At 40.6% G+C, this 72,089-nt stretch overlaps 1 long non-coding RNA gene and 2 pseudogenes across 1 annotated transcript in view; 2 read left to right on the top strand and 1 right to left on the bottom strand.

Annotated features, from left to right (window-relative positions):
- Positions 1-6,907, top strand: part of LOC148094777 (uncharacterized) — an 8,256-nt gene extending 1,349 nt beyond the window's left edge. The window contains exons 2-4 of the long non-coding RNA XR_015718418.1: positions 5,568-5,608; positions 5,777-5,838; positions 6,662-6,907. This is a non-coding gene — a long non-coding RNA (uncharacterized LOC148094777). The remainder of the gene's footprint in view (positions 1-5,567; positions 5,609-5,776; positions 5,839-6,661) is intronic.
- A 14,669-nt stretch (positions 6,908-21,576) lies between these two features.
- On the bottom strand, positions 21,577-22,257 carry LOC118455273 (nicotinamide riboside kinase 2 pseudogene; annotated as a pseudogene).
- Positions 22,258-53,601: 31,344 nt separating this feature from the next.
- Positions 53,602-54,428, top strand: LOC148094776 (uncharacterized; annotated as a pseudogene).
- Positions 54,429-72,089: the final 17,661 nt, after the last annotated feature.

Here is a 72,089-nt window from a genome sequence, read left to right as displayed (position 1 = left end):
GCTGTGTAAAGTTCAAATATTTGCTCAATTTATCAAGACATCACATATTTGCAGAAATGCTCTGACGTTTTCGGAGACGTCTATTTTTTTTAATGCTTTGTGGCAGCTTTTGAACACCTGTGGCATCGATTAATGTCAAATCTAGCCTTTCTTTAACAACGTAAGCAAACTGCTTTTATATTTAACCGGCTTTTCTGTTTAATTACACTTTAAATAATAATAACAATAGTATTTGCTTGTTAAAAAATGTGTTTAAAAACAAGTTTTGTTGTGAAAGCTATAATCCAGATTAGTAGCTTGTACCCTTTAAGACCTACCATAGAACCAAGTCTGCCAGAGCTTACTTTATATTTTTACATGCTGTGGAGCCATTTTTGGGAGCATTTCAAGTTGCTATACATCAATACAACTGTTATAGCCTATATTTTAATAATATGTATGCATTAAGTCCATAGTAACTACATTAATTGCAAAAAAGTGCAATAAACTAGTTTTTTTTACATATATTTCTACTAGAAATTTAAGAGGCTTATCCCTCAAAACTTTAAATACAAAAAAGTTGCAAATAAAATAGTTTACAACTACAGGAAATTTATTTTGAGTGTCTTCATAGTACTCCTCCGTGAATCGCAACCTTATCGTGGTGGAGGGGTTTGTGTGTCCCAGGGATCCCAGGGGCTATGTTGTCTGGGGGCTTTTGCCCCCTGGTAGGGTCTCCCATGGCAAATTGGTCCTGGGTGAGGGACCAGACAAAGAGCGATTCAGAAGACCCCAATGAAAAAAACACAGAGGGAACAGTTTACCCTGCCCGGGATAGGGTTATCGGGGCCCCGCCCTGGAGCCAGGCCCGGGGAGGGTGCCCGAGGGCGAGCGTCTGGTGGCCGGGCCTTAGTCCATGGGGCCCGGCCGGGCACAGCCCGAAGAGGCGACATGGGCCCATCCTCCCGCAGGCCCACCACCCGCAGGAGGCGCCATAGGGGTCGGGTGCATTGTGTGCCGGGTGGCGGCCAGGAGCGGAGGCCCTGGCGGACTGACCCCCGGCTGCCAAGACTGGCAATAGGGACATGGAATGTCACCTCTCTGGTGGGGAAGGAGCCTGAGTTAGTGCGTGAGGTTGAGAGGTACCGGCTAGATATAGTCGGGCTCACCTCTACGCACGGCTTGGGCTCTGGAACCAGTCTCCTGGAGAGGGGCTGGACTCTGTCTCAGTCTGGAGTTGCCCCTGGTGAGAGGCGGCGGGCTGGGGTGGGTATTTTAATATCCCCTCGGCTTGCTGCCGGTACGTTGGGGTTTTTCCCGGTGGACGAGAGGGTTTGTTCCCTGCGCCTTAGGGTCGGGGAACGGGTCCTGACTGTCATCTGCGCTTATGCGCCGAGTGGCAGTTCGGAGTACCCAGCCTTCTTAGAGTCCCTGGGGGGGGTGCTGGAAGGTGCTCCACCTGGAGACTCTGTTGTCCTGCTGGGAGACTTCAATGCTCACGTGGGTAACGACAGCGAGACCTGGAGGGGCGTGATTGGGAGGAACGGCCTCCCTGATCTGAACCCGAGCGGTGCTTTGTTATTGGACTTCTGTGCTAATCACAGTTTGGCCATAACGAACACCTTGTTCGAACATAAGAGTGTCCATAAGTGCACGTGGCACCAGGACGCTCTAGGCCGTAGGTCGATGATCGATTTTGTAATCGTATCACCAGACCTGCGACCATATGTTCTGGACACTCGGGTAAAGAGAGGAGCTGAGCTGTCAACTGATCACCACCTGGTGGTGAGTTGGATCAGGTGGCGGGGGAGGACGCTGGACAGACCTGGTGCACCTAAACGCGTAGTGAGGGTGTGCTGGGAACGACTAGCAGAGGCCCCAGTCCGCGAGATCTTCAACTCACACCTCCGGCAGAGCTTCAACAGCATTCCGAGGGAGGCGGGGGACATCGAGTCCGAATGGACCATGTTCAGCGCCTCCATTGCCGAAGCTGCTGCATTGAGCTGCGGCCGCAAGGTGGTTGGTGCCTGCCGTGGTGGTAATCCCCGAACCAAATGGTGGACACCAGAGGTGAAGGGAGCCACCAGGCTGAAGAAGGAGTCCTATTGGGCTTGGTTAGCCTGTGGGACTCCGGAGGCAGCCGACAGGTATCGACAGGCCAAGCGGAATGCGGCTCGGGCAGTGGCTGAAGCAAAAACTCGGGTGTGGGAGGAGTTCGGAGAGGCCATGGAAAAAGACTTTCGGACTGCCTCGAAGAGGTTCTGGCAAACCGTCAGGCGTCTCAGGAGGGGAAAGCGGTGCTCTACCTGCACTGTGTATAGTGCTGGCAGAGCGCTGCTGACGTCGACTGAGAAAATTGTCAGGCGGTGGAAGGAATACTTCGAGGACCTCCTTAATCCCACTGACACGTCTTCCGAGGAGGAAGCAGAGTCTGGGGATGAGGGGAATGACCCGCCAATTTCTGGGGGCGAGGTCACTGAGGCAGTTAAACAACTCCTTGGTGGCAGAGCCCCTGGTGTTGATGAGGTCCGCCCCGAGTTCCTGAAGGCTCTGGACGTTGTAGGGCTGTCCTGGCTGACACGCCTCTGCAATGTTGCGTGGAGATCAGGGGCAGTACCCGTGGATTGGCAGACCGGGGTGGTGGTCCCCATCTTTAAGAAGGGGGACCGGAGGGTGTGTTCCAACTACAGGGGGATCACACTCCTCAGCCTCCCCGGGAAAGTCTATGCCAGGGTGCTGGAAAGGAGAGTTCGTCCGCTAGTCGAACCTCTGATGCAGGAGGAACAATGCGGTTTTCGTCCTAGTCGCGGAACACTGGACCAGCTCTTCATCCTCTCGAGGATACTTGAGGGTGCATGGGAGTTTGCCCAACCAGTCTACATGTGTTTTGTGGACTTGGAGAAGGCATTCGACCGTGTCCCTCGGGGTGTCCTGTGGGAGGTGTTGCGGGAGTATGGGGTGTCTGGCCCATTGCTACGGGCCATTCGATCCCTATACAACCGTTGCAAGAGCTTGGTTCGCATTGCCGGCAATAAGTCGGACTCGTTCCCGGTGGGTGATGGGCTCCGCCAGGGCTGCCCTTTGTCACCGGTTCTGTTCATAATTTTTATGGACAGGATTTCTAGGCGCAGCCAAGTGGCGGAGGGCTTTCGCTTTGGTGGCCTCAGGATCTCATCTCTGATCTTTGCGGATGATGTGGTTCTGTTGGCTTCATCGGGTGAGGGCCTCCAGCTCGCACTGGAGCGGTTCGCAGCCGAGTGTGAAGCAGCGGGAATGAGGATCAGCACCTCCAAATCTGAGGCCATGGTTCTCAGCCGGAAAAGGGTGGAGTGCCCACTCCGGGTCGGGGATGAGGTCCTGCCCCAAGTGGAGGAGTTCAAGTATCTCGGGGTCTTGTTCGCGAGTGATGGGAGAAGGGAGCCGGAGATCGACAGACGGATTGGGGCTGCGGCTGCAGTAATGCAGACGCTGCACCGGTCCGTCGTGGTGAAGAGGGAGCTGAGTGTAAAAGCGAAGCTCTCAATTTACCGGTCGATCTACGTCCCTACCCTCACCTATGGCCACGAGCTGTGGGTAGTGACCGAAAGGACGAGATCGCGGATACAAGCGGCGGAAATGAGCTTCCTCCGAAGGGTGGCTGGCATCTCCCTTAGAGATAGGGTGAGAAGTTCGGCTATCCGGGAGGGGCTCAGAGTAGAGCCGCTGCTGCTCCACATCGAAAGGAGCCAGCTGAGGTGGTTTGGGCATCTGACAAGGATGCCCCCTGGGCGCCTCCTGGGTGAGGTGTTCCAGGCATGTCCCACCGGGAGGAGGCCCCAGGGCAGACCCAGGACACGCTGGAGAGATTATATCTCTCGGCTGGCCTGGGAACGCCTTGGTGTTCCCCCGGATGAGCTGGAGGAGGTGGCTGGGGAGAGGGAGGTCTGGGCCTCTTTGCTTAGGCTGCTGCCCCCGCGACCCGGTCGGATAAAGCGGATGAAGATGGATGGATGGATGTCTTCATAGTTTTATTTTTGAGATACACCAATTTTTATATACTGCAGGAAAAACGAAAAACAATCCTATGATGCAAATTTGCAAAGAAAACAGCATGTGCATCAAAATAAACTTTTTTAAGCAGTGCAATTCGAGTTCTAAGCATCCCAGAAACTATTCTGAAAAGCATAAAGTCAAACATGACTTATAAAAACACATTTTAAGGCCTACAAGTAAAAAACTACATTTTCCGCGAAAATGATGTCACTTCCGGTTTCGGCCAGGAAATGGCGGACATGCCATCCTTGGCGCTGACATCTGTTTCTACGTATAAAGTATTACAAACAGCTGATCAGATGGGCAAAGCCTGTTTCTGGAATATTATGTTTTTGTTGCTGCAAGCGCTTTTTATGCAGTTTTTGCAAAGCTATATGTGGAAGGAAACCGGGACCGAGGACAAGCTGATGGCATAAGATGTAAGTACAACTCCTCCGGTTTCATATGCAAAAAAATTTATTGCGCTAGCTTATGCGGTTCCGGTGTTCTGACAAACCGTCCTACTTTGGCAAAACGTCCTACCGTAAGTAGTTTATGCACATTTCTGCTGTCACAGAGTCATTCCAGCACTAATTTAAGTAGGTATGACGGTTTGCTACTTAACTTTGCCCAACAGAGTATGCTTGTAGCTCATATGCATACAGCCAGGATGGTTTGCCACTTCATGTTACCCGTTAAAGTATGTGTGTAGCTGTTATTAACAAAGGTAGGATGATTTGCCACTGAATTTTAGCTGTTAAAGTACGCTTCTAGCTCATATTCAGAAAGGTAGGATGGTTCGCCACTGAAATGTAGCTATTAAAGTATGCTTCTAGCTCAGATTAACAAAAGTAGGACGATTTGCCACAAAATTTTAGCAGTTTAAGTATGCTTGTAGGTGACATTCACAAAGGTAGGTTGGTTTGGCAGTTAATTTTACCGGTCTGAGTATTTTTCTAGGTAATATTCACAAAGGTAGGACAATTTGCCACTGAATTTTGTGTTGTGCGCATGCGCAGAAACAACGGGTAGGATGGTTTGCCAGGTAGGATGGATCCCCAGATCACCGGTTCTACAGGGATTTAAAAATAGTTAGCAAAACGGAGCATGCCGCTCAGACCGGCTTTAAAGGGTTAAATGGTTAAAGTCTAGGTTGGCTTTTTAATTGAGAATAAAGTAATACAGTTTGTCCTTCTAAAGAATTAAGTTACATTCCACAGTTGAATCATAAGAAACATTATGATACATATAAACCATATGTTAGATCTGGTCATTTTGCTTATTAGAAACTTGATATATTGGAAGTTTTCAACAAGCATGTAAAGATTATATTTAAATTAGGTGGTCTTTTTTTAAACACATGTCTCTTTAGGCCTAAACTGACAGTGCCAATACTACACTTTCAGATACAGTAGTAGATGGTGTTTTTAATACTATATGTGTTAGTCTGATTTGGTTGTATTGGTCTACATTGACCCTCTGTGTTGTAAGTTACAATGATTACACAACAAGGATCAAATCAGCTTCTAAATATTTTCTGTTTTTTCTCCCTCTGCTTGCTTCTTACTGTCTTTGAGGCTCGGGACCAGCACTCCTGCTGTTGGACAGAAAGACATCAGTAAGTATTTTGGTTTTCCAATATATCAGCAACTGTCAGTGACATTTATATTAATCAGGCTGAACTTTAATCATACTTTAGATCAGCCTGTTTTACTTATTGTTTGATTTGTGCTTTGGTTTGAGGAAGTTGTTTCTTTACTGATTGTTTCCTGTCTTCTGTTATTAGACTTGAGATATGACTGCACGATGCTGTTGCTGTTGACTCCAGTTAATTCTACAAGACATGATGTAAGTAAACAAACAACAACAGTTTGGTCTGCATTTCTTGAAAGATCACATCCCCCAAACTTAGTTTAGAGGATCTACACCAGGGGTCGGCAACCTTTCTGATGACGAGTGCATCTAACATTTCCTCAGAAGTCAATGTGTCATATGACTGCATTAGCAATAAGTTTAATAACGCTCTATTTTAACAGTTACACACTATATAGAACAACTTTACAGAATTATATTTGTTCACAGATGTTGGCAGCTGTCAGCGAATAGTTATCAGCTATTTTGAAACAAAAAAAGACTTTTTATCCATAACAGCAAATGAACTGAACAACAGAAAATACAAATGCTATTTATGGTCTCCTCACAACAATGATAAGAAAAATAAACTGAGCCAATATGTTTGTTAATACAGAGACACACATGTTAATGTGATAACTCCACCTAAACTTGGTTTCTATCTGACTCAGATGGTCGTGCCATCAGTTAACCCTGCCCAGGGTTGCCGACTCCTGCTCTACACTGTATATAGTGAAGTCTGCAAATTTTCGAACAGTGAAATTTGTTTTGTGCCCAAATCATTTTGCAGATCATTAGAATGAAAGTTATTGGCCATGTTTGCATAGCCCTTTTAAAATGATGCTTTCATGACATTACTGTGTGTGGGGTGGTGGTCACGGCTATCCAGACTGACAGTGGGACATTGAATGTCACCTCTCTGGTGGGGAGGGAGCCTGAGATTGTGTAAATTGGAGTCTGTTTTATACCAAATGCAGAAAAAATGTTTTAAGAAAGCAATTAAGTTCATGTTCCAAAAAATATGATTGTTTGCTTGCAGGACACCAGGAGAGATGAGTCCTCCGTCACAGATGGTGTGGTCAGTGAAGATGGTCGCCTGCAGGTTCAAGCTCATTGCATCTCCAACCCACATCCACTGCCACTGTACTTAAGGGAAGTTAAAGACTTTGTCTGCACCTACATTTGGATCACCTCGATCCATGACAGTCATTCAGGCAGTAATGCCTGGACTGGAAACAAGCATCCTTAAAACATTACAACATTCCAGCTCCTGTGTTGGAATGAAAAACAAATGTGTTTAAATTAGAGACTGCACTTGTGACAGAACAACAAATATTTTATTTTGATTATATAAGTAATGTAAGTGCAAAACAAACTTGTGGCCTAAACTTATTTTCAGCATAATTACATCTGAGACTTTGTTTCATTGTGAGATTATAACCGTGATGGCAACATAATTGTTTGTTGTTCAGCAGAACAGTGTCCAGTATGTTGGCTGTTATACTTTGTTGTGTTTGAAAATAAAAGTTGGGCTCATTTAAACATCATTACAAAAAGTGTTGTTAATTATTTTTAATCATATTCAGGTTACCACTAATTGTTTTTTCATTTAGTTCATTTACTTGAAATGTTTGTCAGTAAGTAAACAATTAGTATTGTACAGTCAGAAATATCAAGTTATTCTTAATACTGCAGAATAAGTTGTCCTAACAGTCATCTTAAGCTTTACTTAGTTTTTTTGAGGCAACGAGTGATAGTTTTATTTTTAGTTCTGTGAACTAATTAATTTTACAGTGTAGGAATGCACGGTCAGTATGGATATAAATAATTTAGTCATATAAATACACTAGGAACTTGGAATTTACTACACAAAAAGAACAGTATAAAGACACACAACACAAGAATATGCAAACCATAAGAGAGATTGTGACAAAGAACAAAAGGAGATGGAGATAATATACACACACACGAGATAACAAAGGAACAGGCAACAGGTGGAGAACACAGCTGAACAGAATCTAACGAATGAGACAGGAGAAGTAAAACTGAACGTGCAAGGACCTAACCAGGTAAAACAGGAAGTAACCCAGACAACCATGGAAACAAGACACCGAGATGACCCAGATATGGGGACATGACAAAAATAAGAGAGGGGTAAACAACAGTGAGAGAAGACTGACTCACAAAAGAACGAAACAACAACAAGAACGAGACAAAGAAAACAGGAAGGGAACTAACTAGATGAGAAGAACATGAGTGACATGAGTAAAAGAGGAACACACAGCGAGGAATAAAACGAAGGCAACTGGGAACCAAGAACAAGACTAAATTCACTAAGTAGTACAAAAATAAGAAACAACATAAATACCAAGCAAACCAGGAATCTAACACTGCACTGAACCAGTTGTGTGTTTGGGTGTTAGAGTGATGTCATGTTAGGCTGACACAGCATACAAGTATCCAGCAGGAGTACAAGGTGCTGATATTTGGGCTACTGCAGCTGGTCACAGCAGTTTGTTAGGAGTGTGAGTGAGATAAAAGGCAAGATTGAGAAGAGAAAGTGTGAAACAAAGCTGGAGACACCCTAAATGACTCCGTCCAGGGCTCAAAACTGAGGATGCTTCTGGAAAGAAGGTCAGAGAAATTTGCTAATGTGGAGACACTTAAAGTTTGACAAAGAAGCAGAGCAGCATATCCAATCTGTGTCAAAATCATCTTTCCACAAATAACCGAACTTTGTGACTAACTCCCTGGCCATAAACATTTCTCTAAGATGTCACTTTCCCCGCTAGACATGGAGGGCAGAGACAGCGAAACAGCAGTGTCATACGTAACTACTGCATCACATTTATGGTCAAATCGCACATCTGATCCATAAATGAGTCTCACTGCTGCTCCCTGCTGGATGCTGCTGCCCCTCCCTGGGTTGCAGGTACTTGTTGGCTCCGGCCTTTGCCTCACCTTTCTCACTCACTATGTATTAACAGACCTCTCTGTATTGAATCATATCTGTTATTAACCTCTGTCTCTCTTCCACAGCATGTCTTTATCCTGTCTTCCTTCTCTCACCCCAACCAATCACAGCAGATGGCCCCGCCCCTCCCTGAGCCTGGTTCTGCCGGAGGTTTCTTCCTGTTAAAAGGGAGTTTTTCCTTCCCACTGTCGCCAAAGTGCTGCTCATAGGGGGTCATATAATTGTTGGGTTTTTCTCTGTATCTATGAAGCGCCTTGAGGCAACTTTTGTTGTGATTTGGCGCTATATAAATAAAATTGAATTGAATTGAATTGAATTGGTTCTCTACGACTCTCACCCTTGGGCCGTGGCGCCCCATCTCAGACCTCCCTCCTCCTCCTGCTGGGATGAACGTGCACATGTCACGGAGATGTGTGGCCTCAGGTCTTCGGTACTCTTGGTCGCTGCGAATGGCCCAGATCTCCTGGATCTATGTCTTTCTGCCCCTGGCTCCTGGGGACGGGCTTTATTGCAGCTTCCCATCATTATTTTCAAGCACATTTCGTGACAAAGACACATACATAGACACTCATGTACGCACGCACACACACACACACCACAAGAAGACTGTGGCTGGATGTATCTGTGTTTATGTATTTGCGCTCTATCTTTTTATATTTTCTCCTCCTTTCTATTCAGTTCAATTTTATTTTATTTATACAGCACCAAATCATAACAACAGTCTCCTCAAGGAGCTTTATATTATAGATATTATAGATATACAATATTGTAGGGTTCCTCCCCGCCTGTCAACTTAGTATACTACATTTACATTTATACTACATTTACATTTATACTACATTTACATGTAAAAACTGAAATAAGGCGAATAGAAATTAATAAATAAACATATAAAAGTAACAGAGAAAATAAGAGGAGGAAATAAATGTTTGGGGGTTTGAATCTATACGAATAAAATGAGACAGTACAGTGTGTTTGTTTTTTAATTTATCTTGTATTAATATCTACTTCATTTATTTAAAAAAACATTTTTTGTGTTCTGTAACACTTGAAGCTTTGAACTGGTCAGAAATAAGTTTTTGGTTTCTCGTATAAACCTATATGATTTATTTGAAATATGGTTGTAGTCCTATTATACATTTTATCATATTCAGCTTTAGACAGAAAACATTTAAAATTTAAATCAAACTTAACCTACACTTCTTCACTAAAGAGTCGGGAGCTCGACAGAGATAGGGATTTGATTTATATTGTGATTTATATTGATATCGACTGATATGAAAAAAATATCATGATTTTTTGATATTGATTACACAGGGACACGTCAGCTCCATCAAATGAGGAAGCAACAGTCCCAACCCAGAGATGGCCCTCTGGCTCCCTACAGCAGGCTCAAGGAGCTTATTCTCAGAAAGCATCATTTGATGAAACAAACAGCACCGACAGACATGCTGTCGTTTGGCTGTGCCTATAAATTCTGTCCAGTTATTGATAAAGTGGTATAAACATTTTCACAGATGTCTGTTATCCACAAAGGCCGAGACTGCTCATTCAACTGCGCTGTTTTGCAGATGTTGCTGACAAAAATCGGGGAAGCGGCCAATATACCAGGTTTCAGAAATCAAAATCCACTTTGTATCTGCACCAACTCTGCCAATTCTAACCTGTGATGCTTGACTCTTTTCATTATGGGAAGAAGAAAAAAAATCCTGTGTATGACCAAATTTCCAAGGAGAAAGTCTTTCATGAAATGTTCCTCCTGTTCCAAGTTTAGAACTGTACCCAAGTTAACCCTTTAAGACCTACCATAGAACCAAGTCCGCCAGAGCTTATATTATATTTTTACATGCTGTGGAGCCATTTTTGGGAGCATTTCAAGTTGCTATACATCAATACAACCATTATAGCCCAAATTTTAATAATATGTCTGCATTAAGTGCATAGTAATTACATAAATTGCAAAAACGTGCAATAAACTACAAAAAAATTTAAAAACGTTTTTGTTTTTTAACATATATTTCTACTAGAAATTTAAGAAGCTTATCCCTCAAAACTGTAAATACAAAAAAGTTGCACAAATTAGTTTCCCACAACAGGAAATTTATTTTGAGTGTCTTCATAGTTTTATTTTTGAAATACACCAATTTTTATACACTGCAGGAAAAACAAAAATAAATATTATAATGCAAATTTGCAAAAAAGCAGCATCTGCATCAAAATAAACTATTTCCAGCAGTGCAATATGAGTCCTAAGCATCCCAGAAACTATTCAGAAAAGCATAAAGTCAAACATGACTTATAAAAACACCAGTATAGGCTCATAAGGCCCTGATAGTAAAAAACTACATTTCCGCAAAATGATGCCACTTCCGGTTTCGGGCAGGCCATGGCGGATATGCGATAGTTAGTGCTGATGGACATAGGAAGTGTTACAAACAGCTGATCGGCAAAGCCTGTTTCTGGAATATTATGTTTTTGTTGCTGCAAGTGCTTTTTATGCAGTTTTTGCAAAGCTACATGTGGAAGGAAACTGTGACCGAGGACAAGCTGATGGCATAAGATGTAAGTACAACTCCTCCGGTTTCATATGCAAAAAAAATGATTGCGCTAGCTCACGTGGTTGCAGAGCTACCGGGATTTAAAAATAGTTGCGCAAAACTGAGCGTGCCCGCTCAGACCGGCTTTAAAGGGTTAAAGTACATGTTGTGTTACCAGCTTAACATGACAACTACAGACTAAACCCAGCCTATTGGTCCAGAGGTTTTCTACTACAAATCAAACATTTCTACCATTCTCAGGCGTATTCATAATGTCATGAAATTTAGTGTTTGTTTTTCTGTCGTATTTCTCATGGTCTTCTTGGGCCTTGAAGGTTAATTAAAATTTTAAATGGTGGAGCTGCTATGAGGCATCAAACAATTTAAAAAGTTATCTGAGAGGAAACAAGCGCCTGTTTGTGTGGGACGATGAGAGAGAGCTGTTGGTACTCATGTATTCTAATACATCAAACATCAACAAACATACACTGTTTTCCTTTTATGGTGCTCGGGGCCAGATTGAGATGGTCCACAGGGTGGTTCTAGAATTCAGGCCATATTTCGCCCATGTCTGCTCTAAATATACACCGAGGGAGTGATATAGTTGCTAAGCAGCAGCACACTGTACAATAGTTCTCATATTGCTGTGATGATAAGACTGTCACTCTCTTTTCTACATGCGGTAGAAATGTTGCCTCTGCAAATCAAAGTCAGAATGTATGAATTTAGATTACCTTCAATGACAAGCTGGAGATGTTGAGGTGTGCATGTGTTCTCTAGACTTCAGCTGTGACTCACACAGTACATACATGACGTTGCCATGTTAATACATGAATTTTAAGCCCTTAGAGTTACTCATTAGCCAATAACACAGAATGTCCATTTGACGAGGTTTAACCCATACATGAAATATTTTATCATTGTAACCTGACTTTATGATCTGCCTGTTTGAAAACATCCAATTTAACCCAGGTTACTGTGAGAGGAGCTCCAAAAGTAAGCATTATTCCCAAAACTATTAGACAATATACAGTTCTGAGGTCTGCCATGTTACAAATATTCTAGCAGATAAATGAATCAAACAAATCTGATGTGACATTAATAAAAATGATCACATAATAAGCAGCAATTCTTGTTAATCTCTGAATTTCCAGATTAGCTGTTTGGAATTCCAGCCTGTGTGTCTGTGACTGCGACAGACACACTCTGACACCAGACTCACACAGATGTCTGCTTCCCCATACTGGACTCTTTCAGGGCGCACTGGCTGTTACATAATAACAGAATTTCCGAACAGTCTGACTGAACATATGATGCATACAGTACATGTAAACTTGCACACGTGTAAACACACACACACCTTTTCACAGGTTATTTCTGCTGCTGTGGAAGAAAAGACCACTGGTGCCCTCTGGTGGTTACAAGGAAAGAGGAAGCCCTAGAGGTGATGGGGCTGTTTGATTTGGATGACTGCAGCTTTCAGCTCTCAGGCTCAGTCTCACAGTGATCACATGACCAACTTAAAAAAAAAGGAAACCTAAAACCAAAGGTTAATGAAGAAAGAAGGACACATTCTCATCCATACAAAAAAACTATATTAATTTGAGACTAAAGGGAGTTTCTAATACAGCTGCACAGCAAACTGAGAGGATGCTGCAGGGAGGGAGGAAGCATATGTTTGAAGAAGCAGTCACTATAGACTCAGTTTATAACTGGAATTACCCTTATAACACGCTGAAGACCTGCTGAGGTTTTCACAGAGTCATATTAATCATATTGTTATAATTATAACACATGCAAATGTCACGTGTTGTAAGCCTGTTGCTAAGCTAAACACCTGGGGCAGGTTGCTTGGCTGTAGCTACGTGGCAGTATAATTAGAATTGAAGGAATTCTTTATGCTTTTGTCTTAGGAAACCAGCTTGTGTGATTGTGGCTGGTTAAAACCTCTGACCGGTAACACAGACAAAGAGAAGTCAAGCTCCTGCATCTGCTGATGCATTAGAACACAAAGTCTAAGGAGCTTGGAAAGAAAAGCATTTGGACTTCTTTAAGCTTCCTTGAAGACGTGTCAGCTCTCATCCCAGAAGCTTCTTCAGTTGTAATTGGTGGAGAGTCCCAATGTTCACATTTTGAACAGAGAAGACAGACGGTTTGAAAGAGGAGTGAAAGAAGCCATCTATGTCCACTGTGGACGACCATCTCTGAACAGAGGGCGGGGCTTACAACACCAACTGTCTGCCATCTATAATCCAGTTTTGAGATCCCTACTCAGACGCCTTAACTCCCACTAGCATCCTGGGCCATTTGACCTCAATAAATCACATGATAGGGTGGGGCTAGGTTTTGTTAAGGGTTCAAATATTAAGGAGGGATACAGGAGGTAATCCAATAACAACAATGATCTGGCCGGGTGGAGTCAAACGATGATTTTAATGAACACACGCAGCGTGGTGAGATGTACACTGCAAAACATCAGCTGTAGACCCAAAAAGACACTTCAGATTGCTTTTGATTCATCAGGGTTAACGCCCCCTCATGCGTCATCAGATACAATACATGCATACGTCAAATCAAAACCACAATGACTTTTAACACAGTTTAAAAAGAACATTGTCTCCGTCTCCACGGCAGGTGCTTCCTGTCCATCTTCTGACTCTCGCTTCTCCAAAACCTCGGACCATGCTCTGCAACAAACTAGCAATTCTGCACGCAGTGGGTTCACCCAAAACCTTGGCTGATTGTGACCCACACCCATTTTCACACACTGGCTCGTGTGATTAGGTAGAGGATCAATAGTGGATCCATGACCTTCTTGCGGACTCTCCCATAGGGCTTAAAATCTTGGATTCTCCAACAATTGCTCTTAAAGCTAAAGAAGCTTCTTGGATGAGGTGAAACGCCTTCAAGAAAAGACGCTTTTCTTTCCAAGCTCCTTAGAATACGATGACCTGGATGACTGAGAACCTTCACAGACACATTAGAACACAAAGTAATGAAATATTATACTTTAATAAAAGACAAATGACTTTTCTTATTAAGAGTCACAGTCCTACAAGGACAACAAGAAGATGTAAGGATAATATCATAATGTAATATTAATGTCATGTTATGAGATGTAAAAATATGCCACGTGCATGAATATCGACTTGAAGCGGTTAATAAATCTTAACTTGTTTGATGTGTAGGTGCTCGCCACATGTTTGGAAAAATACTAGGTAACTGGCTGCTGAAATTAGAGTGACCATTCTCTGCGATCATACGGATCTACTCCTGCCAATAACATCCCTACATCGCTGTTTAGCTTCTGTGCGTTTGGCTCTACGTGCTGCTGATCCACTCAGGGATCACTTGGGAGATCTCAGTGCTGTGGTCCGTCTTTGATTTTGGTTTTTCGTGAACAACGATACAATGACTACCCAAAATGCATTGCAATTGTTGAACTGTCGTTGTATGTAATGGACAGACACTTTTGTTGTTGTTGTTGTTGTAATTAAGGGATCACTTACCAGTGTCTCTACACAAATGGAAACATAGCATGGTAATGCTCTTCAGTTCCAAAACAGATGGGTATGACTTTATTCCTCATTATATTTTTTATGGTTATTTACATTCATTCAAACTTGAAACAACATATGAAGCGTCTGGTTAGAGATGTAGCAGCCTATCATGTCTGTGTGAGCATCTGATAATTTGTCCATCTGTTCTTCTTCTGCCTTCATCAACTGTTTATCCAGTCGAACTTGACAGGTGTATTGCTGTTAAGTTTGAGGTATTCTGGTCATTTCACATATGTTAAAGTTGACGTCTGTTCCCACTGATTCCCCCAGAGTGAGTGCTGCTTAACTGGCACAAATAAGTGCCAAACCCTTACCATAATCATTTTTCTTCTTGGCAGCCTGCTGCTGCAGCTTCTGTCCGTTTTTTCTCTTTTATTTCCTTGATAAAACTATTTTTTCTTCCTCTTTGTGTTTTATGCAATTGCAAAATAGCTATGTTTTGTGATGTAAAGTCAAGTTTTACAAGTTTTGGTTGGTTGGTTTTTCTTTGCATTACACTTTCGGCAATGAAGACTGTTCAGCAGCACAGCACGCTGACAGTTCCACTGCCTAGAGACAGGCCAGTAATCCCTGGAGCGGGTACAAAGGGAACTATGTGTTTTCAGAGGTTTAGCAAGGTTTAGCAATCATCATGGGGAATGTGAGGTGTTTGGATAATAATATAGATGAGCTCTGACACTCACCAGCACACAGTTGGTGTAGCCTAATATGGAGAAATGCAGAGGCTGCCACACTCACACTTTTGACCACAGAGTAACCATACGTGACTCGGGGCTTTTCAGGAGGACAAAGATACTAATTTGAGCAGTAAGAAGGAATATAAAGAGACTGTCATTGAAAAGTGGTTTCATTTTGGACATGTTACTTTGAAATAACTAAACAGTGGCCTTAATAGTGAATAGCTGTTGGGATGAAGTCATACTTCTTGGGAAAACAGGGATTTAGTCATCAGTGTTGCTGTCTTGAATCACCCCACGGTTTGGATTCATCCATCAGTGACACAGAGGTCATCCAAATGTTGGTGAATTGATGTGGATAACTAATGGATCCAGACAACCTTTGCATCATTTATTGGACACGCAGCTGAATAGTGAGATAGTGAATCGCTCTACTACCACAAGGACAAACCCATATGGAAAAGATATACATAAATCTTATAAAGTTTGTATCTGTCTTGTGTGAAACTTGTATGAAAAGCATACAAGAGTAAAAACAGATATAAGATCCCTTGAAAAATTATATAATAAAACTTGTATGTTTTGGATACTTACTAAAACAATATATGAAAGTAATGAAAAAGTGGCCACTTTCATGAGTTAAGTCATATAAGTTTTTACTATTTCTTTTCCGTATGGGAATACAGAAAATCTTTAGTATCTCATCGAACACTGTGTCGACAATATGAGATTTAATCTTTGTATTCATTTTTATTTTCTGTGTAATTTCACTTATTAGTGCAGTTTAGTGATATTATATTTATTTTGCTAAGGCAAGTCTTTTTTTTCATGTTTTCCCTAGTTGCTATTGGCTACTATAATATTAATAATATAGCTTTTTTAACCTAAAACTAATTTTATAACAAAGTCTTGACCCTCAAACTGACCTTTGAAAGGTAAAAATTAGAGGTGTTGTTTTACAAAATTGTATCGTGTAGTAATTCTGGAGCTCTATAGCTTGACAGCCAAGATAAGCTGTATGCACAGTCATATTGTTGGTAGACCCACCCTAAAGCACATTTCATCATTCTTTTGGACAGTTATGGGGACAATCACTTTCAAAGTAAACATGTTGTATTGTAACACTTAAAGACTGTGATTGAGACTGTAAACTGCCAGGAAGGTGTTTATTGACACACTTCTATGTCAGACCTGGAAGCTACGTCCATCTTTAATATTACAGTCAGTTGGGTTGACAGCTGTTCCTTATATTACACCATCTCACTGCACTCACTTCTCCTGCAGTAGTTTGGCAATAGCAGCCAGCTTGACAATTAAAACCACCAGCTGTTCATCTCACCGACTTCTTCTTTTGCATAATGACAGTAGATGAAATGAGGCGTTATTTGACATTTTCTTTTGCTGACTAACTTGAAATTGTTATTAAAGTTCAAACTGGTTCTGATTAAATACCAACAGGCTCCTGATAAAGACTACAGTACAATCTGCTCAGTTACAGTGCAAATTAACTATAGAAGAAATATGAGTTTATTTCTATAAAAATATTATACACTATAAATATGGATGAAAAATTTTCTAGCATAACATTAGAGAGGAAGCAATCTTAGCTAGCTAGCATGGCATTGGCATTTAACCTACAGTAAGAGGAAAACCAGTTTTATTTGATTAACTTGATTAACCAAAACTGGGTCGAGCAATATCAGAAGGGTTCCTGGAGTGACCTGAGCTGCCCTGTGTATCAGTTTATTGGAGTGACTTAGGTTTGTGTCCAAACTAATGTTTGTTGCTAACAAAATTGAATCTGAAGGAACAATAACACAAACTGTGCTGAGTATAAAAACTCAGTTGGGCTCAGAAAATAAAAATATTTGTAATTTGAAAGATATTACTAGAGTCTAGATATTATTTTACCTGTATTTATAAAAAAAAAAAAGTACATCCATAACAGATTCTATTTTTTAGATTTAGGGACCACTGTTCTTTATTAAAGTGATTTCTGTCAGTTTACAAAATAAGCCTTTATATTATATATTTATATTAAAATTATCCCTTAAATAAAGTCAGTAAGCAGTTTTCTGACAAACTTGAATCAAACACTGGATTTTAAGTGACTCAATTTGACTCTCAGACACAATTGTGTTTGTTTATGTAATTACTGTAAAAAAAAAAAAAAAAACAACCTATTGTTTATATTTTTAAAATATTGTTTATATTTTTAAAATAAAATCTACAAGAGAAAATAAGTAACATTGTGGGAAGTCTCTGGGAATCCTTTCTATATCTTCTAACTCTATGATGCTTTTTAAAAATAAATATTTTTAAATAGAAATAAGGGAAATAAAGAAAGGAAATCACACACACAAACACACACACACACACATAAATATCACATGTACAAAGTAAATATAAACACATGAATAAAGCAAATCATATAAAACAACATAAAGCCGCTCTATCTGGGCTTTTCTCTGTGAGACGAGGCAGGACATGTAGGCAGCATAAAAGGGAAAAGGAACCAAAGCCAAAACAACAGCACATAAATAATTAGGAGCCCTGGTATGTTCTGGATTATCTAAATATAAATCACAGGTGGAGCAGGATATTGTGACAGGAAAGTGCCTGCTTTGAGTCCCAGGACAAACTGGGAATCTATATGGGGAAAGTGAATCAGAAAGGCTGTGTCCTTTATACATGCTGAGGTCATAAACCCATCGTCTGAATGAAAATGTCCAGTTATTGCTTACAAACTTCATATGAACACAGATTTGCTGTAGAAATACCGAAGGCAGAAACTTCTTAAACAGAAATTTGTTGAACTCCTGAAAATATTTTCCCTTAACGGCCTTTGTGAGAATAAGAAGTGCTGTCACAGTGGTGTATGTGGAGTGTAGAGGTGGACCACCCACGTGTACGTGGAATTAAACAATTTTATTATGTTTGGTCAAAGTCCCAAAGTAGTGATCAAAGTAGGTTAGTGTTAAAGGTGCGGTATGAATATGTATGTGCTTTGAGTGCTTTACAATGTAAAACTGGAAAAGAGCTACTATATTAATAAAGTCTAACCTGCTGGAAGCAAGACGATCAAGAATGCTGACTCTGAATTGGGGTTAACTCTGTCATTACAGACACAAGAGAAACTCGTGTACTGCAGTAAGACAGTATTACTTTGTAATTCTTTCAGCTACACTAGCATTGTTGTTTAAAGGTCTGAGAGCAAAGATAGATTTTTTTTTTTTTTAACAGAATTCAAATTGTCTTAGTCGTATAAATCTACATTTCTCTCTGACAGTGTTGGGGAGTAACGGAATACATGTACCGCCGTTACGTATTTAAAATACAAAATATGAGTAACTGTATTCGGTTACAGTTACCGTTTAAAAAGGTGGTATTTAGAATACAGTTACTTTGTTGAAATAAATGGATTACACGGCGGTACTTCCCTGTTTCATATTGTGGCGGGTCAGGACTGTTTGGGTTTTGTTTGACAGCTACGTTCTGTTGTTCCAGGCGGCAGTGTTACGGTTGCCATGGTTACAGGGTGACGCTCTCTCTCTGCGTGTTTCCTGGGTGAGAGAGGCCTTTTTGTTGTTGTGCTAGGCTAACAGGCAGAATGCTACAGGTATAGCTCTAAAGAATGTAGCATCATAGGCAGTGTAGTCCGTGCTGCAGGGAGAATGGACTGCCATACCCGTTATGTGTCTGTGAGCGAGGGAGGGAGAAAAAGGAAAAGTACGAGCTGTCATCGAGCAAAAACGGGAGCTGGAAGCATGTAAATATAATAATAACCACTGCAGCCAAGAAGAGAGCCTGACGAGCCCAGTTGTAAGTAAGCTATTAAGACTCGACTGTACACCGTGTTCGTGTTTTCCTCCAAAAACAATAAGTTCAGTTGGAGCAGCCTTTCAACGCCTCTCTCTGTCTCTCGCTAGCAAAGTTGACCCAGACAACAAAGTAAAGCTAGTTTTCAGCTACGAGCCCGACACAGAACCCACCGTATTAGCCAGAGGTCCCTTTACTACGGTTCGGAGCCGCGGACCTTCAGTAACAGTAATAAATCACAGCAATAGTACATTCATGTAGTTGTAAACAGCATGATAATATATTAAGTAATCCAAAGTATTCAGAATACGTTACTTTCATTGAGTAACGTAACGGAATACGTTACAGAATAGATTTTGGGGCATGTATTCTGTATTCTGTAATGGAATACATTTTAAAAGTAACCTTCCCAACACTGCTCACTGATGCTCACTGGGGCATGAGAACATCTTTAGATGCTCTTAAAAAACTCCAGACTCTGTCCACTCACTGAAGTCCATTCATGGGTGCATACGAACTTGTCCAACCAGACTACGTGTGTTTTTTACACTTGGAGAAAGTGTTTGTCCCTCGGAGTGTTCTGTGGGAAGTCCTTCAGGAGTATGGGATGTCTGGCCCATTGCTACGAGCCTTTCGGTCCTTATACATCTGTTACAACAGCTAGGTCTGTCTACTGTATATATACATGGAACTGAACACAAGATAAAACAGAAAACAAATATTTAAAGTAAATCAAGACAACTGCTGCTATTATGATTTGATGCCAAATTGAACTGAATTCAAAAGATAATACTAAGACATGAAGGGGAGCTCTGAGGACATGGATCAAACCGAGGGCGGTAAATATGGAATCATTGAGGAAATTAAAAAACCCAAACTCAATAAAAATCAATAATCCCAACCATAATTCAACAAAATCCAGGACTAGGACAAGGACACGCAAGCTTATTTTAAACTAGTTTAACTTGAAAAAATATATATTATAAAACATTGTATGTTTTAGTTCTTTTTCCAAAAGTGAAATCAGAATGTTGCTTGGTTGAAGTTATGTTTTTATCACACACTTTCATACTCTGATGGATGCATCAGAGAGCAACTTGGAGGTATACAGACTAGAGCAGCCAGGACTTGAACCGCCACTCTCCCAATCAGTAGATGACCTGTGCTACATCCTGAGCTACAGCCACCCCGACATGGCTACAAAGAGATATAAAACCTCCTCGCAGATGTTGAAAACAACCACCTACAGTGAGAAAGCAACCATTGTATTCTCTCGTTATTTATTTATTCATTTATTAGATGGAACTGAGCTGGTGTTCTGTGCTTAGTTATCAGTCTGTTTGTTTTTGTTTTTTGTTTTTTGTTTGTTTTTTATTTATTTATTTATTTTTGGTTCTGAATTGTACCCTTTATTATGTTATGTAATTATGTACTATTTGTGAAAACAGAACTGATACTAACTAATAAATATATAAAAAATATATATTTAAAAAAGAGAAAGCAACCAAAAAACAAATAATGACCATAAAGATGTATAAAAGTCAGAATTACTACAACAGAAGCTAAAAAAAAACTATAAAGAGACACAAACATCCAGTGGAAATATTTAATATTCAGTCGACTGACACCAAAAGGCTGGCAAATCCAAACAACCATAACGTTTAACATCTTAACGCAAAGACATGTATGACGATTGTTTTAGGTTAAGTCTAGGTTTAGACCATCTAGGTAAGGTGATGGTTAGAGAAAGCCTTCAAAATAATGTTGTCTAACTCATAGATACACAACTGTGTGTTTTGTCAGTGTGCACACATGGGTTTGTATGTGTATGTGTCAAAGAGAAAGTGTGTAAGTGGCTCCGCTTGCTTTAATGTGAACAAAAATGAAGGGTATGGCAAATTAGAGAATGCATCTGCCTGGCGTCTGAATAACAAATAACACCATTAGGGAGACAGGGGTGTTCTCTGCCAGGTCCTGCAAGATGAATGGCTGTGTCACTGCCTCATACAAGCATAGTCACACAAACACACACACTGCAATACACAATCGTGCTGTCATACCTGTGGATGATTAAAGTGTAAAAGGTAGCAATCAAACCTTCAAACTGGTCTGTTTACCATTTCGCTGTTCTGCCTGCGTAGGCTTATGTCAGCCTGCCTCACTCTGTCCTATTTTCACACTATTTTTCCAGACTCAGAGGCTCTCTATTAACTAAAGTCCTAACAGTTGTATTTTAAAGAATGTATTTATTATGTTAAACCTACATATATCGTGTTGAAACAACACATTCAAGATGGATTAATATAACATGATTTGTTTAGATGGAATATAAGTGGCAAGATAAAATTACGTTCATCCAATGAGTTATTGTTTTGAGTGTAGGTTTATCAAACCCTACAATCAAGAGTAGGGTTGATGTTCTTATGTTTCAGGTACATGGGCCAGACGTGGCCGTCAAAAAGGCCAGGTGGGTCTGGTACCAGGTAGTTTCTTGAGCACCTCCTCTTTTTGCATTCTTCATATGGGATGGAAATAAAGTAGCGTTGGTTCAGCACGTCGATCAAAGGTTCGTAGGTGTAAAGCCTTCGTAGGTGTAAAGCAGGAAGCAAGAAGCCTTCCACAATAAGGATGTGAGTCTCCTCATCGTCCTTGCGGTCAGACTTTGGCACGATCTCAGAATCCAGGGTGTTATTAACGCCATGAGACTTCTCAAACTTCACCGGGTTCTCCAGCCACGCATAGATGGTACTCATCATAGCCTCCATGTCCAGAGCAGTGATGACATCGTACTGCTTAAAGCCATCTTCACCAACTTCAATCTGATCTTGGGGCTTGAAGAAGTCATCCTGATGTACCACGCAACAGTTGGGCAGGTTCTTGATCAGTCTGTTGGTGAGGGTGGTTTTCCCTCCATTGGTTACACCGCCAATGCTGATGATGTACTTCATGTTTCCGTAAGTAGCCGAGAGGTCAAAACGTCAATAAAACCGGGTCAGGAGCACAGTGATCAGACGAGAAGAAGCTTAAAAAGAGAAGGTTGCAGCAGGAAACGTCAACTACTTGATTCCTTCATGAATTGCTATAGAGAAGGTAAAACTACTGACCACACTCAGGAGCAGGAATTCCACAGCTTGTGACCATAAATGATGCAGGAGCGTTATATTCACAGTGAATTGTCTTTTTGCCACATTTTTCTTCACAGTCTTGCTTGATCTTATTCGTAGTATCGCATGATGATGTGAATTCTGTTGTGGGATCGATCAGATGTCACGAACATGCGAATGTGTGCAGTTTTCTTCAAAGCAAAAAGTAACTTCTTTGACTTATTAGATTTTTCCTTTGACTCCTTTGTGACCTGCCACATTTCTAAAATGTGTTTTTCCCCCCCTCTTAAAACAAGATATTACAGGACAGAGGCAGCATGTTTTGGGTTCTCTTTTTTTGGCTCTGTGAGTCGTCTGGATTTCCATCTCATTTGAGATTAGCTGAGAAGAGCTGTTTTGGATTAGCTGAGCTCCTCGGTCTCCCTCTGACACTCTCAGATAAGAGGGCCTGCAGTCGCTAAAACACACTAGTCAAGGGAAATGCCCTTTTTCTACATGGTTAAGACTGCTCTATTCCTCTCTTGTTGCCCAATGCTAACTCTTTGTGGAAAGGATTATTGCAACAGACTGTAGAGAGCCGTTATCATGCTGTCAAGAGACTAGTGGCTTTTTTGAGAATCACATAAGGGTTAGACCCATATACAAGGCTGACATTGGTCTGTTTATTACTGATCTAATTCTTTTCTCTCACTTGCGGTTGAGGGTGACTGAGCCTTAATCATTCATATTGTTACATCATGTGTTTTGTTCTGAGCTTTGACTCCAGTATGGAATCAAAGTAAGTCCTGCACTTATTTTAGGTTTTAGTGTTGCTTAAGAAAATAATTTTGATGAGTGATTATTTGATACTGACGAAGCATGGAAGTAAAAGTGAAGTGAAAAAAGAAAACCCTTCCCGGAGCCAGACCTAGGAGGGAGGCTTGCTGGCAAGAGTCTGGTGGCTGATCTTTCATTCATAACTAGGTACAGCTGCTAAGAATGACATTGCAACCCTGTGGACCTATCATCTGCAGGTACATGCACTGGGATTGGATGCTTTACAAGCTAGGAGAGTGATCCCAGTGGGCCTCGCTGGCTGGGTACCAGCTACGTAAATTTGGGCTCACCAACTAAATAATAGTCCAACACCATGTGGTGTCTTACCACTCACCCACAAGCCCCCAGCTGTCTGCTGTTATAGGGCTGCACAATTAATCAAAATTTAATCTTGATCATGATTTTGGCTCTCCACAATTAAATGAGGAATATTGAGCAATCCCAAAAAGTTGCTTCTGTTCATTTGGGTGGGAGAACCATTTCATCACTGACCAGAGTGACTTCTTCTGTCATAGCTGACTGCAGGCTTCCCCAACGACTGAAACTAGCACCACTGACTAAAAGAATCAACTTTTTGGGATTTCCTGAGCTGGATGATTGAGCAATATGTGAAAATATAAAGCAAAAGCCAATTAGGTGCTCCCTAAATTAGCACTGGATCATGTGACTGGATGTGCCACTCACAATTGTCCCCAGCGGACCAAGTTTTTTGGATTGGACTGGATGAGCAAAACTACATTAAGAATATATATATACTTTGAATTTACAGCAAGTGGTGGTAAAGAAAAAAATCCTATGCATAGTGAACTAGAGATTTCATGTCAGTATATCCGTCCAGCTCACACAGCTTATGAGCCCGTTCTCACTCCCGAGGCGTAACATGCCGACGTTTTGTCACGTCCCGCGGTGTTCCCGAGGAACGCAAAAGGAGACCTTCGGCGTTCTTATGGTACGCGGCGGGTTATGGCTGAAATCCAGTGCAATGACGCTCCCGCGGGAATACGTTCCAGCCCTGTATTCCAGCCCTAAACCTAACCTTATCCCTAGCCCTAACCATAACCTTTTTCCTGATCTTAACCAAGAGTTTAATGATGTTAAATAGCGTGTTTCTAAGTGATTTGAAGAAAAAGAGCGAACATGTGTAGATTGAGTCCATACGGTTCTCATATTTCCTCATTTTTCCGAGGTCGTCATTCAGGAACGTGGTGGGTAGCCGAAAACGTAATATGTTGACGATTTGTCACCTAGCGTAAAATGTTACGCTTTGGGAGTGAGAACGTGTTGGTTATGAGACACACATGCAGGAAAATGGTCAACAACAAAAATGATGTTCCTCTCTTCTGGTTATTTTTTCAAAGTGGCAAAATCTGCACCGTGTGCAAAATGTTGCAGAGGACACAGACAGAGATCTCACAGCTGTTGAGTACTCAGCTGCAGATTTTACTCGCATTCATCTGGCAGGTACAATGATTGGAGAGGAAGCTTTTATATTATTTATCTGCAAAGCCTCATTTAAAATAAAGTAATTATCACAATGCATGCAGCGCAATATTAAGACATCATCGAATTATGTCTGTTTACAGTTAAAGAGCTATTTACATTTTCAGCTTCACAGGTCTGAGTTATTATTACTGAGTTATTTCACCTTTGTTTGACTTTGCAGTTCATTATTAAGGTTTATCATGAAGTAATACCCTGACTGGTCTTCAGGTCAGAAATTTTCATGAAAAAGGGCAACTGAAGAATGTGAATGGAGTCAGGTTAATGAAAACATTTAATAAGAGCAAATATTGTAGTCTTTGCTTATCTTTCTAAGACCCAAATCCCGGCTTGCAGTGGGAAAGGCTTTCACCTTTCATTTGTTTTCCACTCTGTGAACATTACATTGCTTTGTACTCTGGCCCTCAGTGTGCCACTGAATATAAATCACACTGTGTAAAACATAATTCTTTAAAGACGGGGACAAAGTGCCTCTCTCACCATTTTTTTCCTCCTATTAAATCAAACGCCCCAAAAAACTCTGATCTTGGTGATGGGGCATCTTCATCAGCAGCTTGTAAATGTCAGAAGCAGAGCAGCTGTCAATCACTGCTAGCGACACATTAACAGCAATGCCTTTTTGCTTGAGGCAATTATTAATATGAGGACAAGGTCTCCTGAGAGCATTACAAACAACCAAGAAAACAGTTTGTGTCTGTTTTTTGAAGTGGCAGGTATATAATAATTGTGCAGCTGAAAGCTTGGAGGAAGGAGGAAACATACCCAGCGTTTGATTATGGTAGTAGTCACAGTGTTTTGAGTCTGTCAGCTGCTGACGAGCTGTAAGCACATGCTTATTATGTGTTGCTGCTAGGGTTTTTCAGTGTTTTATTAATAAAAAGAAAAAATGAACAGTACGAAAGAATAACTTATGTGCAGTGTTGGGAAGGTTACTTTTAAAATGTATTCCACTACAGATTACAGATTACATGCCCCAAAATGTATTCTGTAACGTATTCCGTTACGTTACTCAATGAGAGTAACGTATTCTGAATACTTTGGATTACTTAATATATTATCAAACCTTTTACAACTACATGAATGTACTCTCGTATCTACTGCTGTGATTTATTACTGTTACTGAAGGTCCGCGGCTCCGAACCGTAGTAAAGGGACCTCTGGCTAATACGGTGGGTTCTGTGTCAGGCTCGTAGCCGAAAACTAGCTTTACTTTGTTGTCTGGGTCAACTTTGCTAGCGAGAGACAGAGAGAGGCGTTGAAAGGCTGCTCCAACTGAACTTATTGTTTTTGGAGGAAAACACGAACACGGTGTACAGTCGAGTCTTAATAGCTTACTTACAACTGGGCTCGTCAGGCTCTCTTCTTGGCTGCAGTGGTTATTATTATATTTACATGCTTCCAGCTCCCGTTTCTGCTCATGACAGCTCGTACTTTTCCTTTTTCTCCCTCCCTCGCTCACAGACACATAACGGGTATGGCAGTCCATTCTCCCTGCAGCACGGACTACACTGCCCATGATGCTACATTCTTTAGAGCTATACCTGTAGCATTCTGCCTGTTAGCTTAGCACAACAACAAAAAGGCCTCTCTCACCCAGGAAACACAGAGAGAGAGAGCGTCACCCTGTAACCATGGCAACCGTAACGCTGCCACCTGGAACAACAGAACGTAGCTGTCAAACAAAACCCAAACAGTCCTGACCCGCCACAATATGAAACAGGGAAGTACCGCCGTGTAATCCATTTATTTATTTATTCTAAATACCACCTTTTTAAACGGTAACTGTAACGGAATACAGTTACTCATATTTTGTATTTTAAATACGTAATGGCGGTACATGTATTCCGTTACTCCCCAACACTGCTTATGTGTGAGGCAGGACTAGGGATGGGAAGCAAGAATCAAGCTCTTGTAGAGAACCAGTTCCCAGTAGTCCAGTGCTTTGGAATGGTTTGTCTGCTTGTCTATTCCACTTCCACTTGTATTATAATCAGCTGATTTCAAGAATGAGAGCGTGATGATAACACACTGCAAACCACATTGGGGCAGAAACAGTTGCATTATGCTGCTAAAACTTTGATGCTTTGAAAGCAACTGCACAGACAGCATGCTAACACTAAGCTAGCCAAGGAGCCAGAGTGATGTTAAAGCTGAGTGAATGGGGAACCCAGCCCAGCAGTCAGACCCTGGACTTCAACAAAAGTTACAGTGATGAGCAGTCATTTAAGTCTCTTTGTGCTGGTTTTCATCTTTGCTTCGTCCTGTCAGCTTATTGTTTAGATGTAAACACTAAAGGAAAGACGTTGTTGTGTGAGAAACGGCAAAGTAATGCAGCGAGTAGTATAATGAATTACTGTCTCCTGAGAGCAATTAAGAATTCAAAGAGTTCTGTGTGAAATATGTAGTACTTTTTTTTCAGTATTGGACAAACCACTGTTCTCAGCAAAAAGGAGAAATTCCTCCAACATGCACTAACATTTGGCCCACAGTATGCAATTACATTGTGTGAATGTCTTTGACATGCTGCTTAGTGAAGGTGGACTCAAAGCACAGCCAATGACAACCAAGTGAGAATCAATAAACGAATCGTTAAGGAATCCAATCAATAAGTGATATTGATAATCAAATCAGAATTGCTAAATTCTTATCAAGAATGTTTAGTAGCAATCATGTGACCTGACACAGCATGACACTATGTTCAATAAAGGCACAATAAATCCACAGTCTTGTAAGTACAGCTTCTAATCTCACTATTACAAAGAATAAATCTGTTCTAAATCTAACATTCTTTAACTATCTACAGTGAAATGCTCCTTGAATTCTCGAAGGCTAATAATCACGAACACCAGTGAGGGTTCAAATTCTTTCAGCTCCAGTAAAATGATCAGTTAGTTTTTTCTCCTGGTAGTTAAAATATAAAGTATGTAACAGCAGGCACATGTAAAAAGGATGGAAATTATCAGTATGCTGGCTAGTTGACATATAAAAGAAGATATTATAGGAGCCATATGCTAGTTTCTTCTCATTTAGGTTCTGCTTTAGAGTGCACACACTGCACTGGTGCACGGTTTTGGGCGTGGCTCATGGGTGTGTATTAGGCAATAAGGTGAACAGGTGCTGCACTCACCTGGTGTTTGATGAGCGAAAAGGTAGGCTCAGCATGAGGTTTGATGTAGAGATTTGGCGTAATAAATGGTGCAACAGTGTGTGGGTCACAGTTGTGTTTGTTTTTGCAGTCTGTGCATTTGATTTTGTTTATCTCATGTACTGATTTGTGGTTTGGACAGTGCAATGGTTAAATAAATTGTGAGGGACCAAGCAGCCAAAGCAAAGAGGACGCAGGCAAAAAAATATCTTCAAAAAGGGTTTTCTTTATTTTAACCCTCAAAAAGTTCAAAATTAACAAAATTCAAAAACATACTTAGCAGGCCCATAAAAGAGGTCAACTAAATATAACTCCACAAAAAGTAATTTCCAGAAACTTAAACAAAACAAAATGAGACACAACTTAACTCACAAACTGACCTAATTACAAAGACACACGAGAGTAGCTTTTATAATGATTTGGCCAAACCATTTGAACACAATAGGGGGAAAAACAAAAACACACTAATATTAACTAAGCACAGAATAACCTAACTAAACCTAAAACACCCCTGCTCCTGGTAAGCCCATGGTTGGTCCTGCTGAGCAGGCATGTTGTTCACAGAGTCCTCAGCCACGCCTTTTCCCCAGACAGCAGCCACCGCCCAAACCAGGTAACTCAAAGAAAGAGAAACATAATTAATATAACAAAACATTTTAGAAAAACCACACAATGCTACTCTGTGCGCGCCTCATAATACCAGTGTTAGGTTTAACCAAATGATTAATGAATTATATTAATGAAGAAAACTACAAAGCAAACTAATAAAGTGAAAAATGGACTAATTTACCCCTGTGTGGCTGATGCCATCACATAAATAGAACAAAAAGCTCAGAAGTGCATATTATGTTTTTATTGGTGCACGTCTTCAGAACCCCAATGTTTAGCCTGCTGCGGCCACTGATCATGGAGCAGCTGCAATCGATATGTTCTGAAAGAAGCATTCAAAAAAAAGAAAAGAAAAAGTAACAGTTACAAAAATTGATAAAGATGCACTAATAAATACCAGCAACAGTTGGTGAGTTGCTGACATTTAGTAAGTAATTTGTCATTGATATCTGCCACTTTATGACTAACTGCAGCATGAAGGTTAGACCAGTAGGAATACATAGTCCTGGGAAGATGTAGAAATGATGAGGGTCTCTGATGGGCAATGAAAATGTCATCACATGGCAAGAAGACAACAGTGAAAACAAGGAAGAGGTTAGTTATTAATATGTGGATGTGTCATAATGCTAAACTGTTTGTTTGTCTGAGAGTGATACTTTTTATAAGCATTGAAATTGGAGACCAGACCATTGCTTTACATCTCATAACTGAGAAAATTCAGCGTAAAAACAGCTAAGGATATATGTTACTAAAAAACAACAATCCAGGGTCAAAGCACAGCAGCACGTTAAAAGGAGAAGGGCTCCATCCAATGCACAAAACACTGGGAACCAGAAGCAGGGCTGTAGATTAATGGTCATGTATGTCTTGATGTCTGGAACGTGCTGTGTGACACCACAACTCTTTTGGATTGAATTAATCACAGCATGGACAAAAAGCCGAACTAACAGCAGGAGAGGTGTGATTATTTGCTAAAATAGCAGCGACAAAGGCAGAACAATCATTTCCTCATTTAATCCACTGTTGCTCTTACATATGAGAAATTAAACACTTTTTTTAATCTATTTAGTGGCTCACAGAGCCTTCAGGGGAGCACATTGGGGTGAATCTGTGAGCTTGTTGATCCTGAAGACTTCCAGCCTGTAGAGTTCCTATATCGTTGGGGAAAAAAGTCCTTGGATTTACCGTCCTGTCACATCAGTAACATTAAATTTAATTAGCACACACACATACACACACACAGTTTTTCTTGCTGTCCAGCTGTGTCTACATGAAACGTCACTAATGTGGTCATGTTAATGTGGTTGTGATGTTTTTGTGGTTGTGGTTTTTCAAAACAGTGAGAGCAAATGAATCACAGGGTTGGAAAAGTGTGAGGACAGCAAGTGTTCACACTCCACCCACCCTCCAACACCACCACCACCCTTATACACACACACACACACACACACACACAGTGTCCTTCTACTGTCCCTCTGAAGTCTCTGACAGTATCAGCTGTTTGCTGCAAAGTGCAGCTCGTATGCTGATGAATACCAAACATGCCACCCGGGAGCTTTGCATCACACCAAATGTGGATACGACTGCTGCTGCTGCAAACTTTGTCAAGGTATGCTACTGCAGTCTTGTTAGTTTGACAGCTTGTAGTTCCTGCACCTATTTAGTCTTAAGATGTAAGAATAAGAATACCTTTATTATATTATAATATAATGCTTAAACCCTAACTGTGATTCTTACAGCACAATTTCTAAAACTATTAATACTTATAGCAAAACCACTCACTGAGTTTGCAAAACTAAAAGCACAAACACTGCTTTGCACTCAGTTTGCCATTTTGTAACACACACTTTGCAAACCTGTAGCTCAATCCACTGCACAGCACTCTTTTTGCAGAACTGTAAACACAACTCACTGCTTTACACTCAATTTCCAAATGATCAATGCACTCCTAGCAAAACTATACACATTTATGGCCATTATTTACACTATTTTGCCAACTGTCTGGCACACTGTCACATGTGAAAACTGTTTTAGATAATTAGTTCACTTTGCAATCAGCCTAAGCACTATAAATAAGCTACAGGTAAGCTGTCCGTGTGGAGTACAATGGAGGGAGCAGGAAGAGTGAGAAGAGTGAGAATTAGAGGAGGCCGAGGAAGAGGACGTGGAGGTGAAGAAGTAGGATGAAGAGGACGACAAGGACAAGGAGGTGAAGTTAGAGGAAGAGGACAAGGTGGAGCAAGAGGAGGACGAGGAGGGGGAAGAGGAGGGGGAAGAAGAGTAAGAAATAGAATTACTGATGACATCAGAACTAAAATAGTGGACCATGTAATCCAGCGGTCCCCAACCTTTTTTGCGCCACGGACCGGTTTATGCCCGACAATATTTTCATGGACCGGCCTTTAAGGTGTCGCGGATAAATACAACAAAATAAAACTAGTACCGGTACCGAAAAACAGAAGATTTATTCATAACACACGTGAAAAGACCCAGGAAAACCAAGTAAACGATAAAAACGATAACAAAATAACGCTGAAAACCGATAAAAACCCTGACAACTATACATTTCACACCCGAGCCTCAACTCTCGCGGCCCGGCACCGGTCCGAGGCCCGGGGGTTGGGGACCGCTGATGTAATCAACTATGAAATGACCCTGAGGGAAGCTGGCCAACGGGTTCAGCCTAACTTGAGCCGCTACACTGTAGCAAGCATCATAAGGACATTTCGAAATGAGAATCGGTTTGCACCTTGCACTAAGATTTGTAGCACTGCCATATGCTAATGAGAAACACAACAATACCACAGATGTAACAATACTGAAATTGTTACTTCACAGAATTGCTAGACGAGCAGATGCTGGGGCAGAGGAAGCATGTTCACTGCAGACCAAGAAACCCATATAGTCAATATGGTGATTGCAAATAATTCCTTAAGGCTACGCAAAATTCAGCAGCGCATAATTGAGGATGACACCACCTTCCAAAACATACAAAATGTGAGCATTTCTGTATTAGGTCGTGTACTTGCCCGCAACAGAATCCGAATGAAACAAATCTACAGAGCACCTTTGGAAACAAACAGTGAACGTGTAAAACAGCTGTGACATGACTATGTGCAGGTAAGCTGTAGTATCATTGGTACTGAATCTGTAGTGCTGTGCATGTGCCTGCTGTGCTGAATTTGTTTTGTCTTGTCTAGAGAGCGATGGAGCTAGGGGCAGATGCCATGGGTCATCAGCAGTTTTTTGTGGATGAGGCTGGTTTTCACCTCAGTAAGACAAGGAGACGTGGCAGGAACATTACATTCCAGGACACCTTACATGACATGCTCACTAATGTTCAGAGACCACAGCAGACCAGATACATCATCATATGGGACAATGTAAGTTTCCATGGGGCTGCTTTGGTCCGCAGCTGGTTTACAGATCACCCACTCTTCACTGTACTCAAACTCCCCCCATACATGCATGTGGGGATATTGACCAGACATCATGTCAGGCCTGGATATGCCATTCCAGAAGATATTTTCCCCGGTGCCTTGGACTAGAGGACATTGCATGTGATGTAGACGAAATTTTGTGACCGGACCCAGAGAGATGACACGATGTAGACTGATTTCTTTTTTTTCCTCAGTGGAATTACTATTTGATCGTGGCTCAAGAGTTGGGAGTTCGCCTTGTAAGACACTTCACCCGTTGCCTACTGGTGGTGGTCAGAGGGCCCGGTGGCGCCAGTGTCCGGCAGCCTCGCCTCTGTCAGTGCGCCCCAGGGTGGCTGTAGCTACAATGTAGCTGCCATCACCAGTGTGTGTGAATGTGTGGATGACTGGATGTGTAAAGCGCTTTGGGGTCATTAGGGACTAGTAAAGCGCTATACAAATACAGGCCATTTACCATTTTTGTTTTGACTTAAATAAACACTTGTTTTAACTGCCATAAATGTAAATTATGTCAATTTGTTTAATTTATTATGCTCATGTATGTTATTTATTTCCTTTATTAAGTTTCATTCTGTGTTGCGCACAGGCCCCTTTAAGTGACGTAAAGGGAAGTCAAAAGCATGTGCAAAGAAGCTAAGCTATAAGTTAACTAAGTCACAAGAAGGAATAAATAAGTTGTTTTAAAGTAAAAGAAAACTGTAAAGAAGAAGAAGAAGAAATGGGGAACTATTTTCTTTAAGTTTTTGTTCCTGAAGCGGACTCATTCCCTCACGGTTACGTGCAGCCAGCAAGGTAAATTGTGTTTGTTTATCGCGTATTTGTTTACTTGGGTTAAATGTTTATTTGTAATATTTATGTTTGGTCATTCTGTACTTTTATGTAATGACAGTTTGATGGTGGATTTTATGGTGTTTCGGAGAAGTGTGACGGAAGAATAAATCCATCTGTGAATGAAGAACTGTGGTGTCGTGTATTAACTGGAGGGATACTTGTGTTTGTTTTGATGTGTGTGAATAAACACCAGTACCTGAAGTTTGGATCCCTCTATGTTTACGGACCTATGACAAAAGTATGACCTCAAACTGACATAGCCTACCTTGTGCACAGAGGAAGCAAAAGCCAGTTTTTTATTCATACCATCAGTGTGTAGTTAGTGCATTGTGTGCTTATTAATGTGATGACTTGTGTTAACTGTTTGATACGAAAATACAATTTTTACGAAGGTTTGGAGAGTTAAGCAAGGTTCATTAGCTTTTTGAAAGAAAACTACAATGTTTTGCTGATTTGGTGAAGGGTTTTCTTATTTGTGTGTAGAGTTTTGCAAAAATAGTCAATAGTTACAAAAATGTGCTCAAGCCATCAGAAAAACACTGTAATACCAGAGGGAAATTCATATGTCTGACATAGCTTATCTGTTATTTGTATAAGGATTAAAAAGAGTGCAAATTATATTCTGTATATCTTTGTTTACAACAGAGGGAGATGAGTCTTCCAGTACTAATGTTTTTTTGTTGTGTGAATCCAGTCAGGTGAGAGGAGAGGGAAACATGAGTCTTCTTATAACCGGTGCCTCGGGCAGTGTCTGTATCCTTGCAACAGTTTAATGGAGAACTTCACATGGACCCTTGGCTGTTGCCTTGGATGCAATGTGCACAGGTATTGTTAAGATGTGACTGGTACATAATATGGTCTCATACCAGCTGCCAATAATTCAATATCAGGACAACATATTTTCTCCTTGACAGTGATAAGTGCACTATTATACCATCTCTGGTTCACAAATAAAGCCACACCCCCACTTTTTTTCTTGCCAGTAGCTTCAGAATATCTGTATGGGCAGAAATCTGTGCCATCAGAAACAGAATTTGAATAAGTTAAATTTGAATTTGAATTGCTCGGATTGAATCTGAATTGTAACTTAAATGTTTTTAAAAACTGAATTTGAATTAGCCTAATTTGAAATTCAATTTATTGGTTTGAAAATGATTATCACCAAATTGAAATTGAATTTTATATTTTGAAAATGAATTCATTTGCTTTGAAACTGTTTTTTACCCTTTAAAAATGTAGTTAATAATTTCAGATTCACTTCTCATTCAGTTTCAGTTCCAAAATTCAGTTTTTTAGGACATCAGGTTCCGGTTCAAGAGTAATCGAGTGCAGATTAATAGAACTACGTTTTACTAGCGGACCGAAAGTGTTGATGACGGAAATCTACAGCATCTTGAGCCGAATTAAAACTTCAGAAGTCATTCGTCATGTCAAATGACCAGCGGATAAACTCTCAGGTTGGTAATAAATTTATTACATGTATAAGAACAAGCGTCATGTTAACAAATGATAGCCGTACAGTAACTTTTATGCTTATTGTAGCTGTTAGTGTAACAGAGTTAGAAAATAGCTTAATGAATTTCCTCATAATTGATGTACTTTGTGAATAGTTGGAGCCACCTGGGGGACAAACACAGCAACTGCAACTATTAAGGTTCCAAATTGCTGCCTCAGCAAAGGAAAAAAACTCCCAAGCTGGTGAACTGAATGTTGCAGTTGCTTTGCACACTGTTAATGAAGACTGTGTGCTGTTTTCTTTGTACCAGTTGCCAGAATAAAGAGGGAGCCCAGAGTAAGGGCAAGTCCAGCGTTGCAGTGCCGTCCTTTCTACATGGGCATATCACACCGCTTGCACAATAGACTCACAGAACAGCAACATCTACATTAGCAAAGCAAAGCAACTGCTCAAAGAACACTTTGGAAATGAATATAAAGTTGCAGCTGCTTATATTGAAAAGGCATTATCCTGGCCTGCAATTAAAAATGAAGATGTGAAATCATTGCAAGCATATCCACTTTTCTTACGTGGGAGTTGTAATGTCATGAAAACATTGCAATATATGCAGGAACTGGACATGCCAATGAACATGAAAATCATTTTGTGCAAATTGCCATATAAAATGAGAGAGAAATGGGGAGCCTTTGCATATGATATATTGGAAATTTCTAAACACAGAGCTCGGTTTCAAGATTTGGTTGCATTTATTGAAAAGCAGGTGAAAATTCTTTCGGATCCTTTATTTGAGGACATTCGGAATGTAAGGTCGACGATCCCTGTCTCAAAGGTTGACAACAGACTGAAGTCATAACCAATCAAAGTTAAAAGTTAAAGGGAACAGCTTTGCTGCTACAGTCACACCCAAGAACATGGATAAAACCTATAGCACGGAAAGGCTGATTACCACAGCGACCCATGACTTTACAGTAAAGCCATCTTGTGTCTGCTGTACTCAACGGCACACACTGGAGGAGTGTCAACAGTTTCAGCAGAAGAAGCACAGAGACAGAATGCTTTTTCTAAAGGAGAAAGGGCTGTGTTTTGGTTGCTTAGGTGCTGGGAACATAAGTAAGGACTGTGCTAAGCATTTGACATGTAGGACATGTGATAAAGGTCATCCCACTGTCCTCCATATTGATAACAATGGTGTAAGTCCAGAATCCTCTGGAGAGCCCTCCTCTTCAAAGAATGTAACTCCTATGAAAACTTGTGGTCATACAGGGGCCCTGAAGAAACAGCGGCTTGCTTTCCATTCTGCTAGTTCAAATAAAGTCTGTTAAAGGTAGTCATGTCATACAGACGTATGCTTTTTTAGATCCTGGCAGTTCAGCTAGCTTCTGTTTAGAGCACCTCACGCAAAAGCTAAATCTTGTGGGCAGAAGAACTCACTTTCTGATACAAATGATGGGTCAAGAAAAGGTTGCCTCTGCCCACTCATTTACTGGTCTTGAAGTTTCTGGTTTGGGCAGCAATGCCTTCTATGAACTTCTAGAAGTCCTAACACAGGAAAAGATGCCTGTCACCATAGATAACCTTGTAAAAGAAGAAGATCTGGTCAGGTGGCCATAACTGTCAAAGGTTCAAATTCCCCACATAATGGCTAATATGGACTTGCTGATTGGATGCAACGCTCCCAAGTTATTGGAACCATTGGAGGTCATTCATAGCCAGGGGAATGGCCCATATGCTATAAGATGGATGGAATGGAAGATGGTAAAAGCAACTTGGACAGCGAGCACCCATCAACAGTTGTAAATAGGATATCTGTTTGTAAGCTGGAGGAAATGTTGAAAAGTTAATTTAACTATGACTTTAATGAAAAGGTTACAGAGGAAATGGGTTTGTCAAGAGAGGACCTCAAGTTCATGAAGATCATGGAAGAATCTGCAACAATGGAAGATGGACACTACTGTTTGAAGTTACCTTTTAAAAAGGATAACATAAAGATGCCAAACAATTTCTCCATAGTTAAACAAAGACTGCAAAGTCTAAAACGAAAACTTCTCAACAATGAACAGTTGCATAAAGAATCTAAAAACTTTATGGACGAGATGATAAGTAACGGATATGCAGAGCAAATACCTTCACAGCAGCTGGCTTGCGAATATGGAAAGAAGTGGTACATTCCTCATCACGCAGTCTACCACCCCAGGAAAGGATCTATAAGAATTGTACTTGACTGTGGGAGACATCGTTAAACAAGCAGCGCTTACAGGGTCCTAATTTCTCAAGCGCATTATTTGGGGTTTTGCTTAGATTTCGACAGGATTCAGTTGCATTTATGGTGACATAAAAGCAATGTTTTATCAAGTTAAAGTTGCCAAAGAAGACAGAGACTTTCTGCGTTTTTTTGTGGTGGCCAGATGGAGATCTGAGCTTCGCATGACTGTTCATCTGTTCGGTGCAGTATCTTCCCCAAGCTGTGCCAGTTTCGAATTCCTAGACAAGGTATGTGGAACGGTAAAAGAAAACTTCTATGTGGATGACTGTTTGAAGAGTGTGGCCTTCACCTCAGATGCTATTGATTTGGTCAAAGATCTTTCAGCACTTTGTCAAAGGGGAGGATTTACACTGACCAAGTGGGTCAGTAACAATTGCACCCTGTTGCAAAGTATCCCAGAGGAGCAAAGGGATAAAGACTTAAAGGAATTAAATCTTGACAGAGAAAAAAATTCCTGTAGAAAGAGCTCTGGGCTTGCAGTGGTGTGTGGAAACTGATACATTCAACTTTAAAATGGAAGTTCCTCAAAAATCCTGTACTAGACGTGGAATGTTGTCAATATCAAGCTCTATTTACAATCCTTTGGGATTTCTTGCACCAGTCCTGCTGCCTGCCAAAAGAATGCAGCAGGACCTTTGCAAAAGGAAATTGGGATGGGATGAACCAATACCCCAAAACATGTTGCAAAAGTGGAAAAGTTGGCTTAGTGATTTGCAAATGCTTTCTCATTTCAAGGTTAAAAGGTGTATACAACCAAGAGTGTTTGGACCTCTCTCACATGCACAGCTACACCATTTTTCAGATGCCGGTGAATCTGGATATGGAACTGTGTCATATCCGCACATGCAAGACAGTAAGAAATCCATCCATGGAGCATTCTTGATGGGCAAGGCAAGGGTTACACCTCTAAAACCTGCCACTATTCCACATCTGGAACTTGCAGCGGCTGTAGTTGCCGTCCGAGTGGATCTCATGTCAAGGGCTCAGTTGAGAATGAAACTCGAGCAATCTGTATTTTGGACAGATAGTACATCTGTACTCAAATACATAATGAAAGAGAATAAACGATTCCTTACCTTTGTGACAAACAGAGTCTCATTCATTGCAACTTCAACTAAACGATCATGCTACAAGAGGGCTCAAGGCTGGGAACATTGTTCATAGCAGCCGCTGGATCGAAGGACCAAGCTTTCTGCAGAAGCCAGAAAGTGATTGGCCGACCAATCTAGTAGAATGCTCCTTAGAAGGACCCTGAAGTCAAAAGGGAGGCCATGAGGCCAGGAGTGAATGTTATTCCAGTAAAAGACTTGCTTGATGCTACGTGTCAATTGATGGTGTACTTCTCAGACTGGAGAAGGCTCAAGGTTGCTTTTACTTGGTTCCTTAGACTGAAGGCAATCCTTCGTTTAATGAGAGATAAGAAAAGAAGACCATAACCAGATAACCCACCATTCACCAACGTCGGAGTTGATTACGGACCTATTGAAGTGAAAAGAGGACGAGGTACAGCTAAACATTATGGAGTCATTTTCACCTGTTTAGCCAGTTGAGCGGTGCACTTGGAAGTGGCTAACTCTCTAAGCACAGATGTCTGCATTAATGCTTTGCGCCGTTTTGTGAGTCGGAGAGGTCAAGTTGCTCACATCCAGTCGGATAATGGAACCAACTTTGTTGGAGCAGACAGAGAAATAAGGGAGGCTCTTGAATCGCTGAAACATACCCAAATAAAAGATGCTTTGCGACACATTGGAATAGAATGGAGTTTTAATCTGCCTGAAGCATCACACCATGGTGGAATTTGGAAACGTATAATTCATATGGTCAGTAGGATTCTGAGATCCATTCTTCAGCAACAACAGTTGGACAATGATGGATTAAATACAGTTCTGTGTGAAATTGAAGCAATTTTAAATGACAGACCCATCACAAAGCTTTCTGATGATCCAAAAGACCTAGAGCCACTTACACCAAATCACATCCTCCTGATGAAAGGAAAACCATCTTTACCACCTGGAGTATTTGACCCTCAGGATATGTATCTAAAGAAAAGATGGAAACAGGCTCAGTACATCTCAGATCTTTTTTGGAAACGATGGACACGCGAATACCTGCCTTTGTTACAGGAGAGACAAAAATGGAACCAAAAGAAGAAAAATCTAAAACCTGTAGATATAGTCATTATAATGGATTCTTCTGCACCACGTGGTTCCTGGCCACTTGGAAGAGTTCTGGAAACCATTCACGACAAAAATGGACTTGTACGATCTGTCCATTTAAAAACAAAGACTAACATTCTTGAAAGACCTGTAACTAAACTTTGCCTGTTACATGAGACTGTAGCGTAAAAGTGTATTTAAGTGCTCTGTTTACTTGTGTTTATTTATGTGTATGTATATGTCTAAAGTCAACTGTATTAGTGGCTCCTTCTTTTCTTTGTGATAAGAATTGCCATGTCTGATAGCCATTGCAATTAGGGGCCAGGGTGTAGGAGCTATCTTTGAGTTGACACCTTATGTTTCCGCTAGAGGTCACCTTTTCAGTTTTCTGTATGGTAGGTTTATGTAAAAGTATTTAAGGTAGATGTATGTAATCAGCGTCAGGTGTGTTGTTAATCATAAGAAGGCAGACAGTTTGTGAACGCTGCGCTGTTATGTTAAAAGGATGACTAATTGACTGGCGAGCTAGGAGGTGTTAACCCTTTAAGACCTACCATAGAACCAAGTCCGCCAGAGCTTATATTATATTTTTACATGTTGTAGAGCCATTTTTGGGAGCATTTCAAGTTGATATACATCAATACAACCCTTATAGCCCAAATTTTAATAATATGTCTGCATTAAGTGCATAGTAATTACATAAATTGCAAAAAAGTGCAATAAACTACAAAAAAATTGAAAATCATTTTTGTTTTTTTGACATATATTTCTGGTTAGAGAAATTTAAGAGGCTTATCCCTCAAAACTGTAAATACAAAAAAGTTGCACAAAATAGTTTCCCACCACAGGAAATTTATTTTGAGTGTCTTCATAGTTTTATTTTTGAAATACACCGATTTTTATATACTGCAGGAAAAACTAAAATAAATATTATAATGCAAATTTGCAAAAAAACAGCATGTGCATCAAAATAAACTATTTCCAGCAGTGCAACATGAGTCCTAAGCATCCCACAAACGACACAGAAAGTCATAAAGTCAAACATAACTTTTAAAAACACAAGTATAGGCTCATAAGGCCCTGATGGTAAAAAAATCTACATTTCTGCAAAATGACGCCACTTCCGGTTTCGGGCAGGTAATGGCGGACATGCGATAGTTCGCGCTGATGGACGTAGGAAGTGTTACAAACAGCTGATCGGATCGGCAAAGCGTGTTTCTGGAATATTATGTTTTTGTTGCTGCAAGTGCTTTTTATGCAGTTTTTGCAAGCTATATGTGGAAGGAAACCGTGACTGAGGACAAGCTGATGGCATAAGATGTAAGTACAACTCCTCCGGTTTCATATGCAAAAAAAATTATTGCGCTAGCTTACGTGGTTGCAGTGCTACCGGGATTTAAAAATAGTTGCGCAAAACAGAGCGTGCCCGCTCCCACCGGCTTTAAAGGGTTAATTAATCCATGCATACCAGTGACATCGCGTCAACCCCCATTAACAAACACCTCAGTGGCTTCAAGCGCCACAGTGGAAGTAAAACTAAGGGTCTAGAAAATAGAAATTTTTAAATAAGACATGATGGATGGATGACAGTGTGACAGTGGAAAATAGTTACACAGCTAAAACATTCTATTTTCCTGTTTCTCCTTTTGTGTGTTAGAGTTCCCTAAAAACAGGAAATGTAAATTAACTGCACCAAACCCAAAATAATCAAAGAATTTTACGTTGCAGCTTCGTTCCAGCAACAGTCTTAATAGTACTTCTTTCTTTTTTTTTCCCATTTATCATTCTTGCCCTTTGTCATGAGGCTAAATTGCAAACACCACCTTGCAATTGGTACATAATTACATCCCTGCTCTGCCACTTTTCACCCTCAGCTCCGCTTGATTCTTTACCTGTGTCATTAGATGTGGAGAGCTCAGGGCACAATGGCTCGGCTTTGGAACACAGTGGAGGGTGTAATTGCACTCGGCTTTGATTACCTCTCATTTGGAGCTGCCTGTTCAATAGCCATTACATGCAGACGCTCCTCTAGCCACTCCTTAATGGCCCACTGGCTCAGTTTTCATTTGCACCGCAAACTGCCATGACTTTTAAGCTCACAAAAGCCTGAGTTCAACTCACAGCTGCTCAGGTCCTTTCTCTCACCACTCCTGATTGATTGGCATGGTAGTAGACACACATTCAATATATAGCTTTTTTAAGTAGAATAGTGCCAGGCTGAAGTGCTAATGCTGAGCAGGACATCGAGCACAAGTTATTAAAGAGGACTTTTATAGAGTTAAGCCACTATGGATTAAAAGAGGCTAAAAAAATGACTGCAGGTTTTGTGTCAGCCATTAAATTTGATGTGACAGAACCTGATCTGCACTGCTTCATCCATTATAGTCATGCTGCTAACAGGTGGCCTCTTGAATTTTGCCATGTGGCGAGCTTTGAAGAGCCAAGTTTCTTTTTGGATTGTATGTTAATATCAGATAAAACCTGTAGTCCCTCAGATATTTGCCAGTTTTATAAGTATTATTGTATTGATGGTTTGAAAAACGGACAAACAGCAGGACCAAGATGTTTATGCAATAGCCATCAATTACATAAAACATTAATTTAATATAACACACGAGTAATTACAGTCACCATCCCATTTGCAACAGTTAAAAACTAACAACCTGATTACGCCACATACATATTTTATGAGGTTTTTTTTACTCAGAAGTACCACTGCAGGACTTGGTTGTGCATTAGCAACAAAAAGTTTAATTTGAGCCTGAGAGGGTTAATGTTTCAGTCTCAGTGACCACACAATAGGAGTGTGCTTAATAATAACAATGCTCTTTAATACTATACATAATATACATCATTTTCCAGATAACATTCACTCACACTGCTGCTTTATCCACTCCAGCTGTGTTGCTTTGAGCCTGTATCAGGTGTTTGAGCTGTTTTCAAACAGTTTGGTGCTGTGCTACCACTAGACCTGCCATTTCTGTAATCCTGTAATTTCTGTATACAAGATTTAGATTGTTTATTATATTGTTGGTTTATACACCTTTACGTATGTATATATACCACATTCCTTGTATGTGTTAGATGTGTTATGTGTAGATATGCTTGGCCAATAAAAGTGATTCTGATTTTGATTCCATGCATGCATCTAAGACAGTTTGTTTTAGGTGAACGTGCTCAGCCAATTAAGGGTGTTTTCACACCTCAGGTGTTTAGCCCGTTTAAATCGAACTCTGTTTGGTTTTCCCTCTTCGTCCAGTTTATTGGTGTAGGTGTGAACACAGTAATCACACTCAGGTGTGGACCAAAACAACTGCACCAAGACCCTTTGAAAGAGTTGGTCTTGGTGCAGTTCCAAATTGATGGTGTGAATGTGATCCGACCACAGTCTGACCAACTACAAGAGGCACGTTTATAACTCTAATGACAATCAAATGATAAATACACCAACATCTCTAATTACACCAGGAAATGACATGGACACGTTGAAATCAATTCTCCAACAGAAAGTAATTGATCTAGATTGTGAATATAAGGAGCATAATATAATAGACCCAGAAATAGATTCTGAAAGTAATTTTCTTTCTTCTTTGTTAAAAATTGTAATTATTTCACACAGGAACAATATTAAAAAAAAATCAACCTAGATGGGAAGCTCTCATTAATTCACTTTAACAGCAGAAGTATGTACTCTAATTTTGATTTCATTAAGGGCTACTTGCAACAATTTTCTCGCCCCTTCAGTGTTATAGCCATCACTGAAACTTGGTTCAATGTCGATAAAGGAATAGATTTCTGTTTGAATGGATATGATTTAAAATACATGAATAGATTAAATAAGGCAGGCGGCGGGGTTGCTATATATGTTCATAACTCTATAAAATATAATGTTGTAACAACTATGTCTATGGCTATTGATGGAATTTTGGAATGTTTGACTATTGAGATCATGAATGAAAAAAAGAGAAATGTCATAATAAGTTGCATATATCGGACACCCAGTTCAAGTATTGACACTTTTTATGAATGGATAGAAAAAATGTTTGCTTTGGTGAACCAAAAATTACTATTCATCTGTGGTGATTTTAATATTGATTTGCTAAATCCAACAAGGTTAAAAGCCATTGATGACTTTACTGACACGATGTACAGCTTATCACTATATCCAACAATAACAAAGCCAAGCAGAATAACATCACATAGCGCCACTATTATTGACAACATTTTTACTAATGTCATGAATTTCCAAATTAATAGTGGCCTGCTTGTCTGTGACATAACTGACCACTTACCAGTTTTTACTTTGTGTGACTGTGATTTAAAAAAAATAGATACCAAGATTACGATAGCAAAGCGAACAATAAATGAAGAAGCAATTCATGCCGTCAATTTCGATTTAGCACAACAAGATTGGAGTTCGGTGTATGAAGAGTCAGATGTGAACAAGGCTTATGATAATTTCCTAGATATATTCACTATGTTGTACAATAAACATTGTCCTGTAAATGAACACAAGACAAAGAAAAAAAAGATTAAAAAGTCCTTGGTTCACAAAAGGAATTATCAATGCTTGCAAAAAGAAAAACAATCTGTATAAACAGTTTATCAAAGTAAAAACAAAAGAAGTGGAACAAAGATATAAAGCATATAGAAATAAATTGACTGATATTATAAGAACAAGTAAACAACTTTATTATAGAAGAAGATTATATGAAAATAAAAACAATATAAAAGGAACTTGGGATGTGTTAAATAACTTAATTAAACAAGGATCTTCTGGAACATCATATCCTGAATGTTTCATTGATGCAGATGGTGAAAATCATAACATGAGTAACATTGTAGATGGGTTCAATAAATTTTTTATAAATGTTGGCCCTGAACTAGCAGCGGACATCCCGTGTCAAAAAAATGAAAATATCAGTAATATAAAATCAAATCCCTTTTCACTGTTCCTCTCAGCTACAAATGAGCAAGAAGTAATAAATATCACATTAAAATGTAAAAGTAAGTCTTCAATGGATTATCATGAAATAAATATGTCTGTAGTTAAACAGGTTATTCTGAATATTGCTAGTCCCTTAACATATGTCTGTAATTTATCATTTCAGTCCGGTTGTTTTCCAAAAAAAATGAAAATTGCGAAGGTAATACCACTATACAAAAGTAATGACAAACACAGTTTTACCAATTATAGGCCTATTTCTCTACTGCCACAATTCTCAAAAAATTTTAGAAAAACTTTTTAATTCAAGATTAGAAAAATTCCTTGAAAAACATCAAATAATAAATGTTGGTCAGTATGGTTTCAGAATGCAAAGAACCACTTCAATGGCGATAATTGAGGCAGTAGAAGAAATTACCAATGCACTGGATAAAAATAAATATGCAGTTGGTATTTTTGTTGATCTCAAAAAGGCCTTCGACACAATCAATCACTCAATTTTATTGGATAAATTGGAAAGATATGGTATTCGAGGGAAAGCTGGTAACTGGTTAAAAAGTTACCTAACGGGTCGGGAACAATATGTTAGCATAGGGCATTACCATTCAGAGAAACTTGGTATTACATGTGGTGTTCCCCAAGGGTCAGTGTTGGGACCAAAACTTTTCAATATATACATAAATTATATTTTTGATGTTTCTCAAGTACTTAAACTCATACTGTTCGCAGATGACACCAACATATTTTTCAGTAGCGATGATTATACTGATCATGTAATGACCGTAAACAGGGAGCTAAAATTAATAAAAAAAAATGGATGGATATAAATAAATTATCATTAAATATAAATAAAACTAAAGCAATGTTTTTCGGTAATTTAAAATATAATATAGAATTACCAATTATCATTGAAGGTGTACCAATTGATAATGTGAGTGAAAACAAATTTTTGGGAGTCAAAATTGATAACAAAATTTCATGGAAACCACACGTCAGACACATAAAAACCAAAATTTCCAGAAGCCTCGCAGTTTTGAACAAAGTGAAACCATACCTTGATAAAGATGCACTTCGTACTCTGTACTGTACCCTGGTTCTTCCATATCTTCCATATTGTGTGGAAGTGTGGGGAAACACATATAAAAATACAACTAATCCATTAGTCACAGTACAGAAACGAGCACTGCGTATTATTCACAAGGCTGGTTATCTAGATCATACTCACAAACTCTTTCTTCAGGCAAAGTTACTTAAATTCCAGGATCTGGTTAATTACAATACATCCATAATCTTATACAAAGCCTTTAATAAACTTCTACCTGCAAATTTACATACTATATTTGAAATTAGAGAAAGGGTTTATAATGTAAGAGGCTTCGGGGAATTCAAATTACCCAGAACTCGAACAACCCGTAAAGGTTTTTGTGTGTCTGTATGTGGTGTGAAAATCTGGAACAGTCTGAGTTTACAACTGAAACAATGCAAAAATATTCATAGATTTAAATTCCTCTACAAACAGTTGGTTTGGTCACAGTATACTCAATGATGGTTTTAGTGTGCTCTGTGATGTCTGTTCTCTTACCATTGCTGGTATGGATGGTATAGAAGTGTGTGCGTATGTATGTACAGTGGGGCAAAAAAGTATTTAGTCAGCCACCGATTGTGCAAGTTCCCCCACTTAAAATGATGACAGAGGTCAGTAATTTGCACCAGAGGTACACTTCAACTGTGAGAGACAGAATGTGAAAAAAAAATCCATGAATTCACATGGTAGGATTTGTAAAGAATTTATTTGTAAATCAGGGTGGAAAATAAGTATTTGGTCAATAACAAAAATACAACTCAATACTTTGTAACATAACCTTTGTTGGCAATAACAGAGGTCAAACGTTTACTATAGGTCTTTACCAGGTTTGCACACACAGTAGCTGGTATTTTGGCCCATTCCTCCATGCAGATCTTCTCAAGAGCAGTGATGTTTTGGGGCTGTCGCCGAGCAACACGGACTTTCAACTCCCGCCACAGATTTTCTATGGGGTTGAGGTCTGGAGACTGGCTAGGCCACTCCAGGACTTTCAAATGCTTCTTACGGAGCCACTCCTTTGTTGCCCGGGCGGTGTGTTTTGGATCATTGTCATGTTGGAAGACCCAGCCTCGTTTCATCTTCAAAGTTCTCACTGATGGAAGGAGATTTTGGCTCAAAATCTCACGATACTTGGCCCCATTCATTCTGTCCTTAACACGGATCAGTCGTCCTGTCCCCTTGGCAGAAAAACAGCCCCATAGCATGATGTTTCCACCCCCATGCTTCACAGTAGGTATGGTGTTCTTGGGATGCAACTCAGTATTCTTCTTCCTCCAAACACGACGAGTTGAGTTTATACCAAAAAGTTCTACTTTGGTTTCATCTGACCACATGACATTCTCCCAATCCTCTGCTGTATCATCCATGTGCTCTCTGGCAAACTTCAGACGGGCCTGGACATGCACTGGCTTCAGCAGCGGAACACGTCTGGCACTGCGGGATTTGATTCCCTGCCGTTGTAGTGTGTTACTGATGGTGACCTTTGTTACTTTGGTCCCAGCTCTCTGCAGGTCATTCACCAGGTCCCCCCGTGTGGTTCTGGGATCTTTGCTCACCGTTCTCATGATCATTTTGACCCCACGGGATGAGATCTTGCGTGGAGCCCCAGATCGAGGGAGATTATCAGTGGTCTTGTATGTCTTCCATTTTCTGATGATTGCTCCCACAGTTGATTTTTTCACACCAAGCTGCTTGCCTATTGTAGATTCACTCTTCCCAGTCTGGTGCAGGTCTACAATTCTTTTCCTGGTGTCCTTCGAAAGCTCTTTGGTCTTGGCCATGGCGGAGTTTGGAGTCTGACTGGTTGAGGCTGTGGACAGGTGTCTTTTATACAGATGATGAGGTCAAACAGGTGCCATTCATACAGGTAACGAGTGGGGGACAGAAAAGCTTCTTACAGAAGACGTTACAGGTCTGTGAGAGCCAGGGATTTTCCTTGTTTGAGGTGACCAAATACTTATTTTCCACCCTGATTTACGAATAAATTTACAAATCCTACCATGTGAATTCATGGATTTTTTTTTCACATTCTGTCTCTCACAGTTGAAGTGTACCTCTGGTGCAAATTACTGACCTCTGTCATCATTTTAAGTGGTGGAACTTGCACAATCGGTGGCTGACTAAATACTTTTTTGCCCCACTGTATATGTGTGTGTAGATATATATGTATGTATGTATATGTATGTGTGTTTGTCACTATGTAATTATTATTGCCTGTTACCTGTGGTAACGCAATTTATAATTATTATATATTCTGTATTTAGTTATGATGGTTCTAATTGTTGTTGCGAGCTGCCGTTGAGATGCTTGCATGTGCCCGGGGCTGTTGATGGTTTGTTTGGTTGTAACGATGGGCGTAGCTGTGGGAAGCTTATTGTTTTTTGTTGATGAGTGAGTATAGGGGTGGGATTTAATAAGTTTTCTTCGTCCCACTCCTTTTCAGGTAATTTTTGTTTTTTGTTTTGTGCACTTTATGTTCAATATATGTATTTTGTTGTGTCTGAAATGAATAATAAATAAATAAAAATAAAAAAAATAAGCTAGAAAACCTTCTGTAGCCACGTATGCTTTGCATTCTGGGATGAGTCAGGGTACTATAGATGTGCAAACGTCTGTGCGGGCTAGCAGCTAGCCGTAAAATGAGTATGAATTCTCTGTTCTCTGCACAGTGTTCCTATATTTACTTCTGTTGCTCCCACACACACATGTGGCCAATAAAGGGACTGAACATTCTCACGTGGTTTATAGTGCCTCCACGTTTCTTGGAGATGACTTGAATTTTTCCCTGTATGAAAATTTTAATGAACAAATTGTGGGGAAAAGATACAAATATTTAAGCTCATTAACTGAATCGGAACACCATAAATAAACTATAGGTGTAAAAATGCTCTAAGACACTTACAGCTGACTTATCCAGTTGATAATCAGCTTAGAACGGTGAGACTGCTTAGACTGCTTGATGTTATTGTGACTGAAGCCAGATAAAAAATACATCCTTTGTTTAGCTGTGTAGTACAGGTCCCAAGAAGAACTAGACTGGGTACTTGTTTTGTTTTGTTTTTTACAAAGCTCTTTTGATGGAAAAACTTGATTGTTCCTGATAGTGCTATGGATGGTACATGTACCACAGATCTAAACACTGTTACAGACCAATGTCCTCTCCACATTTGGACAATATGCCCAGCTACAAAAACTACAAACAGCTCAAAAAATGCAACCAATAAACCTGAGTGTTAACTTGGTCTAACTTGGTTTAAAACCTTGGTAAACTTCCCAAATCCCAGTGCTTTTGAACATTTATGTACTCCAGAACAAGCCTGGTTTACAGATCCCCCACTCATCGGGACCAAAAGTATTCAGTGCCATCATCCAGGTGCCAGACCACAGGACACCTACAGAGGTCTCCTGTTTTAATGAATAAGAGTTTATTTGGCAGTTAATCAGGTAGCAATAATGTTGTGGCTGATCAGTGTATATAGCAAGCAGGTGATGAAGGATTTGGTCTGAATGTCAGAAAAAAGGGGGATGGAAGATTCTGAAATAGAACAGTTGGTTGAGAGACAAAATAAAGAACACCTATTTAAACTTTTTTCAAAGGAGAAACGATAAGTCCATGATAGGGTTAGAAATAACCACAGTTGGGCTTGTTATAATCTTACTGTATTTTTAGCCATTTTAGAAAAGCTAATATTTATCACAATAGTACCTTGGCAAGAAGTGTTCAGGGCAAAATATATGTTATTGGATTCCAGCAAACCTTACATTTCGTGTGGTTTGTTGGGCAGAAGCATCTGTGGAATCAACTTTGGAAACAGTTTTTTAAAAGGCACCTTTTTCTCAAATACTGGTTACAGGATGAACCATCAGTTTTTTATTGTCTGTCTCAAACTAACAGTCACATCAACAAACCATATGATCTATTGCATGAGCACATTGTAACAGTCACGACTGTTCAACACTGCGCTTCATGTATGATAAGACAGCAGCCGGGCTTTGTAATGTTGGTGAAGAGAGTGTGTTTATTAAAGGACAAGAACTGTGGAATTCCCAGTACCAGTGTGGTTGTGAGTTTTTGACTGTCCTGCTGAGTGTTTCTGCCGCCTCCTCTTAACCACTGAATACAACCCATGTTACAACATGAAGAGGAAACGCATCAGCAAGCCACATTCTGAGGAGCAGCCGGTGTAGCCAGCTATGTAGTCAGTAAGTCAGTACAGAGTCATTCCCAAACATTTGTGCACAGATGGCAAATCGCCATAATTCTTTGTTGCTCCCAGACCAGCTGTGGACTGGCCACAAATGTATATTTGAACCTGGTCAGGCTGTTCTTTAAAGTCTAATGAGAAACCACCTGCATCACAAAGTATCTGATCACTACTATTCAGTTTCCCAAAACACCAACACACAAGAGCGTATATACTAGGGGTGCAACGATACACAAAATTCATGGTTTGGTTCGATACTTTGGTGTCACGGTTCGATATTTTTTCGATACAAAAAAATGTTCATGCTTTTTTTATATTTAAATATATAAATATATATTTTAACTCAAAAGTACAGTTTTCAAATTTAATGTTGCTGAAATAACAAAGTAATAAAAAATAAATATATCTGATTGAGGAATCACTCATCTTTGGAAAAGAGTTTATTACAGAGAAATGGCTCTTTCCAAAATAAAAGCTATACTATACGCTTCTTCTGGGCTATATTCTCAGCAGCATATTAAACATATCAGGTCCCCATAAGGAGAATCATGTTCTAACGGCTGTCTAAATGACTCGGGTAACGTTTGTAGCATGTGTGCTTGTTGTTTTTGTCTGCTTCCACTTGTCTTTGCACTAGGATGATGTCGGAGTAAATGTGCAGTCATATTTGTTGTGTTCCCACTAGTGCTGTCAGCGTTAATCTGAAATGACGTTAACGCCACAACACGGCAAATCTCTATTAACGAGCTACCGCGGATCGCCCCGTGCGTGGGGCTGGACGGCCAACACGTTAACGAGCTAACTGCGCTAACGCACTAGTTCCCACCAATGTAATTGAGCATTGCGTGGCACATCCGACATACTGTTTTACTTTAGTCCATGACGCGCTTACCTTCAAGGTCATACGTCACATGAAGACCAAAATAGTTCCAAACGCCAGATCTGAATGAGGGTGGGGGAGGGTCAATTTGCCATGTTGCAACAAGCTTAGCTTCTGTCTTGCTAGCTTGCGCTGCGCTCAGTGAATCTGCGCTCGACAGTGCAGCCTAAGCTGAGTAGTCGAACGCAGATCCACTGAGTTCTCAACACAGACAGCATCGTCAGAAGAAAAGTTGATAAAATAAATTAAAAATTTGTATTGTTCGATACATATGCGTACCGAACCGAAAGCACTGTATCGAACGGTTCAATATCGATACGAGTATCGTTGCACGCCTAGTATATACAGTTTAAGTCTTTTTCAAGCAAAACATCTCTGAACATTTCCCAACTTTCTGTGACTTTTTTTGATACTCAGAATTTGGTGGTTTTGTCTGTTGATCACACAAAACATAGAATTTTAATTACATAAACTTGAACTTTAACAAAAAAGGTGGACATGTTTTTGCCCAAAGACTATTTAATTTTTGTTTCAAAATTGGCAACAGTTATGTATAGGAATTTCTTTGATTCATGTATTATTCATATTATTTTATTGTATAATTGTCAGGTTAGGGCTGTGTGCAGGCAGGAGTGGTGGTAAGGAGGACCCAAAGTGCAGACGCTCGGAGGCAAGAGTGTACTTCAAAACAGCTTTAATGCTAAACTCAAAAAGTAACAAAACTGAGAATCCAAAATAAACTTACACGAGCAGACAGAACACACAGCAAGATGAGAGTAGATCGCGACAAGGACGGAAGAAAACACAGGGCTTAAATACATAGAGGGAGCAATCAGGGAATGAGTAACAGGAGGGAAACACAGCTGGGGCAAATCAGGCCTAACGAAACAGGGGAAGCAAAACCGGATACATTAACATGAGACATGGACCTTCAAAATAAAACAGGAAACATAACACAGACTGAACTTACAGACACAGACTCACAGGCAGGCACTACAACAGAGGGAACAGAGACGTGGGACCAGGGCAGACACAGACACTGACTGGACACGGGGATATAGCAGACAGGGGAGACAGCAACTAAGGATTACACAGAGACAAACCATAAGAAAGAACTCAAACCCAAAAACCCAAAGACTAGAAATTATAAATAATATAATAAACTCAAAAACCCTGGGTCAACGACCCAGGCATCCTAACAATAATGCCTTAGTGCCACTGGATTTTAGCATTTCTCTGGGGTCTGGTAAGGAAGTTGGGGGAAGCAGACAACTCCACAGGAAGAATCTTTTGTCTCTTCGACGACTCTGAGAGGTAGCAAGGGAGTGTGAACCTTATGGTGTGAAACAGCTGTGTACTGCCTTTTGTTCCTGGAAAAGTTATTTAACAGGATGGTCTTTGTGGTTGCTGAACAACAGTTCCGTGGACGGGCTGATCATCCCTGAGGGAAAAGGTACTTTTGTCCTACCGGCTGTTGAAGCAAAGGAAATGGAGGAGTCACGGAGCCGTGTGTTTTAGCCACCAGCAAGACCATCGACTTTGAGGGGACTCCTGCAGATGGGTGAGTTGTAGCTAACTTGTATACAGTCATGGGGAGTTTTTGTCTGGCCGAGCAGTGAAGTGCCTGCCGACTCCGGAGTTCGAGTTTCCAGAAAGGAAAATCCTGGGGTTCAAGTCCCCGGGCTTGTGTTTCGGTTCCGGTGTTGTGCAAAGAAAAGCAATCGTCTGCCAGAAAGTAATTGCAAAAACACCGGTCCATCACAGGAAACGGTGGTTCGAGTCCACCGTTGCTAAGCATTTCTGCACAATACAGAGTGTGGAGTGACAGTATTTTAGCACTTTTCTGCCGAGAAGGGAGGAAGGCCATTGCAGGGGATACTCTGAATGTAAATATGGGATAGGTAGAAGAATGGTTGGGGAGAAAGGAAAAGAAATGTTAAACAAGTGAGTTAATAGGTTGATGTGTGGGTGTAAAAACTGTGAAAAATGGGGTTAAATATGTTGAAAATGGGGAACAAAAACAAGGAAAACAAAAAAGAGAGGGAAAATAATTGTTTCCAACTGGGGAGAGTGGTGATACGTGGTGATTTACAGCAGGACACACCGCTGGCTAATGTTTTTTCTTATGACAGGGTTACAGGCCTGGAGTGGAGCTACTCCAGGAGAAAGGCCCCGGAATTTTTAAGAGACAATACACAACTTTATTGTGCATGTCTAATTGTGTTAAGTTGACATATAGCAATAGAGGGTTTTCCGGGGGAGCTTTCATTTTTAAATTGCAGGGACCGTGACATGAGCGATATGGAAGAACAGACTGAGGTGCAGAAGACCAGGAGAGAAGGCTTGAAGAGGACCGGTGAGACGCAGGGACCACTTTCAGCCCACAGAGGGCTGTGCCAATGGACTTCCTAGAGATTGTCATGACGAGATTTTGAACAGCAAAATCATAAATAATGTGAAAGAGTTTCTACATTGACGTTGAGGAAGACTACAGGAGTGTACGACTTGCTCTGCTCCTAAATCTACAGCCCCGTTGGAACAGAAAGTGAGAGATGAAGAGAGCGTGCCAAGCTCCAAAAGTGACAGCGCAGAGGGAGACCAGCGTTGGAATTATGACTGTAAATGGCAAAGACACCAGGAGCCATGACCGTGACTGGGAATGACCACCTAATGCTGTTTCACTCTACCATGCATACTTTGATATTCTGAAGAGGGCCTTTCCTCTGTATCATTGTTGCTGCCATTTGCATGTGGCTGGGGTGGCTGTAGCTCAGGTGGCAGAGCAGGTCAGCCACTAATCAGAAGGTCGGTGGTTCGATCCCAGTCTGCCTCCTGGCTACATGCTAAATATCCTTGGGCAAGATACTAACCCCATGTTTGCCTACTGGTGGTAGTCAGAGGGCCCGGTGGCGCCAGTGTCCGGCAGCCTCGCCTCTGTCAGTGCACCCAGGGCAGCTGTGGCTACAATGTACCTTGCCATGTCCTGTGTGTGAATGGGTGGATGACTGAATGTAGTGTGAAGCGCTTTGGGGTCCTTAGGGACTGAGTAAAGTGCTATACAAATGCAGGCCATTTACCATCCATTTGCATGTGAGAGCTTACATTGTGAGGATGATTAAAGATGAACAAAGGGTGGTGGGAGAACAGTGAAGTGAGGATACACAGTGTGAAACTTCTTTAAGTGTACAATAATGTTGATGTGATATACAGAATGTCAGAAAAGAAATTCTATTATTAATGTGATTCTTAAGGTTTGATTTAAGAATCAAAGGGGTGGGAATGTATAGGAATTATTTTATTCATGTATTATTCACATTATTTTATTGTATAATGCCTTGGTGCCACTGGATTTTAGCATGTCTCACACTCATGCAGTTAGACAGATGGTGGAGGAAGTTGGGGGAAGCAGACGAGAGCCATGCTAGGCTCAGTGAGACTCTGCTGACCGTCATGCAGGCTCTCCACCAAGCTTGGTTTTCTGTTCTTTGTTTTGATTAAACAATGTTAGCTACCACTTGTCTGCAGGCTTTATTTAATGGAAAACGTCCACAACAGCTGCAAATGGCTTTCTGTCTTTATGCTTTAGCCTGTGTTTGCGTGTACGCTGCCTCATGCCTCATGCCATCTAACCTACCCTAATACCCAGTAGGTTGCTTGCAATTTGGTGGAAGATAATAGGATACAGTCAGGGGGAAAATTACTTGAACCCCAGCTGTTAGTCTATAAGTGGTCATACTAAGTCTATAATTTCAATGGTAGGTTTATTTGAACAGTGAGAGACAGAACAATAACCAAAAGATCCCTAAAAATATATTTCAAAAAAACTTATAAATTTATTTGTATTTTAATGAATAAAATAATAATATTTGACTCCCTGTCATTCAGCAAGATTTCCGTCTACGTGTTGACATTAGGAGCCTTCTCAATTCGTTACCTGTATAAAAGACAGTCAGTCTATCCAGATTCCAAACTCTGCACATGGCCAAGACCAAAGAGCTTTCCAAGGATGTCAGGGACGAGACTGTGGACCTACACGAGGCTGGAATGAGCTACAAGCCCATAGACAAGCAGCTGGGGGAGACGGTGATGACAGTTGGTGCGATTATTCGCAAATGGAAGAACCATAAAGTAACTGCCAATCTCCCTCGGTCTTGAGCTCCACGCAAGATCTCAACTCATGGAGTTCCAATAATAGTACGAACGGTGTGGAACCCATCCGGGAGAAACTTGTCAGTGATCTCCAGCCAGCTGAGACCACAGTCACCAAGAAAACAGTGACACACTACACGGTGCAGGACTGAAATACTGCCGTCCCTCTGCTCAGGAAAGCACATGTACAGGCCTGTTTGAAGTTTGCCACTGAACATCTCAATGATTCAGAGGAGGACTGAGAAAAGTGTTGTGGTCAGATGAGACAAAAATTGTGCTATTTGGCACCAACTCAACTCGCCGTGTTTGGAGGAAGAAGAATGCTGCCTATGACTCCAAGAACACCGTCCCCACGTCAAACATGGAAGTGGAAACATTATGCTTTGGGGGTGTTTGTCTGCCAAGGGAACAGGACAACTGGGAGGGGAGGATGGATGGAGACATGTACCGTTAAATGAGAATCTCCTTCCCTCAGAGCATTGAAAATGAGTCATGGGTGGGTATTACAGCATGACAGTGATCCAAAAGATACGGCCAAGGCAACAAAGGACTGCCTCAAGAAGAAGCATATTAAGGTCTTGGAGTGGCCGAGTCACTCTCCAGACCTTAGTCCCGTAGAGATACTGTGGAGGGAGCTGGAGTGGGACGACCTCTGAGATGTGTGTAAAACCTGTGGCCAACTATAAGACACATCTGACCCTTTGTGATTGCCAACGACCAAATGCCAAAGCACGTTCTGCAAAGAGATCAAAAATGTATTTCCTTCATGAAAATGCAAATTTCTTACTGTTTAAAAATGCATTTTCTCTCACTGTTCAAACAAACCTGCCATTGAACTTACAGACTGATCATTTCTTTGTTAGAAGGCAAACCAAATCAGCTGGGGTTCAAATAATTTTTCCCTGACTGTAAGTACATGTAGGGGTGATGTATTAATTATTTATTTTTTCATCTAAGTCATTTACTATATATGTAAACTTTTGTATTTGCTTTTCAATCTTCTTTTTTTTTATTTTCTTCTTCACGGGCTATTTCCTAATTCCCTTTCATTTTTAGCATAATTATGCCCTGATTATTCGAACACTTAACTAGTTTAATTAAAATTTAGAGTACAGAATCATCTGGCTGTAATTGCAAAATGAAGCCAAATGTGTGTAAAATGTAGTAATTGTGTGTATTGCAGTGTGTGGACTGTCTAGGGGTTTTCCATAGATGAGCTGTGACTGTTGTGACAACAAAGAACAAACTGCAGCGCCTCTGATGATAGCTGTAGTTCAGATGTTTCCTGGAGGCCTGGTGTCATCCACTTATAAAGAGTCACACTGTACACACACAGAATACCTCAGACAGACGTCTCCATTTCTAAACAGTGACTCTTTCTTTTATGCGGCTTACGGTGCACTGAAGAAGTATGAAGAGACGTTGCTTTTAAAAGAAACTTAAAATGGCAAAGCTCAAAGCCATTGCCCAATGTATTCAAACAGCTAACTACCATTAATGCATTCAGTCAATGCATTAATTTCACTACTATGTTTTAATGTTAATTTTGGGCCTTGTGGGCAAAACCAGCTGCTACAGAGACTAACAGTCGAATCAGAATCTTAACCATAAACTGAACCTTAGACATACTTCCTGAAATCCAAAGCATCATTTGAAGGCCCCCAACTCAGTTGTTTGAGTTGAGAATTCAACTATACAGTTGTGAGCATGTGATGATAGGTAACTGATGAGAACAGCATAAATCTGAGGTCAAGTGTATCAACAGTGACTGGCTTATCTTGAAAACCGTATTCTGCTTTAGGATGGACAAGTGATATACAAGGACATCATAAGCACCTTATATTAATGTTACTTTCTGTAAATGTTAGGAATGTGATTTAAACTCAACAACAATATTTTTATGCATTTTCACGCATAGTTAGGCCTCAGTCACAAGTGTCTAGGTCAGTGATGCTCTGGCAACCCCTGGTTGCTAGGCAAAACGACATCTTTTCTGAAAGAGTTAGCAAGTGGTTGCTAGAGGTTTCACAACCTAAGAGGACACTGCCACTGCTAGCTGTAGCTTGCGTGAAAGAGACCGACTCTTGTGCAGAAACCTGCCATTTACTCTCTGAGCTAAAGTGTGATGCAACAGGCGATGTTCACCTTCGTCTTATCGCAGCAACCAAGACATTTTTCCATTTTGAGCTTGTGTGGCACTCTTCATAGTTTCAGTACTCACTTGGTGAGTAGTTTTCAGGTGTTTGCAGACAGTTAGTGTCTCTAATGCAAACTAATATAACAATATAATAAACAATCTAAATCTTCCATCCATTCATTCGGTTCCGCTTATCCTTTTCAGGGTCGCGGGGGGCGCTGGAGCCTATCCCAGCTGTCATAGGGCGAGAGGCGGGGTACACCCTGGACAGGTCGCCAGTCTGTCGCAGGGCCAACACACAGGGACAGACAACCATTTGCGCTCACATTCACTCGCACATTCACACCTAGTGGCAATTTGGATTATCCAATTAACCTATCCCCACAAGCTGCATGTCTTTGGACGGTGGGAGGAAGCCGGAGTACCCGGAGGGAACCCACGCAAACACGGGGAGAACATGCAAACTCCACACAGAAAGACCTGATGGTGGAATTGAACTCAGGACCTTCTCGCTGTGCGGCAACAGTGCTAACCACCGTGCCACCGTGCTGCCCCTGTTAAAAAAAACTGTTAAAAAGTGACACAGTTAATGTATACAGAAATATGGCTTAAACGGTTGTGTGGAAAACACCATGAGAGGTGGCCCAATGATGATTTGTCTGTATACTGAAGGTAGTGACGATCCAAACACAGGGAAGTGAATTCAGTGACTAAACAGAAACAGTTTCAGTCTTTGTACGAAATAAATTATAATAATTAATAATTTAGAAGTCTTGGAAGGAATTGTCCTATTTGCAAAAAAAAAGATCTTATAATAGTGAAGTACGTTGGATAACAGCTGTAAAAACAGCAGGTGGCCCACCCTAAAGCAGATCCTGCTTAATCATTTTTCTGCCATCGTATTTTACAAAGTAAACATCAGTAAGCTTACACAGGCAGGCAACCAAGGATTGAAAACATGAATTCACCATAAATCCATCAGAAAAGTGCTTGCTGAGGTGACAGATCGAGGAAGCTGAGGGACGTTTTCCCTTCAACAACTGCAGGAGTCTTCCTCTGCTGGCTATCACAAGGAATACAGATTTCAGGCACCTCAGCTTCGACTCCATTTTTCAGATTCATAAGCAAAGAGCGTTTAAAAGAGATGGATGTAGCCTTAAAGTCCAAAGACTCGTTGGAGGTAATTTCACATTTATCTCCAAAAAGTCATTAATTTGTCTTCTTCAGTTTTCCTCAAACTGCAAACTAAACCCACCTCTGTCAGACGCCTGCTCACTGACTGTGTCGCCTTTGATAAAGCCCCGTCGCTACACTAATGGCGAATTCACACAAGTACAAATGTTTACCGGTGACCAGCTCAGCATGTGTATAAATATGTGTGACGGTGTGTTGAAAAGAGGTGAGGTTAAGAGAGACAGTTAATTACAGAATGCAAATGAAGTAGTTGGAACGGCCGTTCAGAAAGTGTCATTCTGGCTCCTCGTTCGCCTGTTCAGGCAGATTTAATAAGCATCCCTCTCACGTCCTCCTGCAGGAAACCCACATCTACACCAAAGTAATCTCTCAGCTACGAGTCCTGCTGCTCGAGCCATGACAATGTAATTCATGCTAAGCGCAGTCACAGAAGCTGCGTCTCCGGCTCTCATCTACAATCAGTGTTACGGAGCACACGACTGGCCCCTGTTGATTTAGAGTGGCAGTGTGTTTACATCAAACCTACACTACAGCAAATGACTCCTTTCAGCTTTTCAAGCCCAGATTGTTTGCTGAGCAGCATCGTGTCACTCATATAAGTCACGTGGTGTGAATAACAAACTTGTTTGATTGCTCTGTGGCCTTCAAATGTTGCTTCTCCTTTTCAAAGCTACAATGATAATTATTAAAATATAAAGATAATTCAGAAGGAATCACAGCTGGATAGCTAAATGTATGTTGAAAGGAGGCGATAAGTATGAGAGAACGAGTTGCTGAGGGTGGGTGCAGCTCAGGAGTCAGAGCAGGACATCTAATTGGAGGGTTGGTGGTTCGATCTCTGGTTTCCTTTGGGAAGTTAATCCAAAATGCTGCAGCAAGAGTCCTGACAGGGACTAGAAAGAGAGAGCAGATTTCTCCTGTTTTGGCTTCCTGTTAAATCCAGAATTCAAAATCCTGCTCCTCACATACAAGGTCTTAAATAATCAGGCCCCATCTTATCTTAATGACCTTGTAGTACCATATCACCCTATTAGAGCACTTCGCTCTCGCTCTGCAGGCCTACTTGTTGTTCCTAGAGTATTTAAAAGTAGAATGGGAGGCAGAGCCTTCAGTTTTCAGGCCCCTCTTCTGTGGAACCAGCTTCCAGTTTGGATTCAGGAGACAGACACTATCTCTACTTTCAAGATTAGGCTTCAAACTTTCCTTTTTGCTAAAGCATATAGTTAGGGCTGGACCAGGTGACCCTGAATCCTCCCTTAGTTATGCTGCAATAGACGTAGGCTGCCGGGGATTCCCATGATGCATTGAGTTTTTCCTTTCCAGTCACCTTTCTCACTCACTATGTGTTAACAGACCTCTCTGCATTGAATCATATCTGTTATTAACCTCTGTCTCTCTTCCACAGCATGTCTTTTATCCTGTCTTTCTTCTCTCACCCCAACCAATCACAGCAGATGGCCCCGCCCCTCCCTGAGCCTGGTTCTGCTGGAGGTTTCTTCCTGTTAAAAGGGAGTTTTTCCTTCCCACTGTCGCCAAAGTGCTGCTCATAGGGGGTCATATGATTGTTGGGCTTTTCTCTGTATCTATGAAGCGCCTTGAGGCGACTTTTGTTGTGATTTGGCGCTATATAAATAAAATTGAATTGACTTGAATTGAATTGAATTGAAGATAATGAACCACAGGTTGCTCCTGATGCATTCATCAGTGTGAATGTTTGATAGAAAGCACTTAGACACAGGAAAAAATGCTTGGGTGAATAAAGCTTGTTGTGGGGCTTGAGTAGAGAAGAAAAATGCTGTCCATTTTACCATTTATAGCATCCCTCTCACCTATACTATGCTCTTACCGCACATAGCTCAAATGTGTTTTTCAACCCTGAAAGAATTATTTCATCACAGTCTTTATTATTTCTGATTTATTTCACTCAGTCTGCAGGGACCGAAGCCAGACTTGGAGCCACACACAGCAGTTTTTCCTACATTACCGCAAACCTAACACATCAACCTTGTGACACTATGGGCTGCAGTTTTTGTGTCCTAACTGCAATGAAGATAATGCTGCGGGGCCGGGATACCTCACACGCGATTGTACAAGGAGGTGATGTCTGCATATCAGCTTTTTATCCAGACTCGGGCACAATGTCTTTTTCTTGTAAATCTTGTCCCCAGTAAAATGAGTAAAATGACACAACCTCGTCGCCCCTGGGATGTTTGTTTTTACAGTCCTGCAGCTCACCCTCGAGTTTCAGCATGCACAAGCTCCACAAGTTAAATCTCCACACAGCTCTGGAGAGTTTACAACAAAATCAGAGATAAGAGCAGGTGTTGCCAGCTTCAAGCCCCACCATCAACCACGCTCCCTGCTGCACTATCTTAATTGTACAAGACAGGCAGCCTCAAACTACAGAAGAATTAAAAGAGATCAACACGTTCAATTTAATCCACGAGACCATGCCGGCAAAGAGGACTCTCTAATTACTTATGCTAATACAGCAACGACAGAGAGGCAGAAAGGAAAGGAGCGAGGAGGATGGAAGGATAGCTGCAACTGGTGCATCGCTCAGGGTGTGCCGTAATTAAAAACAGAATTAATCTTTTGGACGTACAGGCTGAAGAAGAGGCAGACCCCACTCTCACACTGAGTCCCACAGTGAGGAGCAGAAGCCACTGAGAGGTAATTACTGTTATCTGCTGGCTGTTTTATTAACATGTGTCCTCAAAGAATGGAGGAGTTTAACTTGGCCCCTGCTTCAGCTGATGCCACGCTCGATAGATCAGCAGAGAAAGCGATTACAAAATGGAAAAATGGGCCCCATTTCTTTTCTCTTGATCCTGAAAAGAAAATAGAGAGCAGTTCTTCTACTCCCACTCTCTAAAGTTCCCTCTGGGGAGTGATTTTTCCTCTGATACATGCAGAGAGTGAGGAGGAAGAACAGAGAAGAGTTGGAGCGTGAGGACAGGAGGGGGAAGATAGGAGAGTGAAACAGACTTGGATGAGAGAAGGAGGTGCCGAGTGGGGAGCGGAGATAGATCAAGCAAAAGATTTTGCCGCCTTAGCGGCAAGCCGAGCGAGAGCCGAAGCACACAGAAAGCACGTGTGCCAACAGCCGGTAATTACACGCCAATCATCTGCCCACAGGCCAGTGCAGGGATTAACTAAGCGGAAAAACGGCAGGAGAAATTCAATTAAAAAACAAATTAATAAGCAGATAGGATTTTTCAAGGGTTTGGAAACAGGGGCCAGCTGAGGGGCGGGCTCAGACCTGTGCATGCTGATCAGTCGTTGGGAGCGTGCGTGCAGGTAGAAGGGATGGTTTCTAACCTGAGGAAACACGGAGGGAAATGCAGTGATCCAATTTTGTGATAGCGTGATTCATGCATGTTTTTCATATCCACGATAACCTGAGGCGGAGAGTTTTCTTTCCACCTTCTGTGTGGAGTGTGGCACAGAGGAAGGAGAAACGAACACTGCTAATGCTAAAGTGGTAAACGCAGTGTTTCTCAATCAAGGAGGAACCTTAAAGGTACAGTGTATAAAATATTACCACTAGCTGTCAGCAGCTTGCAGTCAACTGAAGTTTGCTTTCTTTCCCCTCGTTCGTAGGGATGGGTATCGTTTAGGTTTTATCCGATACCAGTACCAAACCGGTACTTTTCAAACGGTGCCGGTGCTTAAAGAATGGAGAACACACAAAAAAAACTCTCATGTTTAACTCTTTTTTTGTAAAAAGATAACAATGTTAGCCTTTTCTGCAGCTATGGGGCATATATGGTATCACTCTTGGCTGGAAGCAGCTTAAACAATGGAAAAACACAAACTTTGTCCAAAAACCTCTCATTTTTAACTGTTTTCCACTTTTTCTTTGGTCATTTTAGCCTTTTTGGCCAGGGTGAAGGGAGTATCTGCCATCAAACAAGAAGACAGCCGCATGTAGCTATGATGATGTTTGCTAGTTCACCTTACATGCATTAATGTAATAACGTGGTTAGCCTACTCAAAGTAAATTACACACGAACAACATTAAGCTACTCACACAGAGAAGAACGGCTGCTGCTGCATCATCATCCTCATCATTTCTGCTACACTGGCAGGGCTAGGGGCCAGGACTCTCCTCTTCGGGTTTTTGGGGGATGTTGCTAACTCCGGGTCCGATAACAGGCACCACCCGCAGTAGATGTGCTCGGTGTGAGGTCTCGCAGCAAGCTATCAAATACGGCGCATTTCTCGGCTTTTAAAAAAACGCTATGCGTCGCCAGGTGTTTCATCAGATTTGAGGTGTTACCTCCTTTGACAGTATCACAGTATCAGCTTAAAGCACTTGTTGCAGCTGCTGAGTTTGCATCTTTTGCTGTGAAGTACAGCCAGACTTTTGACCGCTTCGCCTTGGGCATTTTTAATCTGTAGCTCTGCTCTAAAAGAACGTACGTACCTGGACCCGCCTACTATCCTCGGAAACCTAAAATGATTGGCTAGAATCCAAAGGGTGTGACATCTCAGGGAAAAAAAAAGCACCGAAATGTGCGCTGCTTTTCGGTCTGGTTACTACCGTTTATGTCAGAACTACCGGTACCCATCCCTACTCGTTCGTCTGTGCCGAGTGCTGCCTGTCAGTCAGTTTGGTGTCTGTTTACTCTGCAACAGGCTGTAAAACTTTCCGATACAAGTTGGCGAGTCAGTGCTCTGCTAAGCCCCGCCTCCACTCAGACACTTCACTGAACTGGACATCTTGATCGTATTTGTGCTGTTGGTGTTTTTGGAACATTTTCAATGGAATTATCTCACAAATAATATTGGATGTAAGTTAAAAGCTGCCCAAGAAATTAGATTGTAGTATTCTGATGTTGTGTGTCTTTGTGTTGCACCATTCATAGAGTGCTTATTATTGTGATGGTCCGAGGTTTTCTGAGTCGGGGTTTCTGTTCAGGTTTTACAATATTTTAGTGCTTGAAGTTGTGATTCTTGTGAATTCTGGCGTTGGTTTCCTTTTGTGTTCCTGCCTTGATTGTTTTCTTTTTGGTTTCAGTTTTGTGACATTATTACCTTTTGTTTTTCATCTTTCATGTATTATCATGTGCCTCCCTGGTGTTTCCTTGAGTGGGATTTTGTCTCTTCTCTGTATTCAGCTGGGCTTGCTTCTTATTTCCTGTTTTACTTTGATTGATTGATAGTGTCTCTTGTGTCTTGCACTGAGTTTTACTTTCTCCCTTGTGACTCTCTTACGCTCAGCTTTGCATCATTCTCCAACCTGTCTCCACTTCCCTAATTGGCCCTCTGTGTGGGTTTGTGTGTGCGTTTTTTCCCTCTGTCCTTTGTTTCATCGGTCTGTTCATCACCAACCTGCCACCTCCTCGCGTCTCGGAGTATTTTGGCCGTGTGTTTGGGGGCTTGGGGGGTTTTTTTGGGCTCATGGAGATCAGTTATTAGACAGTTATAGACATATAGGTCCTCAGCCAACTAGGCGTTAAACACACTGCAAAAACCCACCTCCTTAATACTAGAAAAATACACTTATTTTTGGTGAAGATTTGCTTAAAACAAGTGAAATTATCTGCCAGTGGGGTAAGTGTTTTTTTCTTAATAAGATTTCTTGAAATAAGAACAATATCTAGATTTAAATAAAGCTAAAAATAAGTCTTTTACACTTATTCCAGGCAATAAATCAGAACATTGAACCTTAAAATAAGCTTTAAACACTTATTCTAGGCCACAAATAAAGATAATAAAGCTAAAAATAAGTCTTTTACACTTATTCCAGGCAACCAATCATGGCTTGAAACCTAAAATAAGCTTTAACCACTTGTTCTAAGTAAAATGTTGAAGAAATTAAATCTGAAAATAGCAGAACATGCATGTTCTGCTGTGAAGTTTTTTAACATGGGAGTCTTTCAGTCTATGGGGGCTCGGTTTTGGAGCCACCCTTAAAATGTATTTGGTGAATTTTTGGCACTGACACGGGCAGATTTGGCATTTCTTTGATTGCTGTCTTTTGAAATAAAACTTGTGCTTAAAAAAAACCTGTGCTGTTTTAATCTTCATGGCAGTCTCTGGCTCTTGACTCTGTTCTGCAGATTTATTTATATATATATCATCATCATCTCAGGGAGAGGTCAATAGACTGGCCCTGGAAAAGCATTATTAACCAGGTAATTGCTGGATAATTGGATAACTGTTTGTTGGCACTTCACCAGTGTGTGTTATTGCCTGCCCACCAGCATGATTAATGAGTCCATAATTCATATTCTCTGTAATTATGTCCTTTCAGCTCATTCAGCCCACGTTATTACTGTTCTGTTAATGGTGGTGTCTCAGTGATGTTTATGTGGAAATTCTTGCTCAGAACAAAGGAAAACTTGTAAAAGCACGGCCTGGTGAATCTCTCTGTAGCATAGTCACAGCGTCTGCACTCGAGCAAAGTCAAATACAGATCCATCAAAATGTAACAGCCTCACTGGCTGATGCGATGCATGGAAAGAAAATAGGATGAATAAAGTTTTATTAGTCTTCATTGATAGTTCTGTAATAAGTCAGCATAAATCTTAACATGAGTCCAAGGGCCGGCTGTCGGAGGCTCTTGTTTATAGTCTGTACAGTTTCTAATTTATGCATTTAGTGACGTGGGATTAATTGGACCTCAAAATATATAATTTTTACAAGCAGCCCACAGCTTATCTTGGAGGACACTGTAATAAGCTAAGCCCATCCATTTGTAAAGAGTGAAGAATGACTCATTCTCAGCATTTACGTCTGCAGTGTAGTGGCTCAATTAGAGCTACATTTGTGTTTTCTCCTCTCCTGCTTGCTGTGCATACAAGGGATCCAACTTCTGACTTTTATGATAGAATATTTTAATTTGCTAATGATGACTTTCACAAAACACCCAACCTAATGTCACCACAGTGGACTTCAAGTAAGTTTTGTCAACAATAATAAGAGTTATAGCTCACTAGCTAGATGACTTGTAAGGCATCTCTTTCTATGCTTTGGCCACTTTCTTTTTATTTAGCGAGAACAATGCATGTTAACATGAATATTAATGTAAGAAAATATGACATGTACATTTTACAACAATATACAGTTTTGTAATATTTTACAAAAGACACAGATATGGAAGAAAACACACATAATCAATACAAAAAGATCATAACAAAAGAAGTCAAATATGATCACACATCTAGTTTTTCATCATCAGCCATGACTTGTCTTTACTGATAGCACATGTTATGGTTTCCCTCTCAGCGCTCTCTAGTGGTGGCAATGAACCAAGCAGTCAGTCTTTCAATTAATAAATTCATGTCAAGGAAGTGGGATTCATGTAAAACCCTATAGATTAGGGGTGCAACGATACTCGTATCGATATTGAACCGTTCGATACAGTGCTTTCGGTTCGGTACGCATATGTATCGAACAATACAACATTTTTAATTTATTTTATCAACTTTCCTTCTGACGGTGCTGTCTGTGTTGAGCGCTCAGTGGATCTGCGCTCGACAGTGCAGCCTAGGCGGAGTAGTCGAACACAGATTCACTGAGCGCAGGGCAAGCTAGCGAGACAGAAGTTAAGCTCCTTGCAACATGGCAAATTGAACCTCCCCCACCCTCATTCAGATCTGGTGTCTGGAACTATTTTGGTCTTCATGTGACGTATGACCCTGAAGGTAAGCGAGTCATGGACTAAAGTAAAACAGTATGTCAGATGTGCCACGCAATGCTCAATTACATGAGTGGGAACTAGTGACTTAGCGCAGTTAGCTCGTTAATGTGGTGACGCTGTCCAGCCCCACACACGGGGCAATCCGCGGTAGCTCGTTAACGGAGATTTGCCGTGTTGTGGCATTAACCTCATTTCAGATTAAGGCTGACAGCACTAGTGGGAACACAATGAATATGACTGCACATTTACACCGACATCATCCTAGTGCAAAGACAAGTGGAAGCAGACAAAAACAACAAGCACGCATGCTACAAACTTTACCCGAGTCATTTAGACAGCCGTTAGCACATGATTCTCCTTATGGGGACCTGATATGTTTAATATGCTGCTGAGAATATAGCCCAGAAGAAGCGTATAGTATAGCTTTTATTTTGGAAAGAGCCATTTCTCTGTAATAAACTCTCTTTTCCAAAGATGAGTGATTCCTCAATCAGATACAGGGCTCGCAAAATCGCTAGCCCGACGTCCCGGGGCTAGCAATTTTTCCAGTCGGGCTGCCCTGCTCTGCTCGTCGGCCTATCGTAGGAAGGAAAAATATATGTCAATGCTTTTGCATTCTTTCGGAAATGTAGCTGGGTAATTATGTCATTGGCATCGGTGAGCCACTGTCAATATGTGACATACTGAAATCGCGTTTGAATTTGCGCTTCTTTTTTGCTTTCACTTTGCAATCGCGCGAACTGTGTATAGAGAGCGACAGCACTGATTGGTGAGTGATGATAATTTGCGCACCAATTCCTCTGACATCGTCTTATCAATCGTTAGCTTACTATGCAAACATGACAAGTGAAATCTCCCGCAGCTTAAACATGTGAGAGGTTGATCGCGCAGAGAATCGCTGAGCGTTATGTGAGTGCGTGTGTAAAAGCAGCAGGATATATATTTTAGTTCTGCTGAGCCAAATAAGACAGGTCAGGGTGAAGAAGTGACAGCCAAAGAAAAGCTTACCACAAAACGGAAAATTTATGACAAATCAGACTATAAGGCAAAAAGAAAGTGCAGCTTTATGGTTTCATGGACAAAAGAATTTCTGTGGCTACAATATGACGAGCTAAATAACCAGGTCTACACATAAGTGGTCCGCAGGTGCGCATTCGCTGTCAAAATAAAAAACGCGCACAAGATAAGAAGTTGCAACGCATGTTTGCGTACATAAGATTTTCAGGAGGAGGACAGACATTTGTTTAGAGCTCTTAAAGATGTCGAAGAAGCTCCTTTAAGCAATTACTGTGATGTTCCTCCACCTCCAAAGAAATGTCAGGAGTCCGAACCACAAAAGAAGCGTATTCTCGGAAAAGTGGTTGCAGGAGGTGAGCTGGCTTCAAACAAATGATGAACGCACAGAGAGGTGGTGCAGAATGTGCCGTGAAAATTTAATAAATGACAAATTAATAAAAAGGCATGAACATTTTTTTGTGTATCGAAAAAATATCGAACCGTGACACCAAAGTATCGAACCGAACCGAACCGTGAATTTTGTGTATCGTTGCACCCCTACTATAGATATATATAAAACGAAGGCACAATCATTATTTTTTAATGATCAGTGTTTTTCCAAAACGCTGCAGTGAAATGACAACAATTCTCTGAGGCTACGTCCACACATACCCGGGTATTTTTGAAAACGCAGATTTTTCTATGCGTTTGCACCTTTCGTCCACACGTAAACGGCGTTTTCAGTCACTGAAAACGGAGATTTATAAAAACTGCGGCCAGGGTGGATATTTTCTAAAACTCCGTTTTTGCATTTACGTGTGGACGAGAAAAACGGATAAAACACAGAAAACGCAGCGTCAAAGGTGTGCGCCTTTTTTGACATCACACTGTGCGCCACGTTATTGTTTCGGTGAAATGAATTTCTACAACACTGTTACTGTTAATTGTCTCTGCAGTGTTTAAATGCTTACATATACACACACAGCTACTGTCCCTCCACACATACGACTCGGTTCTGCTTCTATGCCCCAGCTTTGTTTACTTTTTCCCACCGAGGCTTCTAGACTTCTGATTGGCCAACATTTCTACACGGTTAGGAATATAGCGCCACCTGCTGCTTTGGCATGTTCCTAGCAGCGTTTTCCTTCATTTCTGCGTTTACGCGAAAACGGAAAATCTCGTTTTCAAAAATACCCGTGTACGTGTGGACGTAGCCTAGACACTTTTCCAAATCATGTAATACTTATTCAAAAAGAAACCTGTCAACACTTCATCCATTAGTACATGTTCATCTCTGAACTTACCCTAACCTCCTGCACAGCCAATCAGTACAAGTCCTTTTGGCCTCCTTACTCCCCAGCGTCACATACAGCTGACTATAAGCAATTTGCTTTGCTTCTCCCACCTGTATTATCCATATGCGTAGCCTTCCAGTACTCTTGTGTACTTTTTCATCTCCCTGACTGTCCCACTTTTCCTTTGCTGATATTTTCGAATTTAAATAATGCTGAAATTGAAAGAGTATATGAGACAACATTTTTAGGAGTAATTATTGATGATAAACTTTGTTGGAAGCCCCACATAGAACATGTGAAACGGAAAAAGTCTGTTTCTATTCTTTATAAAACAAGAGATTTTTTGAATAAGAACTGCCTTTATTTATTGTATACTTCCCTTTGTTTGCCTTATATGACCTACTGTGCAGAAATTTGGGGGAACACATACAAAACATATTTGGATTCAATATTTAAATTGCAAAAAAGAGCTATTAGAATAATAAATAAAGTTGGATATAGGGAGTCCACCAACCAGTTTTTTGTAGGATCATCTATGTTAAAATTCATGGACATTATATATTCTAAAACTTTAGAAATTATATATCGTGTGATGAAAAAGAATGCTCCAATTTGTATTTAAGTATGTTTCAACTAAGAGATGAAAATATGATTTGAGCGGGTCTTATATAGTCTTATAAGTTTGAAATGCCTAAAGTGAGAACCAATGTTAAGTATAGATGTGTGTCAGTTTTGGGAGTGAAATTATGGGATGGACTTAATGATGAACTGAAGATGTGTTTTTCTTTGTCCTTCTTCAGGAAGATTTTAAAAATTAGTATTATACAAGGTTATAGAAATTTGGTTTGTTAAACATTTTTTGATTTATTGATTTATCATTGATTTCTTTTCAAACTGTTATACAACTTATTTATCAACGCTATTTATTTTCTTGGTTAAGGATTTGATTATTTCTATGGGGGTAAGGGATAGGATAAGTATAAGCCACAAGGCTTCAGCCTATTCCTTTTTCGGTTACTGTTTGAGTACTTTTATGTAAAATTATAATCTGTTGTTGTTGACTGAAATAAAAATTTCAATTCAATTCAATATCTTCATGTATGTCCTTATTCCAGAGTCCTTGTCTTCTTTCGTCTGTTCAGAGGATGTGTCAAACCCCCACTCCTTACTTTAGCCGCACTTTTCAGTTATCAGGTAACTCTTCCCTACCATGCAGAGCCCACCTCAACCCCTTCAGTGCAACATTCTTCCTTCCTTAATGTCCATCATTAAATCCTCGTCTCTTTACTTCACTTTATTCTCTCTTTGATCAATCAAGTGAATTCTGGAAATTGTTCTTTATTTGTTTTATTTGCCTCTCATACATAATTACCAAATCAAAGATTATGACATCTACTCAGGAGTGAAGGCATTATTTACAGTTTCCACAGAACTGTGAAAAAGTTTGGACTCTATAAGTTTAACATACCTCACCGTGGGTGTGTGTTTGCACTGATATGAACTGTATTCCCCTTCCAAAGCTTAGAGGAAGCAGGCCTCACTGTGGCAATCCTGTAATAACTGCATCTTAATATAACTCATGATTGGAGAGCTATATTCTGCTACAGTGATGAGTAAGAGAAGTACACAGTATGATTCACTGAGATCCAGCGTCCAGCCCACCTGTCACAACTCCACCTGCTTCCACTGAGGAGATTGCACTTAAGTAGCATTTACCTGGATTTTGGTGTTTGTAATAGTAGCTGTTTTACTAAACTTGGACTCTGGGCTCTGAGAGTGCAGGCTGCATGTTTTCTGAGCCCATAACACACCTTGTCTAATTCTTACTTGTAGGTCGTGTCCATGCACACCTTTCTTGTGGATTATGTTAATGTGCTGCTGAAAACGGAATCAAAGCATTGTCACATAATCTATATTTATTATAGTGAGAATATTTTACATTAAACAACAACATCCATACCTGCATAGTGCAGTGACTAGAGTGTACTGTCTGGGTTAACTTTTATTTAAACTATGGTTGTGCACATTACTGATTCCCCATCATACATTGTCTGTATGTTCTGTCCTCACTAGATGTGGGCGTGATTTAGCTTATCCAGTTTGACAGACAGTGAACAGAATGAGAAGAAGAGAATTTCTTTACTTTGATCTGCATCTCCAGTTTACAGGCCATGTTACTAAGGCTTCTTATACATGGTATCCCTTATCCATTTTCATTTCTCTCCTTTCTCTTTTCTTTTTGTAAAACTAAATAAACACAAAACAGATAATTACCTTCTCATTCACTGAACATACATAATGTACTAATTGAAACTTAGTTTTCATGACAACCAGCAAAAACATAAATCTTAAGGTTGCTTAAATTAAACATAAACATCACCTTCAGTTAACTAGCATTATTGATCATAGCAAGTTAGCAAACACATGCTAATATACAGTCGCTAGCACACAAGTAGCTTTACAAATGAGTAATGACGACACAGCTGAAATAGTAACTCAGTATACGCACATTACACATGCATCACAAATCAGATAGTTAAGGTTATAGTATGTAATGGAAACTTACAGGCATGCGTGGGCAAAGGTTTCACCTCCACTGAGCACTTGTAGCAAACTAGCTGGGCATAACAACTTCCCAAGTACCAACTGTGGCCACAAGAGGGTGCCAAATCATACAAACAAAAGCATATTACCACATTAAAGTTATACCAACACACTGTATATTTGTCTATTGCACAGTTAAATCCTGCATCTGCAGCATCAAGATAGAGCTTTACCATTCTGAGGTGGCATTATAAACCGTCCTGAATCTTGATAAATAAAAATGTAAAGTAATTTGGAGATCGTGAACCAAGCATCCTCTGGGATAAAGTGGAGAGGGATCATCCGGCTTGTGAGCACACAGTTTAGAACCCTGGAGGGTACATGCATAAATGTCCTTTTCGGCTTTATTGTTTATTTCAGCAAACTACATTCTGCACATCTTCTAGCACAGCGCCACAGCAAAAGATGGGAGTGCTGGCAGTCCGAACTTGTCACTTTACTGGAAATATTCCTGCATATTATGAAATAAGTAAAACAAAAACCTCTACTAGTGCCATGCCTCTACTGCCATACTCAGGTTCCTAAATGCTTACCGAGAGCTGAATAAGAAGAAATAAAGATCTTTATGTCTGATGTGGCTAGCATCAGATTCAGATTCCACATTTTTTTGGAAACAAGACAGAGAATAAAGATGTTCTGATTGATTTCCTGTCACAAATGAAAGGTTTGAACAGCAGGTTTGTGGGGCTTCTGTGCTCACAGCCACAGCTGTGTGAGTGAGGTGACTACATTAGGAATATCCTCTCACTTTGAAATCATATAGAGAATCCCTCCATTTCCTAAACTGCTTATCCAACTTAAGGTTGAAGGGATGATGGAGCCCATTCAAGAGGGACGTGGTGAGAGGTTGGCATCACCCTGGAGACGGAAATGCTCCAATTAACCAGGTTATCTTAACCTCGTTGCAATGACATGCAAGCTGCAGCTTACAGTAAAAAACACTGTCAGAAATAGAACATTTGGAGGAGTCTGAAGCCTGTTTGTGGCCCAAAGTTACTGCTATATATCTGACACCTAATGAGTAACAGTATGTAAATAACAAGATAAATAAATGAGAAGATATATAACATCCACTTTAAAGAATAAATACCCAGGAGTTAAGTTTTAAAAAGAACTTTATTTTCACTTTTAAAACGAATCAAGAAACGATGCATAGCTGCAGGATGTGGGACACCTGGCTGACCCATCAAGGTTGAAAATAAATGAGATGCTAGATGCTAGCACATAAGACAGGCCTTTTCCAAACACCTCTGCCACATTTGACAGTGCCGGTCGATGCAACCCAACACAGACGAGCCAAGAATGAGACAGCAAACTGTGGCACGAGCCAACCAGACCACTCAAATCTGTTTGAGGGCCCCTCAGCAGCGACGCCTCCTCATTGCTCTCTAAGGACTCAACTGTCTGTGCAAATGAACAGTGCTGTGAGCACCTGTCCTCCCGCCAAACTACTCTCAGGAAACCCTGAGTAGCAGAGACAAAGGAGCTCCTTTGAGGACAGAGCAAACTCTTCATTAGCTCGTATTTGCATGGATAACTCTTTTCGTGCGCCATCTTCCGATGTGCTCTTACCATCCCTGATGAGACTGCGAGGTAAGTAATTTTTCACTTTTACTCTGAAACGCAGTGGAACTAATGAAAAAGATAAATGCAGGGGAAGAAAACATTGTTTAAGGCTTTAATTTAAACTAATTGCGGCACAGAGATGTTGTTTATTCCCTAAATTCCAAATGCAGATTGAACTTGGGCTTTTTTGGTGCCGTCTACAAAGTGAAGGTCATGAAATGGAGCCAAAACAAATCTGCACAAACCTTTAACATCCTCTACAAATACATTTCTTTTTAGCTGTGCTTAGTTTAACTTTTTAAGACCTACTAATTGACTGGCGAGCTAGGAGATGTTAACCCTTTAAGACCTACCATAGAACCAAGTCCGCCAGAGCTTATATTATATCTTTACATGCTGTGGAGCCATTTTTGGGAGCATTTCAAGTTGCTATACATCAATACAACCATTATAGCCCAAATTTTAATAATATGTATGCATTAAGTGTATAGTAATTACATAAATTGTAAAAAAGTGCAATAAACTACAAAAAAATTGAAAATTGTTTTTGTTTTTTTAACATATATTTCTAGTTAGAGAAATTTAAGAGGCTTATCCCTCAAAACTGTAAATACAAAAAAGTTGCACAAAATAGTTTCCCACCACAGGAAATTTATTTTGAGTGTCTTCATAGTTTTGTTTTTGAAATACACCAATTTTTATACACTGCAGGAAAAACGAAAATAAATATTATAATGCAAATTTGCAAAAAAGCAGCATATGCATCAAAATAAACTATTTCCAGCAGTGCAATATGAGTCCTAAGCATCCCAGAAACCACACAGAAAGTCATAAAGTCAAACATAACTTTTAAAAACACCAGTATAGGCTCATG

Source organism: Neolamprologus brichardi, unplaced genomic scaffold (genome assembly GCF_056152115.1).
Source record: "Neolamprologus brichardi isolate AB-2024 unplaced genomic scaffold, ASM5615211v1 NODE_ptg000008l+_length_2720982_cov_1, whole genome shotgun sequence".
Taxonomy (NCBI): Eukaryota; Metazoa; Chordata; class Actinopteri; order Cichliformes; family Cichlidae; genus Neolamprologus; species Neolamprologus brichardi.
The sequence above is the reverse complement of the archived record's forward strand: the minus strand, read 5'-3'. Positions and strand labels throughout refer to the sequence as shown.